Raw genomic sequence first — 62,500 nt, forward strand, 5'->3', positions numbered from 1 at the left:
ATCCTTTGCAAGTGACTATCAGCGATTAGCAGTTGCTAGATGCTGGTCAAGAGACACACAAAGAGAAGACCAGTTACCACAGGTGGCAAAGTGTTATTCTTTATTTTTAGGTACTTTGTGTTAGGGGTGAACAAGTGCTCTGACTGCTACAAGAGTTAGGGCTATGAAAACCTTAGACCATGTGCATGCTAATTTAGTTACAAGAGAAGAGAGAGTAACTAACCATACAGCTTAGCTTATTTTACTACTATTGCATGATAGCCTATAAGCCTTCATGTTAGGTGAGCTAGGAAGTGTTATTTAAAAGGAAATAGGGCCATATTTCCTTAGTCAGTTTCATTTGGGAATTTACCTGCCCGAATCAGCCAAAACTTAGCCAGGTGCATGATAGGAACTACGTGGGCTCACTGAGCTAGGTAGAAAAACAGTCATAATCATTGCCCCCTTAACGTAATAATAAATGCTGTAATGATCAATCATTGATAGAATAACAGTCGCAATCACGATGCTCTCTAACGTAATAATAAATGTCGTAACGATCAGCCAAGTGTAAGAATTTCATCTTTGTGTTTGTTTAGACAGACCAGGTAAAGTTCATTCATTGATTCATTCAAGGTTGGGAAAATTCCCGCACGAGTGTAAACATCGATTGCTCTCATTTGTTTTGGTGGACAGCTGGCTCGAGTTACTGGTGATTGAATATATCTATATGGCACAACACGACGCAGACTACGATACACAGGATAAATTTTCATTTATATTTTCCATAAGAAATTAGTTCTCCTTCCCCACGTGGGAGGAAATATCACAGTCTTTCTTGACACCGAGCAGTTAAAATTTTTCCATATCCTTATTTATTTTAGGACACTAGCTTATAACCTGTAGCACTTGTTAAGCTAGCGTTAAGAGTTGTGCTTATTAGATACCAATTCCTTGTTACTTTTAATTTTTTATGTCCTAGCGACGATCAGTTCCACATTTTTGTGGGTTCAAATTCCAAGTCCTTGTAACTATTAATTCCAAGGCCTTATGCCTGCAATTTCTAAGGCTCTTGTGCCTCCTATTTCCAAGGCTTCTCTGTCTGCAATTCCAAAGACTTTGTGACTGCAAATGCCCAGCTTAGTGTCTGTAAATTCCAAGGACTTGTGCCTGCCAATGCCAAGGCTTAGTGCCTGCAAATTCGTGAGATTTCAAATTCCAAGTCCTTGTGACTATTAATTCTATGTCCTAGTGACGATCAATTCTACGTTTTCGTGGGTTCCAATTCCAAGTCCTTGTAACTATTAATTCCAAGGCCTTGTGCCTGCAATTTCTAAGGCTCTTGTGCCTGCAATTTCCAAGGCTTTTCTGTCTGTAATTCCAAATGCTTTGTGACTGCCAATGCCCAGGCTTGTTAATTCCAAGGACTTGTGCCTGCTAATGCCAAGACTTCTAGGTCTTCATTCCAAGTCCTTGTGCCTACCAATAACAAGGCTTAACGCCCTGCAATTGCCAAGACTTAGTGCATGCTAATTCCAAGACTTCTAGGTCTTCATTCCAAGTCCTTGTGCAACTTTTGCTTGAGGCCTACATCCTTGCTGGACTTGAGTAGGAAATTTGGTCATCCCGAAACTTATGCCTTTTTCAGACATACTTCCTTCATCTGTCCGAAACGGACCATCTAAGCACTTAGCACCACTCTGAGTTATTTAACTCCCATAAAAGTGAGTCTAGGGAATAACCACATTCCCCTGAAGGCCATTTCTTCTAGCACTTTCAGTGCCACTTTCAGTACCGCATCCACTCTACCCTTACCAGATAGCTAATGCTGCCTTTGATGAGCTTAAGGCTCTCTCCGATTCTGGGAAAGAAATGTGACTGAAGGGGCGGGACTTACTTAACTGGGTAAACACTGAGAGAGCCGTAGTCAAGGAAAAGAGGGAGAAGGAAAGAGCAGAGAAGGAGAAAGAAAGTTTAGCCCAAGAGAAGAGGGAGAGGGAAGAAGCAGAAAGAGCAGAGGGAGAGAAAGGAAGATTAGTCAAAGAGAAGAGGGAAGAAGCAGAAGGAGCAGAGGGAGAAAGAAAGATTAGCCCAAGAGAAGAGGGAAGAAGCAGAAAGAGCAGAGAGAAAGAGGAGAGGGAGAGAGAAAGGGCACATCAACTTGTTATGGCAGCCCAAGGAGTGTGCCCTTGGCAACCCATCTCCACATCCCAAGCTCAGCAGCGTGGGATCCCTCATTAAGCGGTGGAATGAGGCTGAGCCGGAAGCCTGGCTCAACCATGTTGAGTGGGTGTTAGACAACTAAAAGTCTGCTTCCATTTTGGGGAGGCACTTAGGAGGCAAGGGTACCACCATGTTTAACACTCTCTCAGCCGGGGATCAAGGGAACATTGCCCTAGTCTAGGTGGTGATAATAAGGCTTTTGAGACAACCCGGACCAGTGGAGGCAGAGATGGAGAGGTTTGCCTAAGGAGGCTGGCCACATCAGTGATGGAAATCCTGCAGCTTTTCCAGTTAGAGGATTTCGTCTCATACTCCCCTCCTGATCTTGCCACCCATTTGGTGGATAAGGCTCCTAAGACCATTGTAGTGCTGTCGGTGGGCCAACACCTTTAATACCCACCATCTGCAACTCAGCTCCTTCGGGGGCAAAATTCGCCCTTCAGGCCCCCCTCCTGCTGCAGGTTCCAGCTAAACACTAAAATGGGCACCATCAAAATCAGAACACAAACAGCCATTTGACATGGAACAATAGGCCTATCCCCCATCAAGGACACTGCCTAAGCATAATTTCAGCAACAGCTATTGCACAACCTGTAAGGTATATGGTGACACCCCTTCATGTGCCAAATATCCCAGTAAAACTGCTACTCCCTCTATTGCCATGGCTGTGACAGATCCATTATCCTTAAGCTCCCCAGCTCAGGGCTTTATATCTGTGGTACTTCCCCAGGGTAGCCATCCTGCCCACCAGGTCAAATCATTTGATGATTCTGATGCACAAATGTCTATAATATGGGAAGATAGAATTCCATATGAAGCTGCAACAGATTGGCACCAGCTTGTCACAATTGAGAGCCTCAGCCACATCAAAATGATCCTTCTACAGTCTAGTTGTGTGTCATCAGACCTTACCGATAAAAAAATATACTCTGGTAGTAGCAACTTATATCTGTGGATGGTATGATGTCCTGCTGGGACAACAATTTAAATCTCCCCCTATGTTTAGACAATCCAAGGGCCCATGCCTGTCAACTTCAGCAATCTCCCATAGTCATAATAGACCTATCTCTAATTCACTGTGCCACTTGAAGTTCCTGGGTAGTGCCATGCTCTGTCCATCATGGACGTTGAGCCAAGCTTGACTCCTATTCCTGTACCTGGAAATGCATTAGTGCCAGTGCCAGGGCAAGACTCGAGTCTCCTTCCAAGAGATCCCAGTCTGGGCCGCCTGTCACCTCCTGGTTTGGCCTCACTACTAGTGCCAGTCCGGTGAGAGAGGGCAAACCAATTCATGTAGGAACTGACCCAGATCCTTATGACCACAGTGGAAGATGACCCAGAGGTATGGCCTCGCAACCCATGCCTGAGTCAGTCACCCTAACTTGCGAGTCGTCAACAACAATGAAGACCTCTTCTTCTTCCTTCCACCCCTCGGTTGACCATTCCACAAGTAAGAAATCTGCTGAATCAAACTTGGCTGAAGAACTCATATCAGGACTACCAATGATCCTGTTGTCGCAGCAGTGGTAGCAGCTGGCACTCATACATCCTCCCTGGACTTGTGTCCCCCAAGACCCCCTATGATGTTACCAAACCAACCTTGAAAAGGTCTAAGGACGAAGGGTATAAGGTATCTGCGCTCCAAGTACCCTAAGAGAGTCTGTGCTCTCTCCACACCCTTTACTTCCGCTTTACCTCAGTTTGAAAATAATAGGCCTTTCAAGCCGATAGGCTTATAATAAAAGGGTGCCACATTTGGCACAGTGCTATATTGCTTCCCTTTTAGCCCAGTATCATAGCTGCATAATGAGTCTGGAACTGCTCAAGTACTTGTCAGAGGCGTTGAGCCCTCTGAATGATCGTTTCTCACGCCCATGGTATTGTCATTTGCATTTGACACCCTCTCATGGGATAAGAATATGTTCGCTACTATGAGGGACATAAATTTACCTTGACTTTAAACCCAAATCATAGCGACATTATGTGGATGACGCATTCTGGATATTCGAAAGGGAGCAGCGAGCCAACCTGTTTCTGAACTACTTAGATATAAAGCATGAGATACAGTTCACTACTGATTCAGAGCAAAACAGCCAGTTACCTATTTAGCTGTACTCATTTCTCGACAACATACTGATATTGATATCAAAGTCTATAGGAAACCAACATTCGCTGGTCTAGAGGCGGATTTTCTCTATGCTTGTTGTAAGACTTTTAAAATCAATATTTTCAGCACTGTTTTTTCGAGCTTTTAGAGTTACCTGTACACATGAATTATTTCACCAAAAACTGTTGTTCTTAATTAAAGTTTTACCGATATGTTTTTTTTACCAGATTGAAAGTCTTTTTAAACAGAATGTACACACACCTTCTAAAACCATTTGCTTGTCCTAAAAAGATTCCTTTCTATTTCAAAATGCCATTCTTGAACGACAAAATGAACGAATTTTTTAAAGAAAGAAATGTATTTGTATTAAAGTTTTAGCAGATTTATTTTCCACAAACCACCCTTTCAGCAGTATTCTGTAACAACTACAAACTTAAGAATTTTGTTAGCCATAAAGAAAAATTGCCACCTTCTTATGAATCAGGAATCGTATACAAATACTTGTCCTCAGTGCCATCCAATGTAGATTGGCTCATCTATTAAAACACTGTATTTCAAATTATAGTGAGTTATAGAACTGGGAAACCGTTGACAAAGTCTTTATACTCAACCATAAGGGATCACTGCCATGAGATCTGCAATATTAATGCAAAGGTTGATGATTTTAATATTATATTTAGAGGCATAGTTGAAAATGATGTTAGAGTAGCAGAATCTTTATATACTACCTGACTGACCCAGCTCTGCTTGGGATAACTCTGAATGACAACTGATAAACTTGCTCTCTCTCTCTCTCTCTCTCTCTCTCTCTCTCTCTCTCTCTCTCTCTCACTTTTTCCATCTTTCTCCTACCTAACACCCCCTCTACTCTCTCTTTTCTTCTCCCTCTCGCTCCTTTCTCTCACTCTTTCTTTCACTCTCCAACCATCGTTGTCTCTTTCCCTCTTTCTTCTCACTAATACCAACTCTCTCTCTCTCTCTCTCTCTCCCTCTCACTTTTTCCATCTTTCTCCTACCTAACACCTAATCTACTCTATTTCTCTTCCTCTCCCTTTGCTCCTTTACCTTACTCTCTCTTTCTCTCTCCAACCAACACTGTCTCTTTCCCTCTTTCTTCTCACTAATACCAACTCTCTCTCTCTCTCTCTCTCTCTCTCTCTCTCTCTCTCTCTCTCTCTCTCTTCTCCCTAACACTCTGGCAACTCTCTCTCAATTTCCTCTCCCTCTCATTCTCTCTCAGTCAACCCCCTTCTCAAACCCCACCCTCTTTGAGGGTTGCTGACAAGTTGGTCTTGGCTGCTTTTATAAATACCCTACAGTCGAGAGTTGATATGTTAATAGTTGTTGCACTCGTGAGTGTAAAAGTGGTTGCAATATTGTGTAAAAGTAGCATTCCTTTAGTTTTTCTGACTTCTTTGCTTATCTATGGGGGTTTAGTATTTCTGTTATTATTCATTTGTTATTTTCTTTTAATGTTTTTCTCCTTTATGGTATATTCCGTTAGAATACTAGATTCTTATTTCATAGTCAAACTATGCATCCTTGTATACACAAATCTATATTTGTAACATTAACAACAGGACTTTCTCATGTTTTTTGTTTTTGTTTTTGTTTTTCAAAATCCTTCTTTAGGTATGAAATTAAATTAAGTAAATTAGGGAGCAATTTGATTAAAGCAAAATCGAACAATACACGTAGTCAAAATGGCATTCTACTGTTGTTAAGTTTTGGATGAGCTGCGTCTCGTGCAAAACTTTTATGATTCCGTGTCCTCAACGATCTCCGAAAAGGCTGAATTGTCTTTTGAGTTTTGATTATGGTAATTTCCCTATTAGTATTTAAGGGAAGGGCCCTCCTTGGTCAGCATCAGAGATTGTATTACGATTCTCTTGCGAAATGAACCTAATCTTGAAACCTTGCACGAAAGATAAAGGAAACACGGGAGTAGTTTCAGCTTTGTCAGACTATATAATAACATTTGAAATATAATGTCCTGAAATAACAGTTTCACTAAAAGATTTGCTATTACTAAAGTCACTTACGAATGAATTAACCTCCTACCGGTATTAAATTCTTGGATTCTGGAGCTATCTAGAATGCACCGGGTGTGTCAAAATTGGAGCGCCCCCTTCCACAGAACGAATGGAAAGTTATGAAGTTTTCTGCTATAGCCTATCTCCAAGTACATTATTTTAAGTTTCTATTAAGCTATTTGTCATTTTACATTTCTTGTATTTTTAGACTGAGTGACGGAGTTAGATAAAGCCATGTGTAACGACTCGGAGAAAATCAGGCCGAATCAGGGCTATAACCTTCAGAGAGGCCAGGGATGCTGGCGCATCCTTCATTTCACGTTCCTGGATAGCTAAATACACTAAAAGAGATGAATTCTTTGTTAAAAGAAACTGGAACAAATATCCATAGGACTGTCATCACTGTCATCACGAAAAGAGTGAGAATCTTGGAAGGCCTGAAGTCCTTTCTCAGGAGTTAAAAGACATCATAGCTGAGGTAGCAGGTAGACTAAGAAAAGTCTTTACATAAATTGGCTCTTGAACTAGAAACAAAAAGGGGAAAGAAGAGAAGTTATAGTGCTGTATATCGTGGGTTGAAAAAATCTGGTATCAAGCCATTTCACGTTATCATTAAGCCCAACATCACCCAACAACAGAGAGAAGACCGTGCATGGATTTGTGGTTCATTTCTTAAAGATTGGGATGAAGCTGACTTTCTCCATGTTGCTGCATCAGATTAATTCTTCATTTACACAGTCAGGAAGCCAAATCACAAAAATTACATCATTTGGGCTGCAAAGTTGTATATCAGCGATGGCGTGTGCTATCGCCAAGTTGTGAAATTTTCTGAATGCTTGGGAATTTTTCTGTTTCACAGCCAAAAGGGTAATGTGTATCATTAAAGAAAAAGGACAGTCACGGAATGGCGAATACTTCAGAGAAACTGTGCTTACTGGTGGAGTATTTCTTTACCTCAAAGATCCTGAAAACGTGTTATCTGTTGAAGAAGTCACATTTTTGCATGATAAGGCATCATGTTTCAAGGCTCTGCAGACACAGGAGCTGCTTCGAAACAGTGGTATCGATTACTTCTCGTCTAGTGAATTTCAAGGTAGCTCTCCTGTCCTTAATGTGTGTGAAAACATTTGTAGTATCTAAAAGGATCATGTTGAAGCACGCACAGTGAACTATGATGGTACACCAAGCCTTGACGACCTGCGAAGAGAGGTGACCAAAGTGCTCAGGGAAATGGAGTTTGAGTCTCAGCTTTTTTGTGTTTTGCTAAAATCATACCCCTCAAGAATGCAGGCTGTGGTACAGGCAGATAGAGGCCGGACAAAATATTAAATACTGAGAGAGAAACGTAAATAAATACCTGTTCTGAATTACTTTTGTTTTTGTCCATATCAATTTTAGTTTATGTTGTGTGTGGGGGTCTAATTTCGAAACACCCTGTATTCTATGACCTATAATTATGGAAAGTGTTACCAGCACATTTCATAATGTTAGAAAACCAACAGAGGAGGAACTTTTGTGCTCATCTCAATGAACTGGCGGCCACCTGCTAGTATTCCCCACTTATTTCTTATTATAGCCAGGTCATGCAATGATATATCCCCCTTTGACTTGAACAAATCTATCTGTTTGATTGATAATGAGTTTACAGCAAATGCATTGTCGAGTTTTTCTACCTAGAACATTCAGAAGTTTTTAATTTTTTTTTTAATTTAGCATCCTGTACTAGTAAAGTACAGGAAGATATGCTAATCTTCACTTTCTTAGATGCTTTGAATCTGACCTCTCTCTTTGTCAGATGTCTTGATTGGAGTCTTTTTTTCTGTTGCATAGATATGTTATTATAATCTTTCTCTAGACTTCAAAAATCTTTTGGTGTGATTTTCGATATTTCAGATGTATTATATTGGTTCTCCTCTAAGGCTCTATTAGTTACGCTTACCACTTACGAAACTACACTTCTTTGTAAATTTTGCTAGTCATTGTATATATTTTATATATATATATATATATATATATATATATATATATATATATATATATGCTTAAAAAATCACAGTAGATGCACGTGACTTCATAAATAGGCGAATCCCACAGGGAAATGATAGTCAGAAATCCAAGCGCTTTCGTCTTTACTAAGACATTGTCAAGGAGCTAATGAAATACAATTGGAGAGAAAGGTCTCAGGTACACAACAAGATCAAGAATACCAGATGGTTAATTGTCAAAAGGGTAAAAATTAAAAGAGATAATCCAGGATTATCGGATATCACACAGTCACAAACCTAAACAGATTTGACCCTAACCGAAATTACAAAGTATCTTTACAGTCCAAAACATGTAAAAACTGAATATATCAATTTTGTCGCTTATATTTATCTACAACTTTTTTCATTATGAAAGCATCAAGTTTCAATAAACCAAGACTTAAATTTAGAACATATCTATTATTTGACTTGATGAAACAAGATTCAATGATAATCCTCTTAACTGTGTCATTACATGGGATTAAGGCTCTTGCTTGACTCCAGTTAATAGGATGGTCTAAATCTCTCATATGTACGAATAATGCATTCGATATTTGCCCAGTTCTCACAGAATATTGATGCGGTTTGAAACGTTGTGAAAGAGATTTACCGGTCTGTCCGTAATAGACTTTATCACACTTTTCTTGATCTTGTTGTGTACCTGAGACCTTTCTCTCCAATTGTATTTCATTAGCTCCTTGATAATGTCTTAGTAAAGACGAAAGCGCTTGGATTTCTGACTATCATTTTCATGTGGGATTCACTTATATATATACATACAATATATATATATATATATATATATATATATATATATATATATATATATATATATATATATATATATCTGAAAGTTGAAGGCAATTGCTTCAAGCTGACGAGTAGAAACGAGTTTAGGGAGAAAGACAATTCCTTTATTTCCCTTTAATGTACTTTATTCTGCTGACGTTTCAGGACCGTCTGTCCAATTTTCGAATTTATAAATTAGAGAATACAAATTGAAAACAAAATCAGGTTTAAAAAACAAGGAAAAATTTTTGCATATAAAAGTATAAAAGAAAAATATGATGAAAGGGACAGAGTTTACCAAGTAGTGCTGAAGGCAAAACCTGAGTGACATTCAGGGTCTGTCTTGGCTCCAACGGAAACTCACTAGAGGTACGGCGGTGTTTAATAAAAAGTGATTGAAGCATTCGGAGCTTTGCCTATTATTTCAAAAAAATCTTTGTAATTGATATTATATCTATATTTTTTGCGTGGTCTCTTATACATGGACATTCTGGATTTGCTCAGTTAATACCTGTTCCGTAACTTACGCCACGATGAGAGTCTAATCTCAACTTCAACATCCTTCGAGTGAAGCCCACGTGATTCCCCAGGTCACATCTGGGGCAAGTGAATAACTAAATGACTCCCGAGGTCATCAAAGGGTGAAGACTCCCTTTTTATTTGAACGAAGACTTAATCATCATCAGGTTGCTAGGTATTCATTTCATTTCAACGGAAGCTAGATATTTGTCTACTATTTGCTGTAAATCTTGGTGAAACTGTTTATCATAGATTAGCGGGAAACTTGCATAGAACGATAGCTTGTACAGGATAGAAAACATTGCTTAAAAATTTATAAAGATATCTGTAATAAAGCTCAAATGGAAAGCAGTTATTAAAAAAGATTGATGGAGATATAGAGTTTCACTATGGAAGCTATTCCTGTCACGGCCTTTAGTTTAACATTTGACTAAAGATGTTCAACGCTCCTTGAAAGCTGTGAAAACTTGTGAAAAATGAGGTATTAGGACTTGGTAAATAATCAACAGGGAACAGTGAAGACAAGAAAGAGGCTTAACAGGAGGTACAGGCAATATGAACATTAAAAAAATTTTCTTAGTGTTCTAGATGTCACTAAATTTGACGAACAAAATTATAGTATGATCCTTTCATGAAGAGTAGTGTCAAGACACCGTATGGTCACCAAAGGATTGAGAGAGACCCTGCAACAGTAGTTTGACTGATTAAACTGAAGAAGAAAACAACTTCCTATCATAATTATTTTCCAAGTACGCCTGAAACAGATAAGCCGTCTGCTTATCTATCATCAGGAGATTCATAGCCGATAACGTTCACCGGACAACGCCTTTGTTATACACTTCGCTTCTTCCTATCACGGAAGAGCCGTAACTTCGCCCAGTATCATCAGTTTTCATCACAAGAAGAACTACAAAGGATGACGAGTGACCAGATTTTTTTTTTTTTTTTTTTTTTTTATAAAGGGGAAAGCGCACGCTGTACTGTAAAGTAGGTAAGATATGGGCATATGAAAGGGGAACTACCATGAGTGTTTATGCAGGTAGTGAGAGCTAGATTTCATCGATGCTTTTGTTTCTCTTGGTTGTGCTGCCTAGTTGACGCTGAATACTATAATCATTACTATCTATGTAAGTGGTAATAGCAATAAGTATAGGTACCGATAGTACAGTAACCATACGGTATGCATTGTAATAATGCACTGTACCATAAAAAAAATGCAGTACTGCACTATATGTGTAAGTAAGTAGATAGTAAGGAAACACTAAAATCTACCAAGCAGAAGCAGAGTTAAGCACACTGCTCTGCGCCTTTTAGTTATAGGTATTGAAATATAGGTATTGAAATCAGTTTATTCTTGTTTATTAGTATTTAATCCCTTTTGATTCCTTCCTTCTTCTGTTGTGTTCTCTGGTTTACATGTGTGAATCGTCTCCTATGGAAGCATTGCCTGCAAGCTTGTTCCGTGAGAATTATATGACCATAAATAATAATAATAATGATAACGAAAATAATTCAATGAATTAAAGTAGACCGACTAATTCTACGATATTAATGACGGAACACGGTAGATTATGCAGAACCAAGCATTCTTATATATTGCATTTAATGCGCACGGCATTATACAACAAATTGCTCATAACAAATAAATCAGTGGTCATCTCTTCATTTATATCTAAGTTAAGACTACAACAGTAGCCACCAAATGTGTATTTGTCCTGTAAAATGACACCAAAAATACGAACCATATTATGGTAGGTTTAGGTTTAGGGAAGCAACAAACAAATAAGCTCTTGAAAAAAGAATGTTATGCCTTGTGTTTGTTACTGCTTCCTGGAATACTTGTTGAGCTTAATCCTCCTCTAGTTCTACTCACACGACCCCACTGCCATTCTCGAGGATGACCTCTAAGTGAGAGTGAGTGCTGACTTAGCCTTTCTGCCTTCATGCTAAACCAGTGGCTTTAGACGGTAATCTTTTTCATCTGGTTGGTCTGTTGGTCGTGTTTTGTTGTTACCTTGCAAAGTCTTATTCATTGATACAACGTTGAATAATGTTGAATTTGTATGATGAAGTCTAATTTGAAATCTTGACTTGTTTTAAGCGCACAAATCTTAGCTGTACTATGAGACGAGGTGTCCCTACGTGCATGTGCCTGGCTGTGTCTTCATTGAGAGAGATAGACGGATAGAAAGAGAAAGGGAATAATTGATGCTTACATTTATGGTTGTCAGTTTGTTTTCTTCAGTGTAGCCAGGACTGGGTGATCAGGCTTGAAGATGGTAAGCGTTTGCGACGTCTAATGTTTGTTTCTTTTCCAAATATTCATAGACTGGTAGGGAATTTCTTCGAGTGTTAGATATATATAGTAAGCTAGATACTTTATCACACACACACACACACACACACACACACACATCATATATATATATATATATATATATATATTATATATATATATATATATATATATATATATATACACACACACACATCTATATATATGTGTGTGTGTGTGTGTGTGTGTGTGTGTGCGCGCATATGAAGAAGCCTCGCATACCTGCAGAGTAGACGTTAAGAAATGATGGTTAACCCTGCCAGCGTTGAACTATCCCGAACAAACACATTGCATGAATAAAATCCCTTTGAATTGCGTTTAAACATAAATAAACAAAAAAAATTATTGTTTCTTTAAACTAAAGGTCTATAAGAAATTGCTGTATATTAAATCAACTTTCTTGTATATCACGTAACCTGCAACATAGAAATGGTGCTATATGCAAAAATACAAAAGAAAAATTAACCTGTAGGGCGCCCTGAAGGCGATATCCCGCGAAGCTTGAAGTTGATCCATCAAAGTGTTAGCATAATTTAAATGTGAATCTATGATATTTAAAAAGTAAATCTTATATGGGATAAAATTTAAAGATGTAAGTTTTTATCTGACGAAAGAATTTTTCTTTATCTTCAATACTTTTGGAGATATTAGCATTTAAATAGTGTCAGGGCCGGGTTGTGCCAGGCCTCCAGAAATGAACCCATTTCCAGTAAGACTTCATTTCACTCGTAATAATCCGCCTCAACAATTATACTTTGAAAACCCACCCGCATGTGTTAAAAGATTCTCGCTGTTTTCTTAATTTAGCCGGCTGTGGTAATCTGCAATAATGTTGAGCTTCCTTGAAACGCTCTCACTCGAAACTTGTCGCTTTGGAGCACTGTGGCCCTCCTCCTAATCCTAGAACGTTCAGTCTTGTATCATTTTACCTGCTAACCCCAATTGTATACTAGAGCAAACTAGACTTTGCATAGCTTCAGTTCCACAATGGGATGTTCCCATGAAATAATGGAACAGCTAACCATCAACCTCAAAGGAGTTGCAATTTCCCCATCCAGAAGGGCATCTTAATAATGGTTAAGGGCTGCTATGGTTACTACACATGAAAGGAACGTGATGCAGCCTTGAAAATTGCAGTTTTTTTTGAGCGTGCATTCCTGCCTTTTGTATCATGGGATCATTAATGAGGTCACTGTTATCAAGATGGCTCCCCCAACATACTTGTCAAGCCTTAAATTTTTTCTCTGGCCCATGAAACTTGTTCAAAAATATTAGTATCACTGACTAGCTTGATAAAATTAGCTGTTATTGTGTTATCGGGATGAACAACAGAGAATTACAACTTTCCAGCACCTTGATCATTATTTACTCTACCTACCAATAGGCCTGCTGTGTAGTTTGTAAGCCTTTAGAACCAGTAGAATATTGTTTCATTCTTATGTCTGCAGGACCAAACTTCAAGTTGTCAAAAACTAAACCCATTGATAAAAACGTACAGCGATACAATTAATTCAAAGAAAGCTTTATCAGTGATCTTCATCCTCAAGAAATTTTACCAGTTTCATATAGTGTACGTATTTTCCTTGTCAGTGACCTCAAGCCATTTTGTGTGTTTAGACTAAGAAAACTTCCACAGTGCTAAACTCGGTTAGCCCCCAAATTGGGTGTAATCATTACTAAATTGTAAAACAAAATCATGACTATGAAGTCAAATGTCATAGGACGCCAAAACATGTCAATAAGGAAGAATTTAAGTTGTGCGTTACTGAAACAATTACCCTACATTTTTATCTCTTTGAGATTAAATTTGTGACAAAAGAATTCGCCTACCGATCGATTCCTGTAGAAATTTAACAACTCTTTATAAATAATCCAAGTTAATGATTACTAGGAATGGTTTTGGAAGGCAAAATATAAAGCAGCTATCACTACAGCAGTTTACTGGCATGGGACAGATATGAATATTGAGGAGCTAAGTTGGAAATAAGGCATATTTTGCATTACATTATAGTACTTATTGGAGACAGTGAAGGGAAACTAAAACGACTGGTGATAGTCTTTTCAAGAAGAGAAAATTGAGAGTAAATGTAGGCAAGAGTATGATCATGGGAGTAAATGGAAGATGGAGCAGTCACTGTGAATATAGGAGGTAGAAGATTGTAAGGTATTTGGGAGTGTTCTGGATGGTGGTTGTTTGGGATAACAGTTATTCTCAGACTAAGCGATATGAGGAAGGCTCCACAATAAGGTCGAAAGATTAGAAGATGGAAGCCAAGGCTGGAATGTTTGAAGCGATTGTTAAGCTAACTATGCTCAATGAAATTTAAGGGTGGATGTTAATGTTGAGAGAAAAAAATTAGAAACTTTAGAAATAAATTGTCCATGTAGCAATTTTGGAGTAAGAAATGTTGTGACAAGTTGTAAAATGTAGAAATATACAGAAAGTGGTAAAAGGATGGATCTCAGTGTTTTGAGAATGTATGGGTATGTAGAATGAATAGATGGTAGGTTGGTGAAGAGTATACAATTGGGAAGTGTTAGAAGGAAGGAGCAGAGGAAGACCTCGAAATCTAAGTAGTAAGAGATAATGTGCAAGAAAGGGGTGAATGGCGCCATGTGGAGGGGTGGGAGATTGAGACACTGCTGATAAGCCTTCTGTTTAGGTGTAAGATGCAACCGATGTTATGAACGTTTTATACACTTGGTTCATCCACACTTCAGCATTCTCTTTTCTTTTTTTAGAAGCCGTGACTCCCATGTAGCAGAATTAGCTTGATGTTAAATAATTTTAATTCTTCTGAAAGGTCAGTTGAACTTCCCCGTATGAACAAGTAACAAATTAGAGAAAACCTCATATACGCGTGATCTTATGAATACAGGATCTAATGAAGTTGCAGCAAAAAATTTAAAGATTTTATTGCATAGTCAAAGGAGCCTTCCAATTGTCAAGAATGATTTAACAAAAATTCAAAATAACTTAAATTTAGATCTATCAAAGATCTTTAAGAATTAACTGAGTGGAAATCAAATACATTGCTGAATAACTTGAATAAGAACAAGGCGTAATCCAACCTCCGGCTCATTCGGGACGTGTGCAAGATTTTCTTCCCTCGCACATAAGTAGTAAACATCATATTACTAACTTTTAACGTAAATCAAAACTTGCTACAATATATTATGGTCAACAGAGCCTTGTTTTACGAACGAAAATTAAAATATGCTATATTTCATTAGAAATAATTTTTCTGTACTGTTTAACATGCACATTATTTATTTTTTTACGTTTCCGCTCCAATAAATAAATCATAAATATCCTAACCTAAAATTCTTGTATCTTCAACTCAAAGATAAATATCTTTTCCAGGACCTTTTTAGGCTATTCCATAGGGCTTTCCTACCCTCCCAACAAGAACAAGAACAACAACAACAACAAAGTAGATTGTAGGCCTACTCCCCGAGTAAGCAAAAGACCTAAATAACTTGGAGTGGTGATTGTCTCAGACACCATGCAAGTGTCTTCAAGGGAGAGTTGATAATGACCACCTGATGTCTAGCGCAGTTTGAGTTTGGTGCCTTCTGGATAGTAGTAACCCACCAGATCCGATTCAGAATGACATCTGTGGCCAATATCCTTGAGAACTTCTAATAAAAACCCAGTAGATATTGCAATGATAAACATAATACATTGCTGTGAGAATTAGGTAAGATGAGAGAATTTTGGTCTTTTTTTCTTTTTTGCTCACTTTACTGATTTATCAAGATGGTGTAATGATCATGCTAGATTTTTCCTTAATTGAATAACTTAAAGGGTACTATAGAATTTTTCCAGTAATACTGGCCCATAGGCTTGACTTTTTAAATACAATAATAACCATGAAATGTGTTGTAAAAAATCATCTGTTGTCAGCGAGTGTTTGTCTGCAACTGTGGTAGAAGCACACCCAACCCAGTAACCCCTGACCCTTCATAGGTAGGCTATATGGAGTCATTGAAAAGGCACTGTTACACAGGAACCACACTGATCTGTCTAAGAACATCATATTGCCAATACGTTTTAAAGGAAACATATTCCCAATAGAAGACATCAGCGATGGGCTGTCAGGGTCATCTTTAGGTTATGCTGTGCATCCTTTATCATTTTAAATTTTTGTAGTCTCTCAGCATTTTTAACATCATTTTATTACTTTTTATAATTAGATCCAGAGCAGATATTCTACCCTTTGCCCATTTCCTCACTGTACCACTTACTATCAGATTAACTTTACTTTGGGAATAACACAAAGCTAAAATGAATCCACCAACCATCATAACTAAATCAAAGTCTCGGCTGCGAACCAAGACTGTTGCACTTATCAATAATAATTCCCCTGGGGTATAGGTTATTCATAAAGTAAAGCAAATTCGAAATTATGTGATAGTCGTGAGTATAAATAGGTCACGTGTGTTTAAGTGACAAAACTTCGTACACACATATGTGTATATATATATATATATATATATATATATATATATATATATATATATATACATATAACTATATATATATATACATATACATATATATATACATACATATATATATATATACATATACATATATATATATATATATATATATATATATATATATATATATATATATATATATATATAGGTGAATACAAGAAAATCATAGGCAGAAATTCGTACAAATTTCTCATTAAAGGACGAACCTCTGTCAATTATTTTTCCTGTAGTATTTGCTTATATTATGAAGTCACGTGCCTCTGCTGTGATTTTTAAGCACATATTATATATAGATATATATATATAATATATATATATATATAGATAGATATATAGAAATATATATACATATATATATATATATATATATATATATATATATATATATATATATATATATACATATATATATATATATATATATATATATATATATATATATATATATATATATATATATATATATATATATGATATATTCATATGTTATATATATAGATATATATATATATATATATGTGTATGTATATATATATATATATATATATATATATATATATATATATATATATATATAAGTCTATCACATTAAGGCTTCACTGCCAGTCCTGGGAGTGGGAAGTCGCTGGTTCGCGCCTGTCGATGGCCAATTCTATTATCACTTAATAAATTCCCCCTCGGTTAAGCATATATGAAAATATATTAATTCCGAAGTAAAGCGAATTAGATATTAAAGGACATTTGTAGTTCGATATATATATATATATATATATATATATATATATATATATATATATATATATATTGGCTCAGTGAAATAAATATATAGGAGCTTCAGAATGTGTTCATGATACAATGAGTAAAAGGGATCAAGTTTATTAGCAACGAAACGTTTCGCACATGAAACCTCTGTGCATCATCAGTCTGTGAAAGAGCAAAGAGACACATAAATAACATTCAATGATAAAACAATAAAGGAACTCACACATATTAAAATAGTCTTAAAAACTACAAGGAACAAAGTAAAAAAACAAACAGCAGGAAAAGAGAGAGAGAGAACAACCCAAATGCCAACCGTCCATAATGTAGAGAGAAGATGGAATGACCAAAAATCAGTTGACGGTGACGACGTCAGCTATGCCAAGTATAGAGTTGCTGAGGAGGCATTGCTATTGAGTGAAGGAACAAGTTTCTTAAAGTATAATGACTCGAGGGTAGTTAGATGGTCAGGATTTTTTTCAATAATCTATTATTGTGAATTGTTCTTTTTGGATTTCTATTTACAATTAGAAGCGTGGTTTCTGGTATTGGAGAATTCCAGTTGTTTTAGTCTCTGACCAGTACGGAAGCTGAAACCCAGATGGCTACAATATCTTACCCTTATCAGCCTCTGAGTCAATCCAACGTAAGAGCCCGGACATCCAGGGCAAATAAATTTATATATGACGTTGGATCTCATGAAGGGCTGAAGGTGGTCTTTAAAATTAAAGAAGGAGCCAATTGTACATGGATTACTTGATATAAGTTTGACTCTGAGACAAGGAATCTCTTGTTCAATGATTCGTGTGAGATTGGACGAGAATTTGAAGTCAGGCATTTATGGGATAGCTGCATAAAACAGTTTCTTAGGAACATCAAAATTAGGTAATGGTGGCTGAAAGAATTTGGTAAGTATCTGATTGATTATTCTTAGAACTATTTCTTGTGGGAAAGAATTGAACTTAAAAAAGCTTAACAAGAACGTGATTTCATCATGGAAAATTTTCTAAGAAGATGAATATTTCAGGGTTCTGTTAACTAATGTGTGAATTGTATTAAGTTTAAAAGATCGCTGACATGAGCTATAAAAATTATTAGTTAGTCCTGTAAAGGTACGTTTTCTGTTAACGGACGCAGCAAATTCAGAATTGGATTTTGTTATTTTCAAATCCAGGTAAGGTAAAATCCCCTCATTTTCAACTTCCATTGTAAAATTAATATTTGAGTGAGCATTGTTCATAAAATATAAAAACAAAGAACACTGCCAAGGATGTTGAAATGACGCAAAGGTATCGTCAACGTATCTACGATAAATTGAGGGTTTGAAGTTGAGATCACACCGGTTTAAAAATTTGTATTTTAAGTCCGACATAAAAAAAATTGGCAAAAATGGGGCTTAGAGGAGATCCCATGGCAACTCCATCGACCTGCGAATAGAGTCGCTCGTTAAATATGAACAACAAGTTAAAACCATGAAAGATTGTGGCATCATTAATAAAAATCTTATTCAGTATAATACTAATAGACTCATTAAGTGGAATGTTTGTGAAGAGGGATTCCACATCAAAACTGACCATTTAATAGTCTCCATCTTCTCTAGTGATTAACTGTTGAAATTCAAGCCCATTTTTCAAAGTAAACTCACTGTAAGCAGCCATAATTGGTCTTAAAGGTAGATTATGTTTATGAATTTTGTGTTGTCCATAGAGTATGCTGAACGAGGAATCGGTAACAAAAAACATTAAGAAACTTGTTCCTTCACTCAATAGCAATTCCTCCTCAGCAACTCTATACCTGGCATAGTTGACGTCGACACCGTCAACTGGTTTTTGGTCATTCCATCTTCTCTCTACATAATGGACTGTTGGTGTTTGGGTTGTTCTCTCTCTCTTTTCCTGTTGTTTGTGGTTTTACTTTGTTCCTTTTAATTTATAAGACTATTTTAATATTTGTGAGTTCCTTTATTGTTTTATCATTGAATGTTATTTATATCTTTTTGCTCTTTCACAGACTGATGATGCACAGAGGTTTCATGTGCGAAACGTTTTGTTGCTAATAAACTTGGTCCCTTTTACTCATTGTATCATGGACACCTTCTGAGCTCCTATATATATATATATATATATATATATATATATATATATATATATATATATATATATATATATATATTGTTATGGCCTCGTTGGACCACAACACACACTAGGTCTACAGGACCATAAATAATCAAAATACCACAAACTTAGGTGTTCAAAAGGCAGCAATCCACTAAGGTGGAAGCAAGCCCAGGTAAATGCAGCACAAGAATAACTCAAGGGGGATAGCAAAACAAAGGAAAAAAAGCCAATATATATTATAATTCAATAAAATACAGGAAGTTAAAACTAGGCCTCTTCAATAACATTAAATCACAAAATCACTTACACAACATGTACCCAAATGATTAGACAACGCATTCAACCTCTGAAGGAGGAAAGGGGGCCCAGAGAGGAATAGAATATAACCAAAAGAAAGGAATAACCTGAATTTTACACTCTAAAGGATGATGATGAGACGATGAAGGTCTCCTCCCATAAGCACTCCAATAAAGGCAGAGGACGGCAAATCACAATACAATTACTATAGAGCCCTATCAGAAAATTCATCTGACTACTGCAGTGCTGCCGTGATCCTAGTCATCTTGTTCATAATCATGGACGCCGTGATCCCAGTAATCTTGGTCAATACTTTTTATAATAAATGGATGACACGCCTTACCGTCGCCAAGCGAGGCCCCTCTGGCAAGTACTGCACCAGAGGCAATAATAAAATGGCAGAGATGTGGAGAAACTGCCACAGCTGAAGATATATATTTTCTGAGACTTGCTGTAAATCCGAGAGAGATAGCAGGCTCACAAGTCAGGGTGCAGATACCAACTGCCTGCAGCTTGGAAATCAGGTCTCAAGTCAACTCAGCAAAGCCAAAATATGGAGGGGAGAAACAGGGAGGATTAGTCAACAAGACTACACAAAAATACCACTGGAGTGAGGAGACCCCTACTAACAAGAAGGCGAATTAACAATGAACTTTACAGCCTTCAGAAATGAAAGAGGAACTTAAAAGCTAACCTAAGTAAGCTAATACATTATAAAAATCCTAAGGCTTACTTACAATATATATATATATATATATATAGATATAATATATATATATATATGTATATTATAGATATATATATATATATATATACATATAATTATTATATATATATATATATATATATATATATATATATTATATATATATATATATAATTCATTTAAACATGACAGTTAAGCTATTCCTCAGCAGTACAAACCAGAAGGCGCAGAAGAAGACAGCATTAAACATAAGTTACTTTATTCCACAATACAGCATAAACAAAATATTTTTTTACTGTGTTATGCCAACAAAAAAATGTGTTATGCTGTATTGTATATCGGTTTTTTATATTTCATTTTAGCTTGGATGATGAGACATTGGTCTCGAAACGTCCCTGTGGAATAGAGTAACTTTGTTCTTCTTCTGCGCCTTCTGGTGGTATATATATATACATACTACATATATATATATATATATATATATATATATATATATATATATATATATATATACACCTCCTAGGTTACTGGTAAGCAACTGTTATTAATCCAGGCAAGAATCTGTATAACCATGGAAGCATTCTAATCTTTTCCTGTTGAGACCAAATGATGGACGCTTGGCTGGTTTGAAGTTGGATGAAGAAATTAAGGCTCCCAGACTCCTTAACCAGCCTCAAAGTCATGAAAGAGTCATTTTTGTATTGTATGCAATGGCAAGGCCAGCTCATTTTCCTTCAGAGTATAACAGTTTTTTTATTTAGATATATTAACATAAAGTTTTATGGAGACGGGGTGAGTAAGAGGTAGCGTCTGGTTACTTTGTAATTCAATGTCAGAAATTTCTGACAAGACATGGACTCCCGCAAACAGAAAGGTAGCATCTAATATTAGAGGAAGACCGGCATAATTTTACAGTCAGGTGTGTTTTCTCACACCTGATAAACAGTTAACAATTCTTTGTACAAAATAAGGAAAGTTCTCCATTACATATGGTTCGAAAGCTTAAAGCTTGAAGTGTTTTACATGTAAATGTGGTTTAGATTTTACAAATGACATGCTATAGTTCCAGCAAACACATGAAAATCACTGCTTCAGCCATCCGTCCTTGATTTGTGTTTTCTGGGGAAACTCGATGTTCTGTGGTAGGTCAAATTTGTTGTTTTGGATGGTGGACGCCCAGAAGGTGCAAGCAGTGCCCTACAATGCAATGCTTTTTAATTACTCCCGAATCAACACTGTCACTCATCAGTAGATAACGTACTGTTTAATTTTAGTACAGGAAGCAGAGATGTTTCAGCAGGAGTAACGCATGTCACTTCAAGAACATGATACTTTTTAATGAGAATGCTGTGCTTTTAGACACAAGTGGCTTCAAATGTCACTAGTATTAGTTACACATATTTTTACTATGGTAAAACATGTTCAATCATGTGTCTGTAAATGAAACTATTTAACTTCACTTATAACCCTGTAAATAATAATAAAATTTTCTCCATCATCTTTTTTATTACTTCCATCAGCTTGATCTTTTATCTACTTTCTACTGACAGTATGTCAAAAACAAGTTTCTCTTTTCTCTCAAGTGAACTTATTATTGTCCATCTTTGAAAACAATTATAAGCATTTTCAACCATCAAGCTCGTTTATAAAGAAATCTGTAAGGTATTTCCCATTCTCAGTCACTTCATAATACTACTCCCACCAACAGTGCCAATTATATCTTGATCTACTATCTTTGTATTCATATCACCTGGCATAGCCAACCTTTTAGCTCTCCAGATGCAGACTATACCAATATTCCTGATCCACTTACACTCACTTTGACAACGTTGGCTTGTACTACAATCGGGATCATCAATGCAATCTTCCAAGTAATACATTTGTATTCTGTCACTTATTGCTTAGCCTTCCTGATTGAAAGTGGTCCGTGATCCATAATCTACCGTTCTTAGTTGCTCTCGCTGCCCCACTCCTACATAGGAAAAACTGCCCTCTCACTTTTATCTCATTAACTTGTACAGCATCCAACTCTTCTATCTAAATAAATTATCTATCATAGTTTATTATATTGTCTACAACATCCACATACGGCGTCTTATAACACAGAGAATAACACATGGTGCAGCACACCCATTGTCACTGATGATTAAGTAATTTTACATAAATCATCATATTTTTATGTCCTAGTAGCCTATATATATATATATATATATATATATATATATATATATATATATATATGATATATATATATATATATATATATGTATATATATATATACATATATATATATATATATATATATATTACATATATATACATATATATATATATATATATACATATATATATATATATATATATATATTCATAATTACAGTGCCAGGGTTAAAGGAAAATAACTGAAATAAAAATTCTGAATTTCTAAAAATTATTCCTTGTGAGGAATCTACACTCTTTCTGACTAATGGCACACAGACTGTGAATAGAAAAAAGAGAATGGAACCCTTATAGAAAGATGACCCATAATCACTTTCTAAGATAAGGAATGCATGTAACACGCATTCTGTTCAAAAGATTAATATGATTTCTCAAAGGGCAATCGGAAGAGATACTACAGGAGCACAGTTTTCATGGCACTTCACAGTGGGCCAGCAAGTGGACAAAATTAAATTTTTGACTTTTCCAAATTATCATGAGGATCATAAAAATAAAAAATACATACATTAGTGACAAAGGAATGCAATAGTATAGATTGCAAGTAGTTGTTAGTATCAGTGTTTTACAGGCTTAAACATGAGTAAACAAGTTGTTCTTGGCTGCACACTGTTTTTCCATACAAAAACATTTTATTGTTTCTTTAGCCACGGTTTACCAAAGGTGTGTTGTGGAGTAAACTCATATTTCAAAATTACTTTTTTGTGCATTATTGAATGTATTAAAGGTCTTGATCTTCATATTTATGATCTAAATGTTGGGTGCAACAGTGTTTGATATAAGTCCCTCAAAATTTGTTGAAAATTTTAGGCATATAAAAGTTTATGATAGAGCACAAAAAATTGCAAAGCTTTGCAAAGATTCCCAATGGTGTTAATAAACTGAATTGAATGAGTAATTGTCTGGACAACTATGAAAAAAATATTATCAAAAGATGAAGATATCAGGTTTAAGAGTAATAATGAGCCATTATATCTTTTTATTTCAGATATAGGACAATAACAAGGTGCATGAAAATGGATGTTACTAACCAATATCTGTTTAATGAAGCTAGTGAAGCGATAAAGAATGGACATATGCATAGTTTTCATGATGGTAAACAATATTAATTTTCTGCTTGGAAAGATTGAAAATATTATACGTGATGACGCTATAGCAACAAATATTGTGATTAACTTTCTGAAAAACTTAAGAATTAAGTGGAGAACTGTTAACAGAACCAGAAAGTTATTTCTAAGTAAGTACCAAGGTTGGCTTGATGCTAAAGTGTATCAAAACCCAGAAAATGAAACTCCTAAGAAAACTCGGGGACGACCTAGAACAGAGTTTTCAGGCCTCATCCGAGAAAACAAAACGAAGGAAAACTGCAGAGCTTGTTAACATATCTCCTCATAGGCTCACATATGCTACATCAAAAGTTCTAAGAAAGAAGGGACGATCAAGAATGGCTAAATCTTTAGCCCAAATTTCTACTGAAAACCAATGTACTTCATCAGAAAATATCACAGAGTGTTCTTTTTCTGCAAATGAAGCTCTGGCATTGATCTTAGACTGTGGCCTTTCAAAAAGAAGCTATCAAAATTTGAGGAATAAAACACTTGAGAAAAAATCAAAAGTTTTTCCTTCTTACAACGATGTTCGTTCTGCCAAAGAAGAGTGCTTACCTTCTCCTGAAAATTGGTTAGTAACTGATTATTCTGCAGAAGTGACCTTACAAGATTTATTAGACCACACAACAAGGAGAATATTTGAAGTAGTGTCTTTGAATGAACAGATTTAGAAATAAAGCAGTTCAAGTTAATTTGTAAAGTTGGATTTGATGGCACAACTGGTCAAAGTGTTTACAAGCAGATTCGAAGTGATAACCAAGAACGAGATGTAATTTTCGAGTCCTGTTTATTTGTAACTTGTATGGTACCTTTACAGCTGAGTAGAAAGACAGAAGCTAATGGGAAAATTATCTTATGGAAAAATGATAAGCCCTCATCACCATTTTTTTGCAGTCCTATAAGGTTCAAATTCATGAAGGAAACTTCACAGGTTTTAGTGGAAGAAGAGCAATACTTAAAAAATGCTATCCATATACTTAGACCAACTCAAGTTAAAAACGATGTTAGCGTCATTCATGATGTGAGCATTACAATGATAGATGGAAAAGTGGCATCCTCTTTATCCCTTGTCACCAACTCAATGCAATGCTGTTCTTTGTGTGGGGCATCACCTAAGCTAATGAATGACATAGAGAAAGTTTCAAAGAGACCCCTCTCAAATGATGGCATCATTTGACAGGATAAGATCTATGGAATGTTGCTTACACTTGTCATACAAGTTGCCTATAAAGAAATGGCAGGCAAGAACAAAAGAAGAAAAAGCAAAGGTTCAGCAACAAAAATCGAAAATACAAAAAGCTTTTCGTGATAGGACAGGATTAGTGATTGATATGCCAAAACAGTCAGGTTTTGGGACGTCAAATGATGGAAATACGGCTAGAAGATTTTTTCAGCTTGCTGAAACATCAAGTGAAATTCTTGGAATTAAGATAGAATTGCTGAAGAATTTGCACATCATCTTGTGTACTTTAGCATCTGGGTTTGATATAAATGTCACAGCATTCAAATCCTTCTGCATCAATACCGCTAAAATTTACGTGGAAGAGTACAACTGGTATTATATGCCTCAGAGTTTGCATAGAATTCTTATTCATGGAGGCTCAGTGATTGAACAGTTTAATCTGCCAATTGGACTTTACTCCGAAGAGGCCCAAGAAGCCAAAAACAAAGACTTTAAGATTTCAGAGAGTCATTTTGCCGGAAAATATACAGAAAAAAAAACTAATGATGACTTAATGCGACGGTTATTCTGCTCATCCGATCCCCTAATAACATCAATGAGAAATCAGACAAAAAACACATCTAAGAAAGATCTGCCAGATGAAGCTCGACTGCTCCTCATTACAGATTCTGAAATATCAAGTGAAGAACCATAAACATAATGAGACATGTACCTTAACTGAAGATCATGTACGCGCTTCTCTTACATAGGCTAAATGGCTTTTCCATTTAGCATTTATTCTTGCATTCCTTATCATCTTCAAATCATTTATTTTACTTGCTTTTACCTTATTTCAATGATGTAATCTCTTGAAAGGAAGCTTTTTTGTCGTTGTATTTTTATGTTCTTAATTGGCCATTGTACAAAATGTATTACAATTAAGATATTATTGCTTTAGTTTCCATGATTTCACTTATTTCCTAAGAAAATAAGAATTACAGAATTACCAAATTACAGAATATATGTGCTCAAAATCACCGATTTGTACTGATTTGATTTTTTTTTTCCTTTTATAATGGTTTAGAATAATGTTAATCCAAAATAAAGCTAGTTTTTGCACTGAAAGAATTTTTGTCCCTTCAAGTCCCATTCTGGCCCACTGTGCACTTGTGATGTTAATTCTATTATTCATGATAGCAAAGAAGTTGCAAGCAAATACAATAATCTACAGAATCAGTTAAGTACGTGAGAATATGGATCAAGAACTTAAGATTAGCGACACACAAGAACACTATTCAGTGGAGCACTGTAAGTGAGTGTGAGCGTCACTGGCAATCAAGGATGTGGCACCTGATATTGACACTGGCAGAAAGGTGAGTGGCCCTGTTTGTCTACAGGGGCAAGCACACAACGGGGCAGTCTACACGAATCTGCAAAGTATTTGACAATGAAGTGCTGATTTTCGTAAAACCAAATTTACACAGCAATTTGTGAGATTTTGTTTTATATCAAACCTTTGATATTACATTAAAGTGCACTAAGCATGATGCAATTTAAATAGCAAAGTATGTATTATGAGTATCTAATCTGGATCCACTTTTCTTTTCTTTTCCTTCTTCAGCAAAACGTAGATTTGGAAGGAATAAGTTTGAACACATAACGAAAAATTCAAAATGTTAATAGGAACAGCGATAAATAGAATAACGACCATTTTAGGATAGGACCCAGTCAGGAATTTCTCTTCAGATTTGTGAACGGGTTAAGAGCCCCTTGAAAGTATTTTCACATAACAAATTTTCTCCCCTTGTAACCCTGTAACACTGTACAAACGTAGAAAATTAAATTTAAACACCATATAGATAATCAAGAACAGATCATAAACTTTTAAAGCTTATGATATTAAATCTCACTCAATTATATATATATATATATATATATATATATATATATATATATATATATATATATATATATATCTATATATATATATATATGCGATACTTGTTGCTTTGCTAGTTGAGAGAGAATATCGTGATTAATGGGTAAAGAAGGCCTTTACAATATATATATATATACATATATATATATATATATATATATATATATATATGTGTGTGTGTGTGTGTGTGTGTGTGTGTGTGTGTGTGTGTAATTGTGAGAGATTCAACATTCAACATCATACTTTAAAAGTTTATTATCTATTCTTGATATCTGTAAGATGTTTAAATTTAATTTTCTTCAATTTCTTGAGCAAAACAAAGAGTAAGAATTCCGTCAATATTTGCGAAGGTTATTGAAATGTTAAGGTATGGTTCAGGTATTCTAACATTGTTTTACGTTAATTTTATTATTTTTCAAAAATTAATGTAATATTATGGAAAACATGAAATATTTGTTCCGCCAGATTTCTGAGAACTTTATGTTAAAATGTTCAAGTTGGAATGTATTATAGTCTGCCATGTATGTTTAGTGTTTAGTCTAACGTCTTCTTTGATAATATAATTGAACCAACTCCGCATTTAAGTATGGGACACTATTATAATTCTTGCATCGTCTATCAATAACATGGGTTTAGTTATAGATATCTTATTCGTGCCATACCGTATATAGAATTATTATCAAGAACGAATTTAACTCTTTGTTTAAAGAATTATCTGCATTTCATTTAGAAATTCTTTCTGTTGAAATTCTTCTTCATTACCAAGCCCACCTACATGAATGCTTATGTAGAATTAACCCCATGGGACTAGAGAAAATTTAATAATGGTGACTGATAAGCTGCTTGCAAGATTTATTGTTATTGTTGTAGCTAGGGTAACATTTAATGGGTCACGTATGAAGTCTTTTTAACTGTATTGTTTTTTATAACTCAAATAAACTCGCACGAGCGCCCTCACTCATACTCATTGGAAATAGTTCTTGCGTTACCTGAGCATAATGGCGTTGCAGGGAGGGCGAATTAAGAGAGGCAGTGGAAAAACTGCTTTTTACGTGAGGACTTAGGCATTTATTTAAAAGAGATATGGAGTCATGCAATTCTTTGCGAACTACCTTATTGTAGCATTGTAGAGCTTTGATAATCATAGAATATTTTCAACTGCCTTAGGATAGGCAGTTGGAAAATATTTTCATTTCTTTAATCATTTCATGGATCTAGTTGTCAGATGAACATTAATATTCTATATCAAAATTCTGTAGGTTGCTCTGTGTAAAAAAAATATAGGCTTTTCGAAACTTATTAACCGCTACAGAATATTAAGATCAAGGTAATGAAAAATATAGGTAGCTACGATAAAACTGACCAATACAATAACCACAGCGATTCGAGGTTTGAACGTCATTCTTGATTTTGCGTCCTTGAGCGAATCTCCTCTGTGGCTGAGTGTCTGGTCTTTTCATGCTCCTAAATTTGACCATATGGAGTTCTTTGTCGAATACATCTTGGTGAGCGAAGTTAAAAATAACTGAAACTTCATGAAATTAAATCTTATTAGCAGAAGTAGCTTGTCCCTGGCACGTGTTTTGAAACACTTGGCATAAACATCCAAGAACTTATTTAGTTTTCTTTTTATATTTCGTAAAACTTTATGACAAAAGGCAGTGTTTGGCACCTTGCAATGAAGCTTTTTATGCAGCACACCTCAATAGTGATAATGAATGGCAGAGTGTGATAACAAATGAACAAAAGACATCTGGACGTGTAAGGTAAAATTAGGTTATCAGTTGCCATTCTCCTTGACCAGGGCTGCACTCGGCGATTATGTTATTATCCCTGCATCTCTTGGTTGTGAAGCCGGTTAAGTTCTTGCCTTTGTCTTCGCCAGTCTGCTTTTCCTCGTTAGAAAGTGGAAGGAACAAGTTCTTCAAGCATTCAGAGTCCGGGAGCTTCTTTAGGAATGTGCAAAGTACAATAATGAAGTTAAAGTATGAAATTAACTGTGTTTTTGTTCACCTGTATGCTATACAACATTAAAACATTTATTGATAGAAAAGTTTAGTTCAGTGGTTCTGTGACTATCCTCGTTTACGTTAGATAAATATCGTTGGGTATTGATTGACATTGGTATAAATATTCACAGTTCCCAGGTCTCACAAGGCTGAAATTGTACAGCGACAGCAGGACTGTCAACTCCATTAGCGGTGTAACTCTCACAGGTTTACTGCCTAAACTTCTATCATTTCTCAACTATGTTGCAAAGAGCAATATTCCCACGTACGGAAAAAATAGAAAACCAAGGCAGAGAGAGGAGTAGAGAAAACTTCCTCAGAAATGTAAAATTAACATTGGAATTATTATACCGACCAAATAGTTTTCGCAATTAATCAGCAACTGAGAAGTACGTTCTAATAACAGAGGCGAGGGACACGGCCAATACTTGCAACCATCAAGACCCATAACATCACCAAAATGCTGTTCAAATGTTCACCTTTAATTATTACCAGGCAGTATAATTTTGAATGCATAAAAACGTTGATGGCAGTTCTTTGTTGAATTAAAGCTCACAGAAGATTGCAGAGAAAGATACCTATAGTTTGAGGATGTTCAAATTATAATTACCTTGTTCTAAATAAATAAAAAAGCATATACTACTGAGATATTGCTGAGGATATTATTATTATTATTATTATTATTATTATTATTATTATTATTATTATTATTATTATTATATTATTATTATTATTATATTATTATTATTATTATTATTATAGCTACAATTTTAGTTAGAAATGTAGAATGCTCAAGGGCTCCAATATGGAAAAGAACTTAGTACAGGAAAAAAGATGCAGAAATAATGAATAAACAATATACGAGAAGTAACGCAACGAAAATCTCCAAAATGCAACTCACCTGAGACTACTCAACAAAAAAGCATTTTCACCCACTTTGAACTCCAAAATTTACAATGCTTTAACAACTAACCTCAAAAGACCATTCCGTAATTGGGTCACAGATGTTATGTAGTTCTAGAACATATGCAGTATCGAACTTCACAAATGATAAGGCAAGACTGTCTTAGATTTAATTGAGAGACAGATTAGTCGAGTAAGATTTGAATGTAAAGGAAGATCAAAATTCTGAACAGTTTATGAAGTTTGCATAGTGAGTTAATGGAATGATGGTGACAGATATATACGGCGATCTGGAAACGCGACTTAAATAGAATTGAAGTCGAGAATAACACTAAGGACTAGTTTTAGTTGATAATAATTTCTTCCTCTCATGGGTTTGAACCAGCTGGAGTCCTGGTTTCTCCTCAGTCCGCTGGGCGCTGGTTCGAACCCAAGGACGAAATTATCAACTAAAAGAAAAAAAAAATCCCCTTCAGTTAACATATATAAAAATATATTAATTCCGAGATAGAACGAATTGGATAATAAGGGCATTTGTAGCTCGATGTATGTATTTGCATCACGATCATGCATAAAAATTGTTATTTATCATTTTGCTAAAAGGTTTATGTAAATACCTTCCTTAAGATACTTCTTTCGGTGACGGAGGTAGGTCATTATAGGCCCTGGTGCAAATTATGAGAGTGGGCTTCTATCATGAAAAGCAAAATTAATTGCCACTACTGGGTTTACCAGTAACTAATGCTCAAAATATCAAATAAATATATATATATATATATAATATATATATATATCTATATATATATCTATATATATAATATATATATATCTATATATCTTATATATATATATTAATATATATATATATACATATATATGATATATATAATACACGCACACACCACACACACAAACATAGAATATATATATATATACATATATATATATGTGTGTGTGTGTGTGTGTGTGTGTATATATGTATATGAGAGTCCTCCTATCATGAGAATGCTATAATTGCCACTACTAGGTTTATTAGCAACTAATGCATCATAAAATAGGAATCAAATATACTATAGGATATATTTCTATAATATCTATATATATATATATATATATATATATATATATATATATATATATATCTACAAACGGGAGCATCGCCCCCGTTATTCACATAGGTAATGTTAAGCCCAGAGCGGAAGGCTTACTGGTAACACCTTGTCTGGTAACACATTCTCCTCTCTCTCTCTCTCTCTCTCTCTCTCTCTCTCTCTCAACCTCCACTCCATTATCTAAGGTCACCAAATCAGAGTCGGAACTACAAAAATATACATTTATTCAAAGTAAAGTACTAACTGAATAACTCAGATTCTTACAGGATAATTAATCGAATGATAACTCATAGTTCATGTCTCACAGACAACCCCCGCTAAATAATAGTCTTAATCAGTAATAGTCAAACACCAATTATCTCCTCTCCACACAGAACACAGCCCCCCTCACTAGGACACTTAGTCCCCTCCACTTGATCCCCCTGTTTAAAAGACAGGGGTGACACACTAGTAAGTACACACAATTGTAAAGACAGAGTCAAAAGATTAAATGAAATAGAACATCTTTACAAGATATCAAAACAGACACAAGCCATATCTTTGGCTAAAGCCTATAATGACCTAGTTCCGCCACTGAAAGAAGTATCTTATGGAAGGTATTTACAAAAACCTTTTAGCAAAATGATAGGTAACAACCCTCCAGCAAAATTGTGGAGCAATATAAGGATGAAGACTTGAGTATGATGGATACAACTGGCACGTTTACTTCAGTTTGGAACATCCACATTATCATATAAATACCGCTTATATGGAAAAACGGTCTTCCAAAAGTCAGCAAGCAAAATTTATAGAGTAAGAAGAAATTAATAGGAAGCCTAATCTAGTCTATTGGATTCTTACCGAAAAGTTCTGGCTGTAGCAATAGTAAGAAACAGTTTCGGTAAGAAGTCACTCATGGGGAGATGTATTATTAAGAAGTGGCTCTTAATGCAGACTGTCAATATTTAAACTTATAATTTTTTATTTATTTTAGTGTTAGTTAAAAAGATTAATATTATTATCCACCACAGTGAATGAGTGATAGTATGTGTACAAGAAATAAAGACGGAAGATATTTAGTTTTTCCATAAGTTCATGTGTGTATTTCGCGCAAGCCTTATAATAGTATGGTGCCGAAGTCCATCCTTGTGCAAAGGCCATCTTTCCGCACTTATATTCTTTTTCCCATTACATTCACTGGAGAACTGGTTGTGATATATAAATGGTTATGGCAAAGTTGTGCAAGAAGGTTTCCAAAGATGGGGTAAGGATTTGGTGCAAATTTGTTATCATAGTTAGAGGAAGTTTAATAAATATGTATGGGTATGCTAAGTTCTTACGCAGCATCATTTAAAAGGTAGAAAAATCATGAGACATAACATAACTCTTTCTTCGTTTCAATCGTGACATAGAGTGAAAAACCTGAAATTTGAATGACAAGATCAGATTTATCTTGTTTTCTTGTAAAAACAACCAAGATGAGTTAGCATGCCTCTTTAAATATTGACAGCCTCGTCTTTCAAAAAGCCTAATTTATTTTTGAAATAATTATAAATATTTTCCCTATTCATTTGTGAATGAGAAAAGAAAAGTTAAAAGGATGAATTGAGGGTGACGTCGATATCCCACCAGACGATAAAAAGTGTCTGAAAATATAACTGGAACAGCAGAGTTTACAATTCTCACTGAATACTCAACAAGAGAGAGAGAGAGAGAGAGAGAGAGAGAAGAGAGAGAGAGAGAGAGAGAGAGAGAGAGGATCTGCGAAACGATTCTAGACCCAAATGGATCAGTACCGGGAAGTCGTGCCTCTACGTAGTGGAAAGGACATGCGAAAAGCAATGTGTTTCGTGATTGTATTCCAAGGAACAGTTAGTATAAACCTGATGTGTGACGCGTGGTATTGAATGCTTAAGATAGTTTCCCATGAAAAAATTGCGGAACATTTTAATCTGTGAAATTTTGAATACATATATAGCGGTTTATAAATGCAACGGTGATGTCCCCATCGAAACTGATCTTTTTTTTTCTGAGTAATGCTTACCGATTAGTGTTGTCCTCATTCATGAGACACAAGCACACTCATGGCTTCAGCTAATAGGATGACAATAGCACCACAGTGGTGCTTCATCATTCACTTGGAACTCACAAAGCGCAGCCACCTTTTGCACACTATAAGTTGCTGCTAGACGTGCTGGTGAAGTTCCGGGCCGAGGGTTACCTTCGAAAAGATCCCCATGGCTGAAGTTGTTCAAGTGTTCAAGAAGACCTCACCCAATGGTTCGTATTTTGATTCTGAACTGTTTCCTCTCTCTCGTGACTTAAACACACCCACATATATACATGTATGTGGATTTTACATACATACATATATATGTGTACGCACACACACACACACACACACACACACATATATATATATATATATATATGTATATATATATATATATATATATAATATATATATATATACATATATATATATCTATATATTGCTTAATTTACTCTAAGGTTATTTTTGTTATCGTGTTGATCTTGCAGTTGAAGTGATAATGATGTCATCATTAGTAATACTGGCACTGACGCTTGAAATATATTACATTATTTCTGTTTTATACTAAGAATCATAGTCACTGTCATCATAAACTTGTTTATAATAACACTGAAAATTTTATAGGTAATCTCTCTCTCATGCCAATGATTTTGTTGTTTTGATGAGCATACTTCCTGCGTACGGTAATTCTACTTCAAACCAAGATCTAGATCTTCTAACAACATTGTTTATGAGTCTGTTGACATGATGTTTATCAGTTTATTGCCTATTTTTTTTCTTTTTTTTCACATCTCCCGAAAACCTAAGAAGTGATATTAAAAAAAATTGTAAAAGGGCTACTTTCCAAAAAAAACGTGAGCTTGAGTTTCTAGCTAGTTCTCATTAGAATCCTGATAATGAGTAATTTGACACGATTGTGATCAAGTGGGAAAAGTCCTTTGCGTAGGGGTCTGGGACCTCGTCAATGCTCTTCCAAATCAGTTTTATCAGTACTTTGATATGCATGAGTTTAGATTTTACAATTTAATATAATCACCGTTTAACGTATATCCTCTCTCATTTGAAAACTAATTCTTTGGGTCATTTTTTCACCGTAGCATTATCAATGTACATATGATAACGATAACGTGCAAGGCAGAGAAGCCAACGGGTGGCTACGTTTTCTCGACAAGCACCTAAAAAACAGTTAATGTTGTCATGAACCCCCTGTAACATTATGGGGTTTCAGGTGAATCTGCATAAAAAGAAAATATAATTTTTTTTATCACGAAATTCATTTGTGCAATCGTGTGAAAAGACGAGGACTGAGGAGCCATCAAAATTTAGCGTGATCGAAAAAATGGACCGTTGCTTTCTATGTGGACTGAGAAAACACGTTATTCTTCAAAGGAGAGAGGGTGTTGAGAGATTTGAGAAATAATATTCTTTTATGTGTGGTCAGTGTGTTCGTTCAAATTAGAATGCAGTGTTACAATCAAAATGGTAGTTAGCATATTCTCCTGAGAATAAGGTCTTGCTATTTAATGGAGTTTTGAAACTGTTTAAATTGTTGTTACATTCTATGTAGATATTTTTACGTGTCAAAGTATAAAACACACACTCACGCGAATTTACGATCGCACATTATCCCACACTCTAATTCACGTTACCACACACACACACACACACACACACACACACACACGCTCATATTTATATCTATCTATACATCCATACATATATATGTCAACAATGCGGAGTAGATGTCGTCAATAAGGATGGTTAGTGAATGGAATTGGGCGACTTACATTTGCATTTGAGAGCCAACATACTGGAAGACAGCAGGAAGAGAGGAAAAGTCACAAAATAGGCGAAGCACTAGAGTAGCAAGTTGAGTTTAGGGCAGAAGTTTGGGAGAGACTTTAAGCGTCTGTGGACGCCTATGTAAGAAGGAATGCATGAAGGGACTGCTCAGCCAGATTTCCGTTATGAATGTGATGTGTTTACGTTGAATGCAAATGAAACAAAATGTGATCCTGTTAAGCTGAAATGTTTGTGCAACATATGGGGTTATAAGTAGAAATGAAGATTCATGTTGGTGAGCGGTTGGGCTTGTAATGCTTGAAAATAGTTTGGTCATTGGAAAGAACTTTAGATGACAAGATGGTGAGAAGTGTATATGATTCGGAAGTGTTAGGAAGAATGAGGAAAGGAAGGCCTAGAAAGCGGTGGACAGATGGCGGAAAAAGGTACTGGAAAGGGAGGGTATTAATATCCAGGCAGTATGAAAGGGCGTGCGAGAACTCGTATAGGTAAAGGTGGTGATCTTGTAGGGGTTTTCAGCGGGCATCTTATGATCTTATTTCTATACGTATCCAGAGGCTAATTATAAGGAAGTTTTCTGCACAGAAGGTTCATTCACGTTTCAGCAGTTGTGGTGACCATTGTGTTTGATCTCTGGAGCCACAGACTGTGAGGGAAAGCAGCAATGTCAAAGAAATATAAGTATGTATCAAAGAAAATTCCGTTGATTTGCTAAGTTATTTTATTCCCCCCAAAGGCAAGGTGACTGCATATTTGGGTCGGCGTGACTTCGTTGACCACCTAACGCATACAGCCCCCATCAATGGCGTGATACTGATAGACGATGATTACCTGCAAGGCAGGAAAGTGTTTGCGAAAGTCATCATCACCTTTCGATATGGACGGGAGGAGGATGAGATGATGGGCTTGCACTTCACCAAGGAGTATGAGCTGGTCACCGCTGAAATCACCCCCAAGGCCGATGACGTCCAGCTCTCCGCCGTTCAGACCCAACTGATCGAGAAGTTGGGGCCATCGGCAAGACCGTTTTCGGTGGCGTTGCCCGAAAATGCCCCTACGTCTGTCTCCTTGGAACCTGGAGATGGCGATTCGGTAAGAGTATTTCTTGAACTAATTGAGCTCTACTTTGGGGAAGACGTCTTTTTTATCTGTTATTTTCTTACAGAAAAGAATTTACCTACGATTTTCCGTAAGAAAGAGAAACATGTCAATGGCATTGACTATAATTATGATAAGCAAACAGTATGAGTATAAGTGAGAAATACTTTTTATAGAAATATTTCCTTTTCTATCCAGTATTATTAATGGTCATGTTAACACGCGATACATTTGATAAGACATGTCCGTGCATTGAATTTAACACGCAGCATTGGGATGCGTTTAATATATTATGAGCATTAAAAGAAATAGAAAATTAGATACCAAAAAGCTTAGTTTCGTGATAGTTTGATAAAACTGAGAGGGAAGAAGACTAAATTTTTATAAACATCATTGCCAGTAAGACCCGAGACTGTACTTAGAGTCACCGACTTTGATAAGCCATTGCTGTCACCGGTCAATGAAGAAACTAGCAAACTTTTCGCTTATAATAGTTATCGTTACTTTTACTGTCAACAAATGTCAAATTTATGTATTTCAGATTTTATTCATCACAAGAGGTGTTAGGAAATAAGGGAACTTTACAATAAGGGTACGGTATTTATAACAAATTACATATATTTATTGCTGAATGCTTTCACTTCACAGGATAAACCACTTGGAGTTTTATACGAATTAATGTTTTTTGTGGGTGAATCTGAAGAAGAAAATCCACACAGACGAAACTCTGTCGCCTTTTCTGTTCGAAAAGTCCAGTTTGCTCCATCGAAACATGACAACAGTCGCCCTTACACTATAGTGAGCAGGATCTTCACTATATCCCCTGGAAGTCTGAATCTGGAAGTCGCGCTTAATCAAGACATCTACTTGCACGGGCATCCGGTGGAAATTTATATCAAAGTTGATAATAAATCCAAGAGAACAGTGAAGAGTGTGGTGGCTCAGGTCATTCAGCACGTAGAGGTCACAATGACAAGCTCTCAATTCAGCCGCGTCGTGGCCTCCATTGAATCTCGGGAAGGATGTCCCATAACCCCAGATTCGACGTTAGAGAGAAGCATCGAACTCATGCCGTTAGCTTCAAACATGAGACGCTTTGGCGTGGCCTTAGACGGACGAGTGAAGGACGCGGATGCCAATTTGGCCTCATCTACGATCGCACCAACTGGAAAAGATATCGAAGATGCCCTTGGTATCATTGTCTCGTACTCTGTCAGGATCAAGCTCCTCTGCGGTGCCATCAGCGGTAATCTATCGGCCGAGGTGCCTTTCAAGTTGATGCATCCCGACCCAGAAGCTCAAGAGACAAAACCAGAGGAGACTTTCAAGGTTACTGAATTCAGTTCCATTCGCCGAGGCAAATCAGTGGATGAAGTCGAAGAAGAGTGAAGTTCATACAAGATGTTTTCGAGATATCTGGGGTATTCCTTTTGGTTATCAATCTGCAGTATTTTGTTTTGCAATAGATTCACACTAGACGGATTGAGTATCTCATTTTGAGAAAAGGGAATAGTATTAGATGTTATAATTATCTCTGAAAATGTGTTACACACTCACTGAACAACAAAATAATTTTTCATCGCCTTTGTAACGGCATTGTAATGTACCTTTGTATCGTAAGTATTGAATGTGGTAGATACAACAATTGTATTTTGAAAAACTTCTATCTTCTTTTCATAATTTCATCATTGTTTATTAAAATATGCCCTATCATATCCTCGCATTCCGTATGGCTGTTGTGAAAAGTTGGATATCAAATGTATTTTTCGTACATAACTTAAGGAATGTTCTTAAGTAAAAAAAAAAAAAAAAAAAAAAAAAAAAAAAAAAAATACTGCAGCTAGTGATGACCGTGATTGAAAATATATCAAAAGTTGTGATTTGATAAGAGCACAGAGAAATATTTCTACAATATTCATTTTAAGTATCTTAATTCTATTAAATAACACTCAATCTGTTCATATTTTAAAGTATCATTACAGTATTATTGCACCATTTGCATATGTAATAAAAAATGTTGTATGTTCTTGGTAAACCTTATTGAAAACTTTACAAATGCAAAATTGGAATGATAATTAAAAATAAATTTTGAGTTACATTTCTCACGAATATCAAAGTTTTAGTTAGATGTGATCTTTACGGTTATGCCAAGTGGAATTCATAAAAGCAAGCTTTAAGAAAATGTTATTCGGTATTGCTTCAGTCAGCAAGTGGCTTAAGCGAAACATTAAAAGTAAGAACTTATCCCTGCTGTGTTTCAAGTCCTGTTGTTTTCTAATAAATATTTCTATTGTGCCTCTGAACCTTTTGCTCTAAAGGTCATCTTCACTTCAGAATTCAACGGACTATGATTTCCCCAACATTGTTGAAGTATTTGAAATATCGTTACGACAATTTCTTTTTGTATGTTTGCTGTTTTTTTCACATTTAATTAAGTTATCATTTTGACAACATTTTCTCCGAGTACACAGGGCCCCTGTGATTGGGGGCCCATCTGGCCACATCATAGCATCCTTTGGTAATATATTTGTAAATACGTTCTGGTAAAAGAAATAATGAAAATATAAATGATAATGAGGAGGATGATGATCATAGTGGTAGTAGTTTTTATTCTTATCGATATTATATTATCATCATTATTACAACTGTTGCTAGTATTGTATCATTATCATTTTTTGTAGTAATATTAGTAGTAGTATTACTACTACTACTACTGGTAATAATAACAAAAAATAAAAATAATGATAACAATACTAATAAAAGTTGTAATAATGATAATGATGGTAGTATAGTACAGATAAGAATAAAAGTTAAGATAATAATAACACTAATAGTAATCATAAAATCTTGAATATGATGATAATGATCATGATGACAACGTGACTTTTAATACTTTGTTAAGTTTTTAGCATTTTCAGACATGCACACACATGTACAATCTATATATATATATATATATATATAATATATATATAGAGAGAGAGAGAGAGAGATAGAGGAGAGAGGACGAAGAGAGAGAGAGAGATAGAGATACGTATATATCATCCTATATATATATATATATATATATATATATATATATATATATATATGTGTGTGTGTGTGTGTGTGTGTGTGTGTGTGTGTGTTTGTACAATATAGATGCATATATACAGTTATATTTACACACCCATAAATAACATAAGTATAATTGTGTGTTTTCATTTATTTATGAGTATTAATCACTGTTAAATCAAGTAATGGCTTTTGCACCAGGGCCCATAATGACCTACTTCTGCCACTGAACATTTTCGTTATTGTTTGCAGGTTTTTTTTGGTTGAATAATGTTCATTATAATACTTACTCTCTTGTATGTAATTTACCAGTATAATATCCACACACACACACACACACACACACACACACACACACAAACACAAGCACGCACATATATTTATATATATATATATATATGTGTGTTAACTTGCTTTTTTTTAATATTAACGTCATCTGACGCCCTTCCAAACGTTGTTAGCGCTCAAAATATTGCAGGTAATCACTGTTAGAAGCATATATTCATTTGTATGTAGGAGAAGCAGAGGAGAAAAGCTTACGAATAGACATGACTTATTATCGCCATCTCATCATTATTCTCGACAGTTCATTGTCAGACATCGCCTATTTTGTTTTTTCTTCCTAATTTTGTTGCACTAACCTTCTCTCAGTTTACTGCTACCGCCTCTCTCCTTACCAGGTACCTGGCTGATACCTGTTTGCTCTATTCCCAGCCTAGCTCCTCTCTCTATTTCTTCATACAACCGTGTTTTCAATTATTTGAGCATTCCAGGAGACTTTCCCTCATCATGATTTCCCATCATGAGTTTCTCCTTATGGATAACCACTGGCATCGTTTGTCGCCTTTTAGCCCAGTTGTTGTTTTGTTGGTAATGTCGTCATACTCTTCACTCAACTTTCCAAGAATGTTTTCACTTACCCTTTATTTTTTTTCACTTTTCAATCTTACTAGGATCTACAGTTTTTGTAAAGTCTTAATAAATGGCGACACAGTCTTTCGCTTTCTTCCAATCATATCTAGTTACTTGATGAAAGCTCTCATCCTTATAAATGTTGTCCTGATTGCAATTTGGTCTACACAGTAAACTTCCTTCATTAGCTTTCATTTGAGTTGTAAATCTCTGTATGTTGTTCTTTTTCAGTATCCCTTGCAGAAGGTTTGACCAGCTTCTTCCTTAATTACACATCGATACTCTTTTCTTCTAGCAGTTCTAAATAATCTGAAAGTTTCAGATTTTCATCTTACATTGTAGAAAAATCTGCTCCCTGATAGCTGACACATTCATCTGTTTTAGTCTCTCGTCTCACAAAGATGACCATTGCTATCTTTACTTTGGCATTTTTTTCACTGTAATGATTATTCTGTGTGCTGTCTTGCTACGGCAGTCTGGTCATCTGTATTTAATCTCCTTCGACTGAAATCCCTTCAATTTCAAGTTTTTCATTGTTGTCATCATGCCCCGAGAATTGCACTGTGAAAATTAACCATTCCTATGTGATTCCTACTTCAGACTCACGAAGATATAATTTTCATCTGTTAATTTAATTTTTTGCCCATATCTCTATTCCAATCTAAACACAGAAACCCCACTTCCCTGATCGTACTAAACGTGTGCAATTTGATTACAAACCAAATAAGAAAAAAGTTGTCACTGAATTAGTGATCATCAGTGCTATGATGGCAGAGCTCCCAAAATAAATATAATCAAATCACGATCGTTTTTAAGAATACCCATAATTATCATCATGTTCTGTTTTCCCTGCTATAGCCAATCCTTTGGAAAGTGTGACTCCACCAGACATACCTTACACGCCTGGTCAAACAATATCACTAGCACTGATTTCTGTAAACAATAAATATTTCCATCTTACAGATGATTTTCTTGTCACGTTCCCTGAGTGTTTTCAGATGTGCTACAAGATTCGGTGACTCTGCCTCCTTTTCCTTAACGTGTTTCTTAATTTTCCAGTGACTCGTTTCTTTAAAAAAAAAGTGCAATCTTAAGCTGCATTCAGTTATGTTGTTCTCATCAAGTATTTAATAGCATGTTAATATTCTGTTTCCTTTTTGGTAAAAATTTTTGCTCTCCAAAGAAGTGTGATATAGAATCTTTTGAGTGCTTGTGTAACTCCTCAAGTGTTGGTGAAATCCCTTCACTGACCAAAATAACAGGCTGAGCCTGTAAAATTGAGAATATCTTTCTTATATTGTTCTACTGTTGTTTCTAAATATTGTAGTTACTGCAGAAAATACACGGCTGTTTGTAATCGCTATATCACCGATGTCATGTTTCGAATTAGTTTCTTGTAGTTTGTGTATGGCATATTCAGTATCGGACAGTCATTCAGCTTTTTCTAGGCAACGTTTTGGAGGAATTTATCCTTTTTCAAGTTTTCCATATCATTTTTTTACATAATCCAAAACTTACAAGCATAACTTATTATTTTATAACTCACAAAGAACAGCACACTCATACACTGAGGATAGCCACACGAGAACCCCCATCACGCTCTGTGTGTATCTCGGTCTTTCATGGTGGTGTAGTAACTTCAGTGCTCCACTAACAAAACTGTATAGCATTCTAGTTATTAGATCAATATTTGATGAGGGACAGATACTCCAAATGTAACCTTTTAATTCAACGGAGGTGTAAGGGAAACAAAAGTTTTAAAATCGACATTAAATTAAAAGCGCAACCTATTCTTAAAGTTTCGTGATTTGAGTATTTCTCTAATAAAATCAAATCATCAAATATAATTCAATAGTAATACTGGTATAAGTAGAACTTGCTTGGTGCATTTCATGTCACTACATTACGTTAACATTACTTTAAAGTGAAGATATGATGAAAGAAAAGTTCAAAAAGAATAGAAGTAACACAGGAGGGAGGGCAATGTAGCAAATGTGGAAGGGTTAGAAATCACTGATGAATGAATGAAAATGTAAAAAAGGGAACATAGCATATAATTGTATATGAATTTCTTCAGGTTGACTTAAAATTGCTCTCTGTTTCAAATGTCAATGTTTATGTTCAACATCAATTCATATCTTGTTTCTGTTATGTAGGTTCTCTGAAAAATCCTGTTGTTGTTCATTAGTCTTGAATTCGTATCTCATTTACTGAATGCAAAAACTCCCAAAGCCAATACGTCAGCAGATTAATGTTTCTTAAAAGGTTCTCATGGGTAACTAACTAGCAGTTGAACTGGCCTTCTCGAATTTTCGAATTTTGCAACTGTGGGCAGAGAACTTATTCTTCACTTTTCTTAAGAAATTTAGGTACCACTGAGTTTTCCCAAGCTTATGTTCCCCTTCAACACACAAATATAGGGGGGTATGCTCATTTCTCATTAATACGGATACGGAATTTTTAGTACATAGATCACAACGTACGAGCGACGAAATTGGTTCTTCATGCATCAATCAGTATATTGAGCGGACCAGGAAGTGAATTTGCTTGAGGCTAGCGAATAAATCGGAGAGTTCTAGTTAAGAAACTATATAAAACTTCCAAAACGGTAATTCATGAAGCCTTAGGTTTCATATTATTAATGGTAAACTGAATCGCATTACCTCCAATTGTCATTTATAAGTCATCCATAAATTTTTGGTTAACCATTAGCCTACGATGACAACACACTGCAATATACGAGTATTTAATTTTTCTTTTTACATCTACGGAAGAACCCGAATCTAAGAAATTGTTATAGAATTTTATATAAGTGTCTGTAACAGTCGTCTGTGGAACACGTTATGAACAGGTTAATCTACGCTAAAAAAAACAGCTGTATGTTCTTTTATTCTTTGATATCGAATAAATAAGTTCCCAATGTTAGTAAGAGAGAGAGAGCATAATTCATGAATAGCATATATTCATTAGCCTTAGGTGCTTCACTTGTACACAGAGGATATGAAAACAGCATATCATTAGAACCAGTTTTCCCTTCATGCCTGAAAACATCATAATTCATAAAAATTAACTTTGCTTTTATCTCTTCTTCTTTCCCACCGTTATGCCTACACTAAGTGGTTGGTTGCCTGATGCGCCTTTCCTTACAACATCAGGCGTGGTTTATTATTTGGCAAAGGGGATTTTACAGTATTAATGTTCTTATCTGGTAACGACTAAATATCTGTAAAAGTACAGAATCTCCAGAAATCTTTACAGAATCTTTCAGTCAAAATTTTTATTCAGTTTAGGGGGAACATTGGTTTTTGTATTCACCACTGAGCCATCATCATCTGGGATTCTCGGCAACTGTTTTCTTCTGTTCTGTAATATTTAGCAAAATCAGAAACCATTCAGTTAACTTCAGCGAATTACAACAACCATAATTGGTACAAACATTCTTGGAAATGTCATTGACTGAATCATTTATCAATTTCGTCTGCGTGAAATGATCAATTTCCCAAATCATTTATAATCTTATCCAAGTGCTAGAATATGTCTGCTGGAACAGGTTCCAGCAACAGATTCCTGGAAGATAAATACTGACGTAGTTTAAAGCCATTGAATTATATCTTAATAGTACTACAGTAAATATATCTCGGACCCCTACAAAAACAGAAAAGTTACTGTTCCTAGCAACAAAGAACAGTTGTGAAAACTACACCTGTTAAAATTCCATAAATCCATGAAAAACTAAAAAAATACCAGCGAAATTGAATTGACTGAACCAGTACTTGCTTTTGGCTTCTCGCGCTATATGAATGTTCCTCTGAGGGAAATAAAGTTACTTCATGAACAACATCACTGTATGACGGATTCCTCTACTGTAGTCACTTGATTTCACTAAAGAATGTCCTACTATGAGGCTGTATAGTGGGCAAGAGGAAATCCTTACATTATTACTTTTATATTCCTTTTAGATTCCATTACCTTTTCCAATCTTATCATCCAGCTTTAATAGCTACTATTTGTTAGATTTTACTACTTACATGAATGGGAGAACGAGAAAGGATCATGGCTGGGAAAGTTTGCATTCAAAGCTAATTGTGAAAGTTGTGGGTGACATCAGCCACCCAGAAGATAGTTTAGACTTATTGATGGACCTCATCCATACAAGGTAAATATCCTGGAAACGCCCCCTTTCCGTAGATTGAACTTCGAGAAGTATCCCGTTTTGTGGAGGGTGGAGGTAATGCCTGTCTTACCAGTGATGGAGGTGGGTAGTTATCAGTCTCTTTTTATAGGCTGAGGGACCCAACGTATCTGAATGGGTGCCTAAAGCCATATACTTTCTTCACCATACAGAGTGGGGAGGTTCGGGGACCAGGGGACTTTTGGCCCATATTCATCCATTCTACTTTCTTGAATGCGTTCTTTACAGTGAATCATTTCTCTGGGTGCAGGTAGCAGATTTTGAGTGGGTTTTACAGAGTGGTGCATGCTATGCCTGGATGGTATCCCAGGAGTTAGTTTGAGCTCATGGTTGAATACATTGGGGAACTCCTTTAGGAAAGAGTGTAGGTTGGTGTGCCTTACCTAAGAGACAGATGGCTGCTTGGGTCTACTTGTGAGTTGTATCATCTAGAACAGGGGTTCTCAACCTTTTTCCGCTTAAGTACCACCTGAGTTATAAGAGTGTCTACCCAAAACCCCACTAAGCTGACGCTGAACATAATAGTGATATATTGACAAAATTAATATACAATGGAAAAGGATATTATCAAATGATTTTATATTATAATGTTTTACGAAGATACTACGCATACAGGAGTGAAACAATATTTACTTCATTACCAAGCAATATATAATGAACTTTAGTGTGAATGTTGTGCCTGCTTGTTGCAAAGAATTTTTCAATTCGAGGAGCATTATTAGACAGGCACACACGTAGGTCATGCTCCACATTAACTCGTGATCGATGTTTCGTTTTCATGTTCAACAGTGTTGAAAAACCTTGCTCACACAGGTAAGTACTAGGAAATATCAGCAAAGACTTCAGGACAACATCATACACAACAGGGTAAGTCTCACTCATTGTAGACCAGAACTTGCTCAGGGTAAGTGTCCCAAATGCATTTTTGGCAAAGAGTCATTAACCAACTCTGGGAGAAGGTGCACTTTCACAATGAATGGGTTTCGAATCAATTTTGATTCCAGTTCACTCAATTCGGGGAAGTAAGACTGCAAATAAGATGTGTGAGAGCCATATGGAATCACTCTGTGTGGAGGAAGCAAAATGTTGTTCATTGTGCTAAAAGAATGTTCATTACAAAATAAAAACACCTGAATATACCTCATTTAAGTAAACAAACTGTGGAGACAGGAGCAACAACTATGACGTGCATCACTGCCTGGTAGGCAGCTAGCTGACTGTCCTTGTAACTGTCCCCCAACCTCATTCAGAGTTGCTGTTTGAACGTAAAACGACATGATATGGCGCACGTTTTCATTGCACACAATGTCACTCTCGTTTTGTTTCTCTAACTGATTTTCTGTTATTTTCTCTCTTTCTCTCTCTCTTTCTCCATATTTCAAGGTATTTTTCGTCAGCAATCCAAGTACACTTGTAAACCTTCCTGGGTTCGCAAACCCCAGGTTGAGAACTCCTGATCTAGAAGGCCAGGTAGAAAAGGCATCATGGGCAACATTTACCAGAACGCCCAAGTGTCTTAGGAATTCAGCACTCTGCATAGGCACCTAGACTTTGGCTATGATGAAGTCCTGGTGGCCTGCTCCTGGGTTCTTATTACTGGTTATGTCATGTTGTACATGGAAGTATGGTGATCGCTGAAAGTTGTTGCTGATGACAATCGGAACGTGATCACAGTTTTTGATTAGGGTGCATATGAGTGGCTGAAGGTCCGTTAGGATGTTGAAAGGTGGAACTTCAAGTAAATGTCAGAAGTGTCTGGCACACAGACGTATGGTATGCATTACTAAAGTGTGTTTGCAACATCCCTTTGCCCCCAGCTGCACCTACTTCTTAATCCTTTAATTTGCTTCCATTCTGGCTCCCTTTCTTAAATCTTGCTATCCAATACCTCTCAACTGTTATTCCTTCAAGGAACTGTGGGGTTTTCTCCCAGTTCCGCCATAAGAGATTTGTACTTCATTTCCTTTATTTTATGGATCCCTTTATCTTAATGTGCAACTGTTCTAACTAATTTTTTTTCACTGTCTTAATCACTAAATGGCTGAAAGTGTCCCAGTGCTTGGCTTGATAGCCGTAATTCCCTAAATCAGGTTTAGAAGGCAGTAATGGGCCATGTCTACCAGCAAGCCAAAATATTTAAGAAACTTGTTGTAAATCCAGGTATCTGGAAGTTGGCGACGATGAAGTTCCATCAATATCTTTTTTTTTTTTATGTGGACATACAATGCTATGGGGCTGGCAACTTATATTGAAATCTGGGGGTATCCGGCTCTCCTCCTCTGATATAAGTAAAATGAACTTGAAAGAGCAGAAGTAAAACCTGGTGGACAGAGTGTTTGTACGGGTTTTTGTAGTCACCAGTGTTTTCTTAGCTGTCTGATCTACATATTTTTCTTCTATTTTAGCCAGGGGTGTAAACCCTTTCAATTTTCCTGAATTCCAGTATATGCAGGTGATAGGTAGATGGGGTTGCCATACCTTGTATGTCTGCATCTGTAGTGTTGTCTCAAATCTCGCCGTCTTAGCCATGGTTATCCCTGGCTTCACAGAAGGTATGAGTGGCGTGTTACAAGTGCCTTGGAGGCCTCAGCTACTCGTCTACCTTCTTTTATAGATCCACTGCAAATACGCCTTCATTAGTGGAATGGGTCGCCTGGATGCTGTCAAAAGAGGAATATTTCTTGGATCTTCCATTAACATCAAGTTTTTGTAGAATAAGGAGGGACTTGAGTTTTGTTCCAGGATACACTCACCATTTTCTCCCCCATTGGAGTGTTTAGCAGCAGAGAATTCGCCAGTCAGGAATAAGTATAGGTCATTGTATGAAGTCCTCTTGCCCGATATGTTAAGCCAACATGTGATTTGGGAGAGGAAGGTGTCTGGCTTTGACCTGAGGACATGGTCTACCTTCATTGTTGAACTCATGATGTTGAGGACAAGAAATAGTACGTCCACTTCAGAACTAGACACATGGTTCGGTCATTAAGTCTAGCTACTAAGCAAAGGTCTGAGACCAAATCTGCACTGCTTTATTTACTTTGCAAAGGATCACGAATACTTGCATGGTAGCCACTAGACAAAGAAGACTCCCCTTTTACCTGAACCTCTCAGATTGTCGTTTATTTTATTTACAACATCTAAACACCCCTTTGTATCTCTCTTCTTTTACGTTTATTATAATCGCTAGAGTAAGATTCTATAATGTAAAATTTTATTGAAATGTTTTTTGTTAAAAATCATTCAATAATTTAGATCAATGTAGTTGATCAATTTGCCTTTCAACCTAGGAAATTATATCATGTAATTCTTGTTCTAACTGAAGGACCTAAAGAGTATATAGGAACAGTGTGTATAGGATCTTAGAGAGATATTTATATATACTAACAGTCTTTGAGTTAGTTTTGCTTGGTCCCTTGTTCAATCGCTGCGTATGGAATGATCGATTTCACTGGTAAAACATAAGACTAGAGACCTAAAGCGTTGATATGTTCTTTCTCTAGCACAAAAAGGACCAGTACAATGACTTTTCCTAGTCTCTGCTCCTCATGACAGACATTCAAACCTTTAAACTGTGGAGATTATCTACATTAGAATATAGGTAAGATTATGTTGCTAGTTAGTAAGAATATTTTCTAGCCTTATGAAGTCGACTGTAAGCATTTCTATTGACTGGCGAAGCATTGCCAAGTGCATCGAAGGAGAAGGAATACAGTTGGGTTAGGGAAACCCCTATTAGACGTAGTGTGTGCCAGGAATTTAGTAGTGGACCAGCTTCACCACAATATGATTTAGTAAGCAATATCGTGTCTATGGTATTCAAGAATTCAAGTTGAGTGGTACCAAACTAACAACAAGCTGCTGTATTACAAGATAAAAAGCTTGTCAAAATGGAGGGCACCTTCTATTAAATGAATATTTCAATCTTTTGATATTAGAGTAGCTTTTCCTCATGTTTGGAACTATTGGTTGAATAATTCTGATTACGTCTGCAATTGCTAATCACTTTAAAACGCTTAACAGAAGTCATTTTAGCTATACAGTATTACAACCCAATTTATTTCACTTCATTTCAGACCAAATTCATTACTCTTAATTTGTATGAGGGAATCCAGTTATAGGCATAAAATGTTTTTATATTTCATTGGAATTGTTATTTTTGCAACAAAATTCCCTAAGTATTTGGGTGACTTTTAAATTTTGTCATTTTTCCCTGCTTTATTTTGACTGCTTTTGAGAAGATTAGTACATTTAAAAAAATTTTGGTATACCTATATTAAAGAGACATTGTGTGTTAGGTGACTGTAATTTAATATTCAGCTTTTAGTACTTTCATGCTGATTGTGGAGAAGAAGTTCACTTTTGGTTGTCGTTTCAGATACGAAGCACTTGAATAGATTCTTATTACACTATTCTTCATGTTTATTAGTATTTGTGGTGTTTTCAGGGATTGGCCTTTTTCTATTATCATGGTTCAATCCTTTCTTACAAATTTGGGTGGATGGAAATCAAATAGGTTAGAATAAATATGCTTTCATCTTATCTTTTTTTTATATTCAGAAAATATTGTGAATAGGTGTTAATAAAAAGATTAGTACTTGTGGCAGAGTATCGCAGTTGTTTTTATAAACAGTGATTATGAAACTTCCATTAATCGACGAAGTTTTAGCTGTAGATTGCCCCAAACCAACGGCTACATGCTTGACGGTCCTGTGGGATTCCACATTATAGTACACTAATACTGATTATAAAAGCTAAATTCAAGCTGTGGCGATAGTCTAGAATAATTAAGTAAGGCTGGAGGTAGCTAATTTAGTTGCTTAATAAATAGCCTTTGTTTGTAAGCTTACGTAGATATGAAAGCATTGGTATAACAAACTATTTTAGTTTACCTTAGAATATTTTCTCTTTGGCTCTTTATTGAAGAAAACGTACTTTACTGTTAAAAGGCCTAACTAAGAAAGATCGTAATCGTTTGAGTGGTTTAGTTTTTCCAGTCCGTAAGGGTAAACTATGTTGCAATACAACCTTATTTTTTATGCATGAATGATTCACTAATCCACTTTACTTGATAAAATCGTGCTTCTTTTCAACGCACAGCTCAGGAAGTCAGGTGAACTAGAAGAACTATTGTACATCCTAGATAGTACAATGGCATAAGTGAATGAACCTAAAATATTCGCGTTCAGCAATGTTTCTCGAGATAGATGCATAGTCAGCAATGTCAGTATTAAGTATCAGATAAATGTTCTCAATAATGATAACAGTGGGGATAAGCAAAGGGACTCTCTCAAGACTTATATGATTACTTAGCTACTTAAATTTAGTTGACCCTAGCACATTAGGGACTATCAGTCCTTAATGTGCCAGGGTCAGCTAAATTCAAGTAACTTTGCTTATCCCCACTGTTATCTTTATTGAGAACATTTGTCTGCAACTTGATACTGACATCGCTGACTATGCATCTATCGATAAACAAATTACAGTGCTCTTTACCGAGCAAACAACGGAAAGCTTAATTTGGCCGGTGTGAACACAATTGATATAAACCCAAGGTTGCTACTAACAACACTGCAAATTTTGTTTAATTACTTCAAGGTCTACTACTGGGGAAATCAAATAAATCAGAGCACCCAGTGTGGAATCTCTTGAATAGGGTGCCTGGTGTGACAATTACAGTCAGAAAAATAGTAATTTGAATTTGAAACTATTTAAAATACGGTCACAGTGATGCCGACCATTGAATTGACAAGTGCAATGAACATAAAGTATTAGCGAATACAAAAAATTGTACCGTTAATGAAGTGAGATGGATCTTCGGAATTGATTTAGCTAGTGCTATACTGAGTAAACTCGGTAAGGTCCTTTAATATACATAACTGAGATCAGAATATATTAAAGGACCTGGATACGCAGTATCAGTGTACGAGGGTGAGTCTGTCTTTGACAGCAGTATGGAGGTGCAGCTTTTTCTAGAACAGTTCATGTACTGGAAAATACAACAGAGGAAATAATTTTGCAAAAGAATGTTCGCTGTGGTTTTGGGTCCTTTAAGCAAATCCCGAAGGGCTAACTGGTTTGGTTTATAGAAAACCCTGGTCTTTTTAATACATTGGAAATTTTGAGTGCAAAACAGGTGCAAAAAGGTGGAAAATTTCATAATTCTAATGTTGGTTTTGGGAATATAAAGTGGAAAGGCCGATGTTTACAGATGATATAGTTTTGAACATGGAGACACTACAGAGATCACTGAAAAGGTTGAAAGTGAATTTGGTGATTAAGGGAAGTGAGGAAAAAGGAACAATATGATGAATTTTGGAAAAGTGGAATTTGTTGATTTACATGGGCATTTTGGAATTGACTAAATTTTTAATGAATGATTGTTTTACAAAACAATAGGTGCATCACAAAATAGGTGAACACGGAAGGTATGTCTTTATGCAATATTTGGAAAAGAAGAATAATTGATGCTGCCGATGAGAGAATTTATTAAAGAATTGTTAAGCATGAAAATTAAAGAAATAAGGTTGTCTTTCTACATGTATCTCTTCAAATAAAAACCATTAAGGACAGAGTCAACAGAAATCAGCCTGCAGGGGAAAGGGCAAGGTGACAAGTAAATAAATATGAGAGAATAGATAATGAAACGATACACCTGAAATTCCATAAACCCATAAATAAGGAAAAATAAACAATGGTTTTTCTGCAAGATCTTTCGACTCAACGTCCTTTACTTAGCAGACAAACTGCAAACTGCTGAGTGAAAGACGTTTTGTCGAAACTCCGTTGAGGTTTTCAGAAACCTCACGAGAGTCAATAGTCTATCTTGCACTAGTGCCTGGCACAGTGCCACACTCTTATAGAGGCTTCTGACCCTCTCCATCCAGGGGAGAGTGCTAGATTCTGCTACTTTTACTTCCTTATCATCTATTTGTAACTTTCTCTTTTTGTACTGTCTATATCTTCTCTTCCATAGAGTGCTTTCCTGTTCATCATCACCTTTAGGTATTTATTTCCATTGTATACTCCGCTTCAGTAGAGCCGCATCTGCCAGCTATTCTGGCCTTATAAATTAAAATTTAGTACTTCATCATAAACTACTATCATAAAAGTGCCAGTCCTGCTTTAGGCACTCAGCATTCCATGTGACTAGGAAAAGTTTTAGCGATCAAAAATTGCTATAACATTGTAAAATGAAAATAATACTACCATATTCATATTTACAAATTTAAGGTGTTATAATATTGTCATATGTATATAGACCACATTCTTATCAATTATCCGCGGTATACCACTGGAACCATAATATCATCATTCTCAGCAATGATTTGCGTAGCCTTTCCTTTAGTGCTTATTGTACAAAAGGGTGAAATATTTGGGTACTTACTAAATTTAGCCAAGTTTCCTTTTAAATTTCTTTGATTTACTCTGATAAGGGCCTTAATTATCTACAATAGACATAACTGCATATTTTTGTCAGTTAGGCTGACTTCATATAGCTAATTCCCAAATACGATCAATATCCAATGCTTTGGTAAAATTTTATGGACGAAGATCAATTAAACACGGCCCTTAAATGCGCAGTAATTTAGTACCACTAAAAAACTGGGGGATGAGGACGAAATTATTATCAACTATAAAATTCCCCTTCGGTTAACATATATGAAAATATATTAATTCTGAGGTAGAGGGAATTAGATATTAAAGGACAACTTTGCAGCTCGATGTATATTTTTATATTTATATATTTATTAGATTATATTAATATATTTAATATATATATATATATAATATTATATAATAATGTAATATATATATTAATATATATACCTTATTTATACTGCCATATCAGAGCTCCTTGCAGCATAGTGACATATGAAGCTAATTATTTGATAGATATCCTTAGCGGTTTCTTTCTCTTCAGTAGCAAAGCGCAAACACATGCAACCTCACCAGTAGTTATCCATGTTGACACTGTTAGAAATTCAAAGTGTCGCGTGCAGAAATAGTGTCTCGCCTGCGGGTACACATCAGTTGGCCACTAAGTAGTAGAACACTTTGTGGACTACTTTCCTTTGAAGTGTCCCGTGTGCGACATTAGTTATCCATGTTGACACTTAGAAATTCAAACTGTCACGTGCAGAAATAGTGTCTCGCCTGCGGGTACACATCAGTTGGCTACTAAGTAGTAGGCCACTTTGTGGACTACTTTCCTTTGAAGTGTCCCGCGTGCGACAGTCTTAGTAAGGCACGAAAAAGGAATAATAGCTACAACAGTAGCATCACTGGTGCATGCATTCAATTTATTCTCCAGACCTTACCACCTTTTCACTGATAATTTAATAGCAAAGATCCAAGAACAATACCTTGAGGAACACCTGAAATGACATAAAAGATAGATACACTGGCCATCAACACAGACCATTTAGGTTCTGCCTATCTAAAGTTAATTCAAAATATTAATAAAAGATCCATCAATTCTCATTCATCTTAGCTTACTGATAAGTGCTTCGTAAAAGGCTGCACTTTTTCCCCACATGATCCTCTTGATTCCACCTACGCATTAAATTTCAATAAAATCGGAGCATTAGGCTCTTGAGTTAGTTATAAACACTAACCAAATTAAGTCACAGGAAGAATCTTAGTCGCCATAGTCAAATTTGCATATGGCTGTTCATTAGTTTAACTACATAATAATAATAATAATAATAATAATAATAATAATAATAATAATAATAATAATAATAGTAATAATAGGGCTCCTTGAAGTATTTATTAAATAGTTACTCCGCTGCTGGTCATGAATTATGCCGTCGCCTTAGGGCGCCGACATAAATGGTACAACTTGACTTTCTAAGATTTGAGAAATTTTTTAGTGCGGTCAGTATTTGTAAGATTTTAGAATTATGTCCATACTACCATTTCATTGACCTATCATATTCTATCTTTCATGGAGGAGAATTCTCACCATTCTGGAATCCAATGACAGTGACGTTTTTCACTCCTGTGGTGGGCTGGTAACACACCATTTATTGATGCTAAAAAGGGAAAGACTAAATATTTTAGTCTTTGCGCATTAGAAAGTGTGTGCAGATGTGTTGCAGAAGAGAAGCAATGTATGATAGCCTGAATGAAGAGCGGAATCTAGAAGAACAAATAGATATTGTGGTTTGATTAGCTAGAATTTATAGAATTACTTAGAAGGGGTAGCAATTTTCGTGTAAAGAAGACTCACGAGACATGTGAAAGAGTACAGATTTATTACTTCAAGGAAGGTATGGTTAAGATTTTGTTTGGCAGGATAAAAAGTGGCAAGTGAATAAGGCCCAGGAATAGAAGCGAATGAGAATGAAAGAGATCATTTTGGGAGATAAGGCTTAAATGCAATGGCAGGTGAGAGAGAAAGGGATGGTATTTTTGGTAAGTATGGCGTTCATGGAGTAAATGAGAATGGAGTGGGCCTCTTATAATTGGAAAGAGCAAAGTGTAATGAATGGATTTAATAGTGTGGCAAGGAGTGGTACTTTCTACTCATCATTTGACTGAAGTACAAATCAGATAGACATTAGTTTAAGTCGGAAGAGGAGTAAAAAAATAGTTGTAAAGATAAATAAGAAAAATAAGTTTGTTAAGAAAGAGGTGAGAAGAGTATATAAAGGACAAATGGATGAAATGTTGGTTACATTTAATAACATGAAGGTGAAGGATTAGACAAAGGGTATGCACAGTTCCATGAAGTTACAGGAACGGCAGAGATGGTTTGTGGGTTTAAGAAGGTTTGAAGAAAGGATAGACACATGGAATGGTAGGCGGAAGGAATATGTTTAGTAAAAAAAAAAAAAAAAAAAAAAAAAAAAAAAAAAAAAAAAAAAAAAAAAAAAAAAAAAAAAAAAAAATAGAAGATGGTTTTAGGTGCCAATGCATGACAGAAGATTCTTGCTCAGTTGTATAGGGTGATAGATAAAATCAAGAAAAAAGCTATGGAAGAAAGGAAGGCAAGTAATAACAATGAAGGGAAGAAAGCCAATAAGAACTTCATGGAGAACACTTTGAACTTTCTAAATAAAGATGAAATTTTAAGAATATATGGATCTCACTTTTCTAAAGTGAATGAAGTGAACAAATTGGAAATTTCGTGAGACGACCAGCGATGAAAAACGAAAAAGTGAAAGGGTGGGTGTAAGCTTGAAAATGCTTGCTGAAGTGGCTGCTGAAGTAGGAAGGGAATTAGGAGGTTGAAGAATGGTTAGAAATTGATGGGATTACAAGTAAAAAATTCGGTACTGTGGTGATAGTGGCTACCCAAGGTTTGCAAGGTATGGCTGGATGAGAGATGTATGGGATAATTGTGGAGATCACATGGGTATAATGTAATGAGAATATTGAGAAAGGTGTATGGCAGAGTCTTGTTTGGGAATGTAAGGCACTTTGAAGAAGGATTTATATGGTAAGAACAGCGTTGATCCAGCCAACAAAAAGGGTATGTGGACACTGGATGCTAAGAAACAACTATATGAGAAGTTCATAGGAAAAAATACTGTATGTGGCATACATGGACGTAGAGAAAAGCTTACAATAAAGTCGATTGAGGCATTGTAAAGGGCATAGATGTTATATAATATAGAAGAAAAGTTACTGAGAGTGAGTAAACCTTTTCATGATGGCAGCGTAGCTTGTGTTTCAACAGGCAGATGGAAGGTGATTAATTTTATGTAACAAGGATCAAAGGCCATGTCTCCATGGCTGTTGAATGTCTTTATTTATTGAAAGATGCACGAAGCCATAGGTTTGAAGCTGTGGGATAAGAAAATGAATATCTGATGCTTACAGTTGATGAAGTCCTGAATGGGGGTAGAGAGGATTGAAGAGAAAATGCAAAATCTAGTGAACGAGTTTAGAAGTGTTGCAAGACAAGAAAGCTTAGAACAAAATATGTGAGCAAGAGCAAGGATATGATGGTACTTGGAGATCAGGAAGATGGAGAATTGAGTATTTGAATGGATAGTAAAACAGTGGAAGAAATGAACAATGGCAGGATGAGAAAATATGCAAGTCACAGAGCAAGTGAATCAAGAAGGTAGCAGGTGTGTGGGAAAGATTAGAAAGTGCTTGAAATGTCTGTGGAACCCAAAGTTGATATTATGAAGGGATTGTTAAGCCAACTCTCCTTTTTAGAAGTGATGTGTAGATAGTGAATGAAAATGAAAGAAGTAGGTTAAATTCATTTATATGAATTGCAGCGTTAGTATAGCATAAGTGGCTTGAGAAGATTGAATGGGCGAGAAGGTAAAATGGTAGCATTGAAAGAAGTTGGATCAGATTGATTTGAAATGTTTTGGTCATTTGAAAAAAAATGAGGGCAGATAGTTTGAAGACAAGAATGTATAGAGGAAAACTATGTACATGAAATAAGGACTGGAAAGAAGGACTTTAATACCCAGGAAGGGATCATCTGTAAATCAGCAGTAAAAATATGTGTGGTGGTTAAACTTGCATTTTTTTTTTTCACTAAACCATAAAACGGCAGAAAAAGTAGCTATTGCATTTTTCAATGGGTTTGTCTGTCGCTACGGGGTGCCCGATGTACTTATTACGGATAATGATAGAGAATTCGTGAATAGGACTTTAGAGTGTCTGGCAGAAGGTATTGGGATACAGAAAGTAATGATCCTTCCGTATAAACCAGAAGCTAATGGGTTGTGTGAACGAGCAAATAGAAAAGTGCTCAAAACACTTGTGACCGCTGTAGGTAGCAAAGGTAGGAATTGGGACCGGTACACACATAGAGTCCGGCATAGCATTGATACTACGGTTAGTGAGTCCATTCAGATGTCGCTATTCGAAGCATCGTTTGGTTGCCCGAAAAATTGCAGCAGGGGATAACGTGTTCTTGAAGATTAGTGTGAGAAATGAGCTGAATTACAAATTAGGGCCGAAATTTGAAGGCCCATTTAGGGTTATTCAAGAAAAGAAAGAGAATGGGTTTGTGGTTGTAGATGAGAAAACGGGGTTATCTAGGTTAACGCATATAACTAAGATCAAGAAGACATCTTATTTGTAAAGGGGAACTTGTGTACTGATATGCTGCAAAATGTGGAGACATTGGGACCGTAGAGGTTTATGTGTTTTGATTATTTAATTTTTAGTCTATTTCATTTTGATTTATATACTTCTTACTATTTCTTTTATTCTGCGTAAATGCGGCTATTTTGCTTAATTATTGCTGTGAGTTTTGTGATTTTGGGGTAATTTATGTGAAACGGGAAAAAGTAATGTGGAGTTTTATGGAAATTTTTGGATGTTTTCGGTAATGTTGGTGATAAAAAGGTCCTGAGAGAGAGGGAGAGAGATAGAGAGAGAGCGCAACAGGAGATACTCGAATTAAAATAATGCTCGCCAGGTATATTCACATTCCGGATCGTATGGACAAGAATAGTCTCACTTATGCACTGAAGAAAAAATGTGGAAACTTACGAAAATACTTGTTTGATGCGACCCTGAATGCAATTTCACATGCAAAAATTTGTACAATTGAGGAATTCCATAAATTCATTAACTAACAAGCTGGAAAATATATTCCCTTGATTCTTGATTAGGCCTAACCATGTAGCCAATGCTAAACGCGCATATAACTTGGATTTCGTTTTTTTTCTCACAGCAACTTGTGTCTTATTTATATTTCATTTAATCAGATGCTAAACATCTTTGTGCTTTATCAAAAGAAATCATAATAACTTTCGATATAATGCTATAAAAGTAGAAAGTTAATTTACAAATCATATTAGGCCAATGCTTATGCACTTGCTTCCTGCTGCCACTCAATGGTGAACACTTGATATCACACATTGGAGCCGCAGATGTTTCTATGGGGATTTTTTTTTTAATAAACAATTATTGAAACTAACATTGATCATTCACCGGGGAAATACTTTCTGTGCTTCTACAGTTAATCACTGATACATATTATCAGTGAAAAAGGATGACAATGATTGGAATAAAATATACTAACTGGCAACCCCACGAGTTTCTAAAGAAGTACGATCAATTCTGAAGGTTGTTGTTTCACTTCTGGAACTTACTGTACATATGTGGGGCAATGTTTTGAGTGTAATTGTTGTTTATATTTTTAATAAAAGTGTGTAAAACTGCCAACCTTGCTTCCTCAATCCCTCCACCGAGTTGTAGAGTCTAGTCCTGCAGACCTTGCTATCGCCCAGACCACCGGGCTAGAACCTAAGTAAGTCATGAGCAAATAATTCGTGACATTTGGTCCTTTGAACTAGATAACAAGGACTCTGCTGCTTGGAAGACATTGAGTAGGCAATGGTGTTTAAGGTAGCCCTGATAGGACACTCTCTATAACCACCAAATCTGCCACAATGTAGTGACATAGATATAAAAATTTGCTGTAAACCAGGGGTCTTATTGCACAATTTAAGGATGAAAGTTTACAATTCTGGCAGAGTCGGTACGACTTGGTGATGATCTATCTGGGTGGTAATGACCTGGCTGAACAGGCTCCTAAAGCCATCTGGGACAACCTGAAAGCGTTCATCAAGGAATTGAGGAGTAATTGTGATCTGTGATGCAGAATTGAGAGAATACTCGAGCAGATATCATTTCCATGTAACCCCAGAAGACTACAAAGCGAAAGTGCGAAATTTCAATGCCGATCTAAGAGAGCACTGTTCAAAACGACATAAGTATGGCATTAGACATCTTTCTATGAATGCAGAGGGTTATTAGTCAAGCAAGCAAGAAATCTGATGGTTCATTTTACATGTCTAATAAAGGCAGTGTTCCTCATCCACTTGATGAGGCTGATAGGAGGAGAGCGCGACCGTCAAGTCAAGTAGGAGTCTGTAGTTGCCACAATCTTGTATTAACCTTCCCCCCTCATCATAACGTAAAATCACCCTTTTTCGCTTCCTTTTTAACCCCTTGATAAAAATCTCCATGGCAGTTGCCACAGTAATCCAAATTGTGGCAACGGTGGGTCTTCTATCGGACCTGATCCTAGAAGCTCAACACGAGCTAATAGAAACGTGTTGCAGCTGTATACCAGAATCTGGTCAACAATATTCGTGGAGATGAGAAGCAGCTTCGTTCACTGTATATGTCAAATGTTGCTAAATTAAAATCCGGAATAGAGGCTAGGCTATGCCAGCTGTTGAATGAGGCAACAAAAGCAGTTTCGTTGCTACTGCACCAGATTGATACACTAAGTGTTCCCACTAAAAGCATAAGTTTGCCAAAGATGAAACCAATGCCCCTCCCTACATTCGAAGAAGTGAGTGAATATGCTTCATATAGAGAATTGTTTGATTGCAGAAGTGACTTGGACGATGTGGCCAAGTTCACGTACTTGCTCGGTACCTTGGGAAGGGATTCGCTCAGAGTTGTCAAATCTCTGAGTGTAACTGCGGCTAACTATCGAATTGCACTAGATCTGCTTGATAAACAGTATGGGAATGAACATCAAACGCTTGTCATATTCCATCGGTGATTAGCCAGTATCTTTGTACCTTCATTAAACCCCGTGGAACTAAAGAAATTCCATTTCGAATTGACCATTTTGATCGAACAGATTAAACATTTGAGCAAGAATGATACCGTTCATGGTATGATCATGAGTCTAATAAATAAAAAATTATCTGAGGGTAAATTATACCATAAAGACGTGGAGCACTATCATCTTGATGAGTTCTTCAACACCATTGATTTCATCATTCGTACGCTCGGGGACGATGTGCTTCAAAAGGATGAGTCCCTAAAACAAGATGTGAAACCTGAAATGAACGCAAACCCGAAACCTAAAGTTAAAGCTTGTCCGTTTTGTAACAACAGCCATTCAGGACACGAGTGCAACAGACCGCTAGATATCACCATGAGACGTCATCAGTTGATCTGCATGAAAAGGTGTTTCAAATGTAGGGCACAGAAATGAACAGTGCCAAAGTAAGAGTTCAAGTAAGTTGTGTGGTGCTAAGCACCATAGTTCAATTTGTGATAAGAGGCACCCCCCCCCCAAGACCTCAACTTAGCCTTTGTTGCCCCCTCTCATAATGTTCCTAGTGCATCACATGTAACTTCTCGCCCGGTGAAGACTGCGACTCCAAAAGATAGCCAGAAGAGCGCTAACTACCCAAACACCAATGAGAAAGAATCGAAGCCCTGAGTAAACGCTAAGGTGATGTTGAAAAGTCCCTTGCTAGAACTACCTTGTTCGTTGTTGCCAACATTTACCACCACGTTATGTGTGAACGGCCAAACCAACCGCATCTGATTGTTCCTCGACACTGGGAGCCAGCGCAGCTTCATATCAGCCTCCTTAGCCAAGAGATTAAATCTCCTCATTGTAGTTCGAGTAGCATAAAACCTAGCTCCCTGTGGCTCTGTGGAAATTGAGGGACAATCAATGTGGTGGTGTGCAAGATCGAAATGGGAAAATGAGTGGTTCGCACGATGCTAGTAATGCACGATCATGTAGACGTGCCCATTCACAACATAGGCTACGCTAAAATAAACAAACATCTCGTAAGTAAAGGATATCACATTGCCGATGAAGAGACGCAACATGATAAAGTAAAAGGAGTAGACGTACTCGTAGGAACCGATTATTTTAGCTACTTTGTCCTTGGGTCAGAGCGAATCTATGTGATCAACCTTTTCATAACACATGGGAATTTCACCATTCAGAAAAGTTCCACAGTGGGCACTTGAAGGTGCTAAGCAAAGAACCACACACATGTTGCCCGTGTGCAGGATAGCAATACCAGAAACAGATATCGATGAGTGGTGGAGACTAGACCGAATCGGGATTGCTCCTTCAGAGCAGTATATGGTTCAGGAAATAGATGACATTGCGAAGGTAAGCCAGTGTTGTCTATACTAAACATGGCTATCAAGTGAGTCTCCCTTTTAAATCTGAGGTTAGGCCAGACTTGAATTATCGAAATGCTGTGGCCTAGTTAAAATCACTCAATGCCAAATTTGATCGGGAACCCCAGTACCGTGCCAATTACTAAAGGTATTGCAATCTTATTTAGAAGGTTAGAAGCCCCAAAATCAAAGGATATTACATGCCCCACTTTGGGGTTAAAAAGGAGGGCCGTACCACCCCCTCACACATTGTGTTCAATGCATTAGCGAAGTCAGAGGAGAGATTGTCATTAAATGATTGCCTTCTATCTGGCCCCAACTTGGTAGAAGCATTATATAACTTGTTAGTGAAGTTTAGATTTGGTCGATGTGCCTTAATTGCAGACGTTAGCAAAGCGTTCCTTTGCATATTGTTAGATCCCAGTGATGCCAAGTACACACGATTCCTCTGGTGTGAGGTACCTAATCGTATGGCTACCTTCGCCTTTCAGGTTGTGGTATTCGGCGTCACTGTGAGCCCCTTCCTCCTGCAACAAGTCCTTCAGACTTATTTGCAGAAGGAAGGACGGCTGAACTTGCTTAGTCAATTTTATGTAGATAACTATATCCAAACTTTCAACGAAACACAATTGCTGATGCAGGAACACAAGTACACGAGAGAACTCTTAGAACGAGCCAACATGCCCTTGACTGACTGGGCCAGTAATGTTAGAGAATTAGACGAGAGAATGAGTTGGGATGAACCTGTGTGTGTGAGTATGTTGGGGATGGAATGGAACAGGGATGAGGATCAAATCCATGTGAAGGAGAGTCAGGGGATCCAAGAGATGAGAGAAGGGTGGGTACCTACGAAACGCAGGATACTCTCACTTCTAGTATCGAATTTTGACCCCTTAGGCTTGGTTAGTCCTCTGTTTGCGAGTGGAAAGTTGTTTCTACAACAACTCTGGGAAGATGGTGTAGGATGGGATGATGGGCTAAATGATGCCAAGACCCAAGAAGCCAGTAAATTGCTACAGGAATTCAAATTAGTAAGCGAACTGGGGATTGAGCGATCTGTAGGCTCGAAGGGTTCGGAGTTACATGTATTTTCTGATGCATCGAGTAAGGCCTACAGGGCTGTTGTATACGTGAAATAAGGGAACGGAAAGACCGCTCTTCTAACAAGCAAAATGCGAGTTACCCCCCGAAAGATGTTAAAATTAACAATCCCCAAGTTGGAATTGGTGGCCTTGTTATTGGGATGTAGATTAGCTAAAAATCTGAAATCACTGATAGATCCGTCAACTGTCACCTTTTGGATGGATAGCAGAGTGGTAATCACTTGGGTGAATAGCAATTGGGATAACAATAATGCATTCATCAACAATCAGGTGGGGGAGGTTCTTTTTACTCTACAGAATAACAACATGGCCTTGAAGTACATGCCAACCCATCAGAACCCAGTTGATATCCTGTTGAGAGGAGCCATCTTGAGAGAACTGAAATAGAACCAGTTGTGGCTCAGTGGCTGCCCCCCCTCTTTCTGCATTATGTTGGAGAGCCAAAACTGTCAGAAGACGTCTGTGTGTCAGAGCCCGTGACTGAGACTGTTACCGCGGCCCTCTGTGAGATGAGGTAAGAAGTTGCTATGGTAGAACCCAGCGAGACATGGGAAATCATGGCACGGGGAGTAAAGTTTCCTGTTTTGTTGAGTTATGAAATTGGTACTCAAATTGTTTAATTTAAAATAAGTCTCCTTTCTTAATGTTAGTAAGATTGGATCGGAGAAAATATTTGGCCAGTACCTGTGCTTATTTAGAAACTAACGTTAGAGTTGCTAGAGATGTAATTAACTTTGCAAATCAATTAAATCTATGTTTTATACATGGAATTGTGTACACACAAACTAGAATTCTTGATGAGAACCATTGTAGAAAGTCACTTGTTCTATTGCCTGACAATGGCACCTTAGTTAGGACATACTTAACTTATTTGCATCACTGGACATACTTAACTTATTTGCATTGCGGTGTCAATGAACTCATGGGTCTTTTCTGTCAGGACTGTGGGTCAGGGCAAAACAAGTCGTGGGACAGTGTAGAGGCTGCGTAATCTCCTTCAAGCCCCTACTGACGAAGCCACCACCGCCTCCACTATCCAAAGAAAGAGCGAACCAGAGTCCCTGATTTGAATACGTCGAAGTGGACCACACGGATCCTATCCACATCACAGAAGGAGCAGGCCACATCATGCCCATCACCTTTATGACCACCAGGGCAGTATACCTGGAGTTTTGCGGCAATCTGGAAACTGTAACCTTCATCCTGGCTCTGTGATGATTCAGCGCAACCCATGGCCCTCCTCCATTCATCGTCTCGGACAACCACCAGACGTTCAGATCAGCCAGCCACTTCCTGCAGGGATTGTATGAAGAGGACAATGTCCAGGAGTTCCTGAGGAGGACTGGTATTCAGTGGCATTTCCAGATGCCCCAAGCACCATGGAAGGGACGCTTCTTCGAGAGGCTCATAGGAGTAGCAAAACACACGCTAGAGGTAGCCTTCCAGAAGTAATTTCCGGAGGAGCACGTCCAGACATTAGTGAAGGAGGCTGAAACCGTGGTCAATAATTGACCACTCATGTACACCAGGGACGGGCAAGAGGATCAAGTCCTCACACCCTCCTACCTGCTGCAAGGGTTC

General features: G+C 36.4%; 2 protein-coding genes across 2 annotated transcripts; both read left to right on the top strand.

Annotated features, from left to right (window-relative positions):
* Positions 1–23,641: 23,641 nt before the first annotated feature.
* LOC135216213 (uncharacterized) lies at positions 23,642–24,898 on the top strand. The gene is made up of 2 exons (XM_064251348.1): positions 23,642–24,365; positions 24,539–24,898. The coding sequence occupies exons 1-2, from the start codon at positions 23,871–23,873 to the stop codon at positions 24,896–24,898; spliced, it is 855 nt and encodes a 284-aa protein (XP_064107418.1). The 5' UTR covers positions 23,642–23,870.
* Positions 24,899–32,947: 8,049 nt separating this feature from the next.
* On the top strand, positions 32,948–38,023 carry LOC135216760 (arrestin homolog). The gene is made up of 3 exons (XM_064252236.1): positions 32,948–33,105; positions 35,418–35,773; positions 36,428–38,023. The coding sequence occupies exons 1-3, from the start codon at positions 33,063–33,065 to the stop codon at positions 37,166–37,168; spliced, it is 1,140 nt and encodes a 379-aa protein (XP_064108306.1). The 5' UTR covers positions 32,948–33,062; the 3' UTR covers positions 37,169–38,023.
* Positions 38,024–62,500: the final 24,477 nt, after the last annotated feature.

Source organism: Macrobrachium nipponense, chromosome 6, assembly GCF_015104395.2.
Source record: "Macrobrachium nipponense isolate FS-2020 chromosome 6, ASM1510439v2, whole genome shotgun sequence".
NCBI lineage: Eukaryota > Metazoa > Arthropoda > Malacostraca > Decapoda > Palaemonidae > Macrobrachium > Macrobrachium nipponense.

Coding starts and splice junctions, on each gene's coding strand:
- LOC135216213 (XM_064251348.1), top strand. CDS start 23,871: ATGCTAAAGTGTATCAAAACCCAGAAAATGAAACTCCTAAGAAAACTC. Junction 24,366..24,538: donor CAACAAGGAGAATATTTGAA/GTAGTGTCTTTG, acceptor GTACCTTTACAG/CTGAGTAGAAAGACAGAAGC.
- LOC135216760 (XM_064252236.1), top strand. CDS start 33,063: ATGGCTGAAGTTGTTCAAGTGTTCAAGAAGACCTCACCCAATG. Junction 33,106..35,417: donor CAAGAAGACCTCACCCAATG/GTTCGTATTTTG, acceptor TTCCCCCCAAAG/GCAAGGTGACTGCATATTTG. Junction 35,774..36,427: donor AACCTGGAGATGGCGATTCG/GTAAGAGTATTT, acceptor TTCACTTCACAG/GATAAACCACTTGGAGTTTT.